General features: G+C 38.3%; 1 protein-coding gene across 1 annotated transcript; it reads left to right on the top strand.

Annotated features, from left to right (window-relative positions):
- Positions 1-25,351: 25,351 nt before the first annotated feature.
- Positions 25,352-43,492, top strand: GPR37 (G protein-coupled receptor 37). Its single transcript, XM_047094995.1, has 2 exons — positions 25,352-26,374; positions 42,674-43,492. Exons 1-2 carry the CDS (start codon positions 25,352-25,354, stop codon positions 43,490-43,492), a joined length of 1,842 nt encoding a protein of 613 aa, XP_046950951.1.
- Positions 43,493-69,614: the final 26,122 nt, after the last annotated feature.

Below are 69,614 nucleotides of genomic sequence, written 5' to 3'. Positions count from 1 at the left end.
TTATGTACATACATGTGAAACAGTTATCTTTTTCTCCCCCCCCTTAACTTTTTATTAAAAGACCACTGCCTTTTAATGCAAATATGATAAGCTTGTATATTATTTAATTATTTAATGGAAATATTATAAGCTTGTGGTTTACAATGTATGTGGGTTTGAAATATATGTCAACAATGACAGAAAATGGGGGTCAATGGGATCATGCTCTATTTAGGCTCTCATATTTTAAGTCAAGTGGAAAAACATTAACTCTAGAGTGATAAAGATGTGCATGGTAATTATACATAAACTACTTAACACAGAGTTGGGGCTAAAAGTCCAAAAGATTTAAAATAGAATGATAAATAATAGTTAACCCAAAGGAGGACAAGAAAGAGATCTGTGCATTTCACTGGATGTAAAATTTAACTTTAATAAGGCGTAAGAAAAATACAAAACAAAATGAACAAAAATAGATCTTGTGGATCAGAATTAGGGAGTGGGGTTCAGGAATTTGTATAACACCCACTCCCCCCGAATATGATGGTCACTTGGTTTGAAACTACTGATGTAGATTGACTTCACCAACCTTCCTGTGCTTATGAAAGGACAAGGCCTCTCTCGGGCCATTCTCTCCACACAGACACATCACTCCGTTGGAAGATGGAGCGTCAGGAACCTCAGACTTTCTCAGCTGGAAGAAGCTGGATGTGGTCTGATGGTCTGCAAGAACTATGTTATCAAAATGACAGCAGTTACCACAGCCTTGGAGAGCTTAACAGCTTGCTATTTTCTCTTTTATTCTTCCATACCGCTTGCTAACTTTTATCTTCCCTCAATTTGTCTGCCTTTTATAGGCATTTGATGGGGAGAGAATTATCATAATCTGACACTTCCATTTTTACAGGAAAAGGAGACTTGTAAGGGAATATCGGTGCTCTCTGTCAACTCACACATTTACGGCCCGAGCAGGTTTGGCATTGAGGTTTTAAGGAGACAAGTCTGTGGCACTTACTATACTTATATAAAACCAAAGCTGTGTGAAAGATGGAGAATCTGTCAGAAATGCTGGAGAGTCCGATGAGACGTGTGCAGTACATTATCAAGCAGGTCATGAGAGATTTGATATAAGCCTCTTTCTCATGCCCTAGATGTCACCTTCTATCATGCTGATGCAAAAATGTAAAAGAAATCTCTTCAGGAAATATGCTGATTTGAACTCAAGAGAATGATTTATAGTGGTAATATGCATGAGCTGAGCATGGAGATTACATGTGCAAACCTCAATGTGGATTTTTTTTTTAAGTGTAGAATTCTTGGAATATAAATGCTTATTTAATGTAATATAAAGTAAAGGCAATTTTAATCATTTTGGCTATACTGATTTTTTTTTTTTTCCAGTAGCCTTCAAGGATGGCAGATAAGGTTCCATATTTCCCGGTACATAATCTCATAGGAACCTTCTAGTTTCTTAATTTAATACCCTGATTTATGGTTATGTCTACTTAATGTCTCTATTTCTGACTCTCTGAGTTGTCTTTTTTTTTTTTTCACTCACTTAATATTTATTCAGTAGCTAATATATTCCAGACTGTGTCAGGCCACGGGGATACTATCCCAATCCTTATCTCTCTAATCTAATGAGAGGTGCCACAATTAGAGTTATGAGATATTGTGTTAAGCGCTATGATAAGGAAGTACAAGCACATAGGAAAGGGCATGTAATTCAGACTCGGGAGATCAGGGAACGCTTCCTGAGAGATGGGAGATCTCTGAGAGATCTCTAAGATGAGACTTAAAGAATGATTAGCATTTGGGAAGTAATGGAAGAAGAAGATAACGTACAGAAGAATGTTCCAAGAAGAGATTCTAGCATATGCAAAAGCCTATAGGTGGGAGAAGGCATGGCAAATTCAGTAAACCCAAAATAACTCAGTCTACCTGAAATATGGAGTGAGGCAGAAGCAACTACAAGTTGTTGCAGTGTTTTAAAAAGGGGAATGACATGGTCAGATTTGTGTTGTAGAAAGATCACTCTGGCTGCAGTGTAGAGAATGGGCTGGGAGGCGGGGTACGTTTGGAAGGACTAGGGTCAGGAAGACTTAGTGGATATTGTTAGTTAATCTGTGTGCAAGGTAATGGTGACTTGAAATGGGATGGTGACTGTGGGATAGAGAGAGGAGTGTAGATTTCTGAAATATTGAAGTGGTAGAATTGCAAGACTTGCTATATTAAAAAAAAAGGGTCATTGGAATCTAAACTGTTATAAAAAATGTGAATATCAAAAAGGAGTTCATAGAAGTGGTTTCAAGAGCACTGATGTCACTGTGAAGTAAAACTTCATGTTTAATGAAAGTCACAGATTGAGAAAGCTGGAAGAAACTTTGTGCACAGAGTGGGACTTTCCAGTCAAGATCCCAGAGGTGGAGGAATGTCATGTGATGATAAAGCCCAGGATGTGCGATGAGGGGGAGCTTGTGACTGAAGTTAAGTAGAGGTGAAGGTCATGGGGGACAGAGAGCCAAGGAGGCAGTAGGTGTAGCAGTGGAAGAGATCTTCACGTTTCTTTTGAGTTTTATTTTATTTTTAAAAATTTTTTAATGTTTATTTATTTTTGACACAGAGAGAGACAGAGCATGAGCAGGGGAGGGGCAGAGAGAGAGGGAGACACAGAATCCGAAGCGGGCTCCAGGCTCTGACCTGTCAGCACAGAGCCTGACGTGGGGCTCGAACCCACAGACTGCTAGATCATGACCTGAGCCAAAGTTGGATGCTCAACCGACTGAGCCACCCAGGCACCCCATATTTCTTTTGAATTTTAAAACGAAAATTGAGGTTGACATAAAAACCATGAGTCAGACACTAAAGGCTTCGGTGAATGCGAGGGAGTTACCCGGAAGTCAGTAGATGACAGAAGTAAGGAGTAGAGGTTAGTATAGACTGAATGACATTATAGTAAGCAAGCCTGTCTATATAACTCAGAAGAAACAGAAAAAAATTTCCTTCAGTGACATTCTTCTCTAGCTTGCCAAGTCTCCCAGATGGAAGCTGGTGAGTGCAGTGTTGCTTTTATAGCCTAGTTACGTCTTTGACATCACTACCTCATTTAGCCTCTGCTGATTCACCGTTATAGGATCCCCTTGAATCCTAGTCCTCCAAGAGTCCTACTTTAGTGGTTTCCCTTATTCTAACATGTACAGATCCTTGGAAGTGTGTGTGTGTGTGTGTGTGTGTGTGTGTGTGTGTGTGTGTGTGTTGTGGGGGGGGCTTGGGGGCAAGGATAATGGTCATTCTGCCTGTTCAGTTTTTGTGCTCCAATTTTAGCTCGTAGAAATGATGATTCTTTGGGAAGATAAGAAAATGAATCCATGACAAGAGGTCAGCTGAGTATACAGATGTAGTCAGGAGTATATAGACGATTGCATATGCACAATATAGTCAGGATGGGCATAGACAAGCACTAAAGATTGAAAACATGAGAAGTCAGAGAATCACGAAGAGCAGCACTGAGAGGAGAGATGTTTAGTCTCTACCCTGTTTTAGATAGACCACTGTGCTTGAGGTTCTGGGTTCTGAGGACTTCTCTGGAGCCAGAACGAAATCATAGGTTTGCGGGAGTTCATCTTTCTGTTAACAGGGGCATGGGAGAAACAAAAGTGAGATGGAGGGGCAAGTTGTATTTCTAGAAACAATTATGAAAGCCTTTCATGCCCAAAGTAAATGCTATAAAATAGGGGAGGCCTTTTACACGTCTCCAAACAATGAGATCATTGAAAGCAAAAATTGTGGCTTACTATCTTTACTTTGCCTTTAAGGGTCCCTGCAACTTTATTATAAGATTTGAAGTATGAATTTACAATTTTCTGCTGGGGATTCATTGAACAATTCATTTGCTGTATAATTATTTAGTTTCTTTAATATTTGCTTTCTCAATTTCTTAAAGTTCTCTTTCTTTAATTAAAATCAGGAGTGCTTTAAATGAAAATTTCCACTCAGACTTTCTTCAGACCACAAAAGTGATAATTTGGACTAGAAGCTCAGGTGAAAGCTTGCTAATGGTTATAAATTGTCAGAGGAGACATTACCCTCTTTGTTGTACTCTTCTAAAGAGAGGATTTAGTCCTTATTCATCTTTACTTTGAGAGTTTGGTATACTGGGGTACATGCTGTGTTTAGGCTGTAGCTTTCACCTCCTGTCTCCTTCCACCCAGTCCTGCGATGGGGTTGTTAGAAACCACTGATAATAAAGCTAATTTTGTCACTTACCTCCCGTGTTCTCACTTTCACTTCAGATTTTGACTCTAGTCCTCAATTTTGTGCCAGATTGGGTAGGCACTGAAAAAGATTTTTTGATGTTATATCTAGCATTTTTGTTGTCTCAGTAGGAGGACCATTCAAGGTATAGAACTCGAAAGCCTTTGAGTTCACTGTCAAGCAGGAGGAAGCCAAATACTGAAAGAGACAGGATGCGAGAACTTCCTCAGAGTGGATAGTAAAAGTTCCTGGGAGTAATGGCAGCTAGAGTCGTGCAGGACAAAGCGGGAATCTAGTCTGATGAGCACAGAGGTAGACTCAAGAGCTGAAACAGGGGTGGTAAAGGGAAGTGTGGCTTGTGTTAAGGAAACATGCTATGTGCCATCCAGGAAGAGCGCATTTATATCAAAATGGAAAAAAACATTGCTTCCCGTCAGCAGTTTAGCAGGGTGTCTGCTCTAGAACATATAAATCAAATGCATATTATATGGTCAAATAAAGTATCCCTCTTTTATTGAAAATCAGGGGGGGAAATGCCAAGCGTAATGAATATGAAAGCAAATGATAAATCTTGCCTCTGAATTCAATGTTTATTCCTTTTTATTCCTTGGAAAGAAAATAGAACTATAAAAGCAAAAGAAACTAGAGTGGACATTAAACTTGTCACAGGAGGTAAAGGTAAAATGATAGCATTACTTCATCTTGGGGGAGAAGGAAGAGGATGAAGTGGTGGTGGAGGTCAAGAAGGAGAAAATTGGGAATGTGGACAATAAGGCTTGAGAACAGAAGTGGAAGGAAACATCATGAGCAGGAAGAAAGCAAGAGGATAAATGCAGATAATGTAAAAGGGAAGGAAGACTAGGAGCAAAATGCAATGAATGTGCTTGAAAAACTGAGAGACTGAAAGAATTAAAAAGCAAAGAAACAGACCCAAGAAATAGATAAAGATGAGGAATAGAAAATTTAAAAAGGAAAAGAGTTCAAAGGAGAGAAGAGATGAAAATCCTGAGAAAGGAAAGGAAGTGCAATCAGTCAGTGTTTGTCCATGCCTCTTGGATTAGTTGTGGGAATGTTTAGGCATGGCTCCAAAAAACATGGTCTCCAGTCTTTGGAGGAACTTACAGATTGTCCATTTACAGGGAGCTTAAATGTTTCTTCCTTAGTAATACAGAACAAAACGAACAGGAAAAGAGGTGTAAACAGCCCATGGGCAGTGAAACAAACCATAAATAATACTTGCTCAGAATAACTTAGTTTTTATAGGATTTGACTTCCTTTATAAACTCTTTAAAATGGGTTTTTAAAAATTATTTAAATAACATGTAATTTGAGTAAATATCTAAAGGGAAAAAAAAGTACTTTTCCTGTTCTTCTGTAAACTCTGCCAACAAGTCTTGTAGGACCCACTGCATTTAGATTCCTATACAGACAGGCTCTGTGAGAGTTCAGTGGAATTAGTGACACACAATTACAAAGCAGACAAAAACATTAGATCTATTTATTTGTAGGCAGATAAAACATTTACAGTCTGATTCTTGCTTTGCTACAGTGTACTTAAAAGTACTTTGAGATATACACTAGATTTGCAAATATGGAAAGAAAAGAAAAGAGGAAAGAAAAGGAAGGAAGGAAAGAGAAAGAAAGAAAGAAAGTGAAAGAAGGAAAAAGAGAGAAAGAAAGAAAAAGAAAAAGAAAGAAAAGGGAAGGGAGAAAACACCTCACAATTGCTTGGAGGATTTCCCACATACATTTGTTAGTTTTGAAAGACTTAATTTTTTTTTAAGTTTTATTTATTTATTTTGAGAGACAGAGCAAGTAGGGGAGGGGCAGAGAGAAGGAGAGAGAGAGAATCCCAAGTAGACTCCGCATTGTCAGCATGAAGCCCGATGTGGGGCTTGATCCCATGAACTGTGAGATCATGATCTGAGCCAAAACCAAGAGTCAGATGCTTAACTGAATGAGCCACCCAAGCGCCCCTGAAAGACTTAAGTTTTATTAAAAATGTATGAAGACAGTCTCAAGAGTGTCTTAGATATAAGATGGCAACATTACCATGTATCTAAATCTCTCTATGTAGATTGCCATTGAATTGAACAGTGTATTATTTAACCAAAAAAAATAATAATAATAATAATAAAAAAGTAAAGAAACCCTTCACTAGAGCAGTTAAATATAGAATAGTGATGGCCACACTCCAGAAACCAATTTTTCTCCATGTAGAGCAAGGAGGAGAATGAAGGGCAAATGGAAACTGCCACCTCATAGCCAAGTGTCCCTGGGAATACGTGGAGAACATGTCAAAGAAAGTCTGGATGTTCACCAACTGGGGAGCCTGTGACAGAGTCACAAAGAGTGTGCTCCATCCTCCATACTTAATGTGTCCTGGTGTATTGTGCACACAAAAATGGTGGCCTACCATAGTTGATTTCTGGTTGCCAATCAAAACAAAATTTAAAAAGCTAGTATCTTCAAAGGAGAAGAGTGCCCCTCTTTATTGCCTTCAGTCTGTTGTATCTCTTAGCTAGCTGGTCAAGTAAATGTACAGCCTAAATTAATCCCTTTTCTCTTCCTCTGCACCCAGAAGATTCAGGCAGGGATCTGTACCAAGGTCCGATGGACCTCATTTCAACTACAGACCTTCCTTTAAAAGGTAGAGTAAATGGAAACAAAATAGGTCATTATTAGACTCACAAAAACACATTCCAGTTCACAAGAAAAGTGCAAACATTTTGTTTGTAAAAAGAATGCAGCAGGAAATTTTAGAAAAATTTTCCCATTTCTTTCAATAAGTATGTGTAATTGCTAAAACTAGAAGTCATATGCAGAATGTTTCCAATGTAGCAAGGAAGCAATAGCCGTTTGAATAGACGATTCAAAATCGTCTCAGACATCTCCATTTATCAACTCCCTCCCTCCTTAGACTTAAACATGTGGCAGCATTTGGGATCAAAGGATGTGGGTTCAAGTCTTGACTTTTTAAATTCTATCAGCTGAATGTTCTCCGAAATGTTGTTTGGTACCTTCACCTGTAAAAATAAGGAAAAAATATTCTACGATATTTTACACTTGGTGCAGTTAATACGAAAATTAAATGGAGTGAAACATATAAAAAATGCCTGTCCTGTGGAGGATTCTAAACACATCTTAGCTTCTCTTTCTTTGTCTCACCTTTTCCATTCTCCTTTCCTTGTTTCCATCACCCCTTTCCAATTAGTGGTTCATGCTTCTCCTCCACTTCATAATGAGATTTCTATAACAGACATTTTACATTTGTCAGCTTTTACTTTTTTACGCCCGTCCCACTCTCTTCCTTTGTGTCTTATTATCTCATGGAAGCCCTAACATTTGTTATCTCTACCCAGATCCATTTCTCTTCTTTCTCGTTATCCTCTTTTGACTTCTTGTTGTCTCTCATACCAAAAGCGAGTATTTCTCCTTCTTGCAGTCTTTCCTAGGCATCGTAGGTGCTATTGTGGATCCTCAATTCCAGTTCCACACTGAATTCATTGACCAGTACCGTACCCAGGAAATGGCAAAGGATTGTGGGAGAAAGCAGTTATTAGTCAATGGTTTAGTCCGAAATCTACAGTGTAGTGGTTAAGTACAGGAAGTCTGGAATCAGACCTTGATTGAAAACACAGTTCCACTACTTCCTGGCAGTGTGAGCTTGGTCAAGATAGTTGACTCCCTCGGCCTCAGTTTGCTTAGATTTCCTAGAATTCCTGAGGTTTAAAGAGGGTAATAAATGTAATGTAATTAGCACAATGGCCGGTACATAATAGCACATAAGAGTACATAATAAATGGCCGGTAACATTTGTGGAACACTCCGTAAGTGTTAATTCATACTAATTTGAGGATCTTCCAAATGAGTGATGAGAATTAAGTAAAGCACAGATGAGTGACATTATAGAAAATTACTTTAATTACTTTTGTGTTTATCTTCTAATCTCATACTTTTTCATAACAACTCCTTCCTAACAGAAGTTGAACTTTCATGGTTAATATTCAGAAACTGTAATACATTTTCAAATATTTATGAACAGAGAAAAAGAATTTGATCTCAGAATGGTTACTTAAATACACTCATTTTAATTCTGAAGCCATGTCTGAAAACTCTATTTACTGGAATGAATATTATAATAACACATTGTGATGGAGGTGCCAGGTAAGGTTCTGAGTACAAGAGCGTTTTCCTCTGGCATTTTGAGTATTTATATTTTATATTTCATCTGTTACTAACAAGTGAAAAACTACCTGGTATTAATTAAAACTCTCTTGACCTTCAGTATGTCTACAGGTAAGACAGATCTTTCTGTGGTTTGTGTCATTTTCATTACAGGGCTAAAGCATTAAACTTTGATATCTGGTATTCATACATCTGTCAAAATTCATTTTAACTCATGCATAAACATGTCATTTGCATGTTGATTAACTGCCACAATTTCCTCCGTAACAATCTCAGATTGGAAGTGCACATAAATCACAACGGAGCAGATTCCTATTAATTCCAAAACTTCATATGAAATAATTGTTGTTTTTCTGGAGAAAATCTGTAGTCAATGTGCAAATTATACATTTTGTTTATACATGTGATCTGTAGTTGATGTTGTAATTAGACATTTGTTTATACATGAAACTTGGATTTCCAAATGAAAGACTATAAATATAAAAAAGATTTAGCCAAGCCAAAGTGCAAACTTTGTGTGATCAAATTAACTAGTTTGGCTGCAGGAGGCAGTTGACGAAGCCACCCTGGCGATTGCCCGCAGCGGCATTACCTCCTAGAGGCAGGCGAGGGAGCTCTTCCCTACAGTATCCTGGTCTAGTGGTCCCGGAGAGAACCGGGCGTGAGAAGCCAGCCCAGTCAGAGGAAACACCCCACAAGTTTGAGCAGCATCATGGCAGTGGTGTGTTTGGAGACCTTGAGAAACATAATTAGGTCCATCACAAAAACGGGAGGCCATTTTTGGATTCTATTGAGGTTTTCAGAGATTCCAAATGGTTTAGGAGGAATAGGGAAGTTACAGTGTCTACTCAGAGCTAAAAATGGAGGGCTTTGAACTCAGGAGGTTCATTCAAGTTCATTCCCAGCCTACAATCTGAAGTGTGCTGGAGTCAAGCTATACTATGTGGGTGGGGGCTTTGTGATACAGACAGTGGATTTTGACTTTGGATTCTGGATCGCTTTTTTCACATATCCTTTAAGCGTTCTGAAATACAAAGAAGTTTGTGATCTTTGGAGGGCTGAAATTTTGAACTGCCTGTGCACTCTTTAAAGAATGGTTTTAGCTATATATTTTGGGAGCTCAACAAACTCCTCCTGCATTCTTTTTATTCTGCTTTAATTTGCACTGTGCTCGTCACGAGCCTCATTGCTTTACTTAAAGCATCACGATAGCATGGAAATGCTTATTTTTGTTAACAATGAGAGGGAGTATGGCATAGTCCCCATCCTTAAGACTGAGTATCTGCTGATAACATCTAGGCCTACTTTTAAAGGAGGGTTGATATTAAATTGTGATGGGGTGAATTAAAAAGCTCACATTAAATCTGTTCTCAGAAATAAATGGAAACATCATCTGTAAGCTTAAGTTATCATGTTGAAATGATGACATCCTTCAATAGGTTTCTAACATTCAGAAAATAGTCAAGGGGGTTATGTATGTTTTCAAGGAAAAGTTAGGAAAATGGCACCCAAATGGCATTTATGGGCAAATTGACATCTAGCTGTTCTTCAATGAAAATCTTTGGCCAGGGAGGCAGTTTGGGCCGTAGCAGAAGCAGCAGGAGAGTGAAGACACCTGCTCCTGGGTCTACCACTAATTAGCTGTATCAATGCGATGTGTATTTTCTGCTCTGAGTCTCAGGCTACAGAGATGTCAACTGTGCAGAATGGGGCATAGTCAGTTAAGGAGTTAAAATTATTCACCCTTATACGGTATTAGGAAAAAACGAAAGTATATATTATATATGTGTATATATCTATACATACAGCTATAAAGAAATAAGACCTATATGTTAGATACAGGTAGATACTAATACACACAAACATGGCCTGATAAGGCAATATGGAAATAAGAATATGAAATATGAAAATAAGAATATGGAAATAAGTAAAATGTACAAAAGCTGGAGACAAATAGTTTGTGGGTAATAATTCTCTTCTGTTGTTTTCATGGCACAGTTGCTTCCAAGTTTCTTGAGTTAAAAGGAAACAAAATGTAAAATATTTCTATCCTATAGAAATAAGTTTTGTTTCACTTCCAAGTTGAATGGACTACTTTGACTTAATTACTTAAGTCAAAAAGGTTTTCAGAAACTAATACATAAATTTTGCTAAGCAATCTCATTCTTCACTGTACCCTCAGCTCCTGGAACAAGTGCCCGGGGTTATCAGAGATGCTGAAGAAGTATTTGATGAATGTATAAGTAAATGGAAAAAATATAGGATATGACCCCACCTTAATAGTCTGTACACCATTAAAGGCTGTATATGTTGAGACATTTATATCCTTAAACTGTTATGTTAATGCTGCCTGTATTAGTTAAGGTTCTCTAGAGAAGCAGAGAAAGAGATTTATTGATGAATTGGTTCACACAATTATAAAGGTCGGGAAGTTCAAATTCTGCAGGGTGGGCTGCCAAACTGGAGACCCAGAGAAGAGCCAATGTTACAGTTGAAGTCTGGAAGCAGTCTGCTAGCGGAATTCCTTCTTCACTTGATCTGAGCCAAAAGGCCGAGAAGCGATGCGGAATTCCTTCTTGTGTGGGGAAGGTCAGTCTTTTGTTCTATTCAGGCCTTTAACTGATTGGATGAGGCCCACCCACAGTATGGAGGTGCTTTGCTGAAAGTCCACCAATTTAAATGTAAATCTCATCTAAAAACACCCTCACAGAAACAGTACTTAGAATATATCCCCCAAATCACCAAACTAATCTTTTCACCTTAGTTAAGTAATGAAATCAGTCAGCTCAAAAGGCATTTTGAAAGTTTACAATTTTACTATTTACATGTCTACTACACGTGTGGCCCTTTGCTTCATACTGGCCTTACGTAGGTGAATTAAATAGATTTCCCATATTCACAGAACTTACCGTTTGATGGTAAGATAAACATATTTGTAATATCACATTATGATTTTCATGTGCAACGTGAAAAAAAAATGCAACCTAAATTTTCTCTCCTTAGTGTCACAATTACACACTTACGACACCGACTTCTTGTTCTTTGTGCAATGCTCACCCTATCACTGTGGCCTCAGCTCTCCTGCCTTTTCTAACAGTTGCATCCACAAAGGCCACACTTGTGTTGATCGGGACCTCGGCACTATTGCTTGTTAATTTGGATGAGTTACCGTAATGCTCAGAGCCTCCCTGTCTTCATTTCTAAAGTAAAATAATTTCCACAATGTCACAATGGGATGGTAATGTGATGGACAGAAAGATAGAAGGTTTTAGTGGCAGTTGGTTAGGAACTTTACAGAGATAGCAAGAACAGAGAGTAGTTACATACAATAGGGGTTAACACGGGTTTTAGAGGTGCAGGTATGGCTTCTCGTATTCCCCCCGGATGCCAGTGGTATCCTGCAGCTTTGGATGACGCTGCCCGCGTGGAATAAGGACCCTACCAAGCAGGAGAAGCTTCCCTTGCCATTTTCAAGCGTTCTTTATACACTGCTGTTGGTATCAATCAGGCTGTTGTAGAGACTCTGGCTGCGTGCCTGCCTCCTCACTAGGTGCAAATAACTAGTGCAAAATAAAATTAGCACCTTCCTGAGCCTTTATATGGAGGTGGAATGAAGTGAGGTTCTATTACCCACGATCAGGCTTCAGCAGGCCTGGGCTTCAAGCTCTGTGAGGGCCTTTCCTGCAAACAACTAGCTCACAAAGATGCAACATGGAAATGTTTAAAGCACCTGGCATATAACAGGCACTCAACCGTTTAAAAACTGGAATTCCGTGACATATACGATGCGCATAATTCTGTAGGTGTATTACTGCATTATTAAATTGAGTTGAAAAGACAATATTCTGTGATCTGGGTTCTCTTTGTTGCTGACGTCAACCATAACAGCAAGTTATTAAATTACTACGAACGTATTATTCTGTATATTATCATTCAGCGTACTGTGCTCACACTGTATTCAGATTTTTCATATTCCTAACCTCTTGTGCATTTGCTATATTTTAAATTCTCTAAAAGAGGAACACTGTTCACCTTTGAATGTCACCAGATATTTTATTCATTATTTTGCTCGGGAACAGCAGTGTATATGCTTAAAGGTGATTATTCAAACATTTAATTGGTTTTAGGATGAGGTTTTTTCTCGATTCTCTTCATCTTAAGAATAGCAAATTGTACTACTTTTGAACACAAATTATACATTTAAAAGAGGCATTTGGTTGTGTTATGTTACAAGTGAACAACATGCAAAACTTGTGATTGTGTTTTATGTCTACTGACTTAATATTCTCTTTATATATGCTGCTATATTTGTGTTTTTCCACAATCTAGATATAAACCACTTTATATTCAACTCCAATTGCTCTTACCATAGGAGAAACTGTTAGCAAGGACAGTTGTCTGTTGGTAAAATTCACAAGTGATCAAATAGAGTACAAAAGTAAACGTGACTGCCACTCAAATAGCCTGACACCGCCCCCCCCCCACCCCAGCAGACACGAACGCTCGCACGCACACCACTGAGCACTCCATTGACTTTATAGATCTTTCAAGATGCAAGTAAGCCCTTTATCATGTCATGCCTTGATGCTTCATGGCTTGGCTCCTTTGTCTTGAGCCCTGTCTCCAGCCACAGCACTTTGGCATGCTCTGCTTTAGCCACAGTGACCTCCTTTTAGTCTCTCAACTGATCACGTGCCTTAGGACATCGATGTTTCTTCTGCCTGGAGTATCTTTCCCTTCTCTTGTTGAGTAGTTAGCTTCTAAGAGTCCTTCAGAACTTCTTTATAGAAGCCATCTTAGACCCTCTGAATTGCTTAAAAGACTCCAGTCATAGATCCTAAGCATCACATAGCTGTCCTTTGTCAAATTTGTCTCTACTAAAATTTCACATTTACTTGTGTGAACTCTTAATTGCTATGCCTGCCTCTCCGTCTCTGTTAAGCTATGGGCTCTGTGAGGGAGTATTTGTCAGTGTCTGCTCACCGTAACAATTCCCCAGTGCCCAGCACTGTGCCTTGGAGTAGCTGAAGCTTGATAAGACTCTTTGGAGAAAGAATGAAAAATGAGTATGAGTAGAGCATGAAAGCATATAATGTTGGCCAAGTTTCAAGCCCACATATTTGTGCGATTGAATATCAGAAGACATAATAGATGGTTTAATTTATGTGTTTGGAATTTAAAATCAAAAGATTTCAATGAAGGAAGTGTTATTTATTTCTGCCCTTGCTTTTGATTCCTTAGGGCACCTGCTAATTTGTCAAATGCCTTTGATGAAACTGTTTGCATTTGGTTTAATTTTTATTTGTTTTCTTGTCATCCTCAGGGAGCAGAATGTCTGTCTGACTCACCCTGACAGATCAGCTATGGCAGGTCTGCTGTTATAGAAAATTCTCCACCCCAAAGGCTCTCCTGCAGGGAAGCCTCATGAGCAAATGCTGTCATTAGCAACCGTGCATTGCTGAAGACACACAGTGAGAAAATATGTCAGGCATTGTTTCGATGCATAGGTTTAAGTAGAAAAGTATAAAGATTTTCAGGATATTGAATACAGATTAAAGCAATAACAACCTTTAACCTGAATCTTGAGAGTTTCCCTTTTCGTTTTTATTTTTTGATTTTTCTTCCCCATCTTTAGAAAATTCATGCCTTTGTCCTTGTATTTTTCAGGAGAAAGTACTTTCATCAGAGAATGTTTTAGCTATATGATTGGATTTCCCTTCACTTTTTACATAGTCTGTTTCATACTTCTTGGTAAGATCTCTTTTTTCTTTTTTTAAAATGTACCTACAACCATATTGCACTGTCTTGTGCGTAACAGATAACCAATGAGTGTTTGTTGAGTTAATATTCTGCCCTCACGAACCATTCTGGGAAATAGTAATTTTTTTCATTTAATTTGGTGAAGGTATAATGTTTATTTTTTAATTTTCAAAACTGTGCACTAGTGGGATAATACCCGGCTCTGCATGGGACAAAAAGTTGGATGAATGAATTCCTGATTTGACCAAGAATGAAGTCTCTTAAAAAATAGCAGTAATTTTGGGTGCCTGGGTGTCTCAGTCAGTTAAACGTCTGACTCTTTGTTTCAGCTTAGGTTATGATCTCACAGTTTGTGGTTTCAAGCCCCTCATTGGGCTCTATGTGGAGACTGCTTCAGATTCCCTTTCTCTCCCTCTCTCTTTGCCCCTCCCCTGCTCACATGCTCGCTCTCTCTCTCTCTCTCTCAAAATAAATAAATAAACTTAAAAAATAGTACTAATTAGAATAATAGTCAGGATTAAAAGCAGATTATTAATGGGTACTTTCAGATAATTGTCTTACAGCCGTTTTCTTTCTGGTTGTTCTAGTTCAGGAGGCATCTATGCTTTGCTGGTAATTAAAGAAGGATTTGAAAAGGGAGGATGGGTTTGAGATTCATTTGTAAGTCTAGTAGGAAAGGAGTCACAGAAATATTATTTATCCTACTATATCTAGAGAAATAGTTGTAATAGGAATTTTCTTATCTGATTCAAGTAGATCCTATAGTTGGTTACATCACTGAAGAACAGTCAGTGTAAGGAATCATCAGAAAGTGATTCATGCATGCCTTAAATATTTTAATCTTTATAAAACATAAATCTGTTGTTTATTTAAATCTATTTCTGAATATCCTTCATTTGTCTTTCTAACTATAGATTGCTTTTCTGTGTGCCTTTATCCTCATTGGAAATATGGCTGCCAACAACACCTGTCTGAAGATCTACCTAAATGGGAGCAACTCCCCATACCTTCTCCCTGTTTCTTTCATAGTTGGAAAAGTTCCAGACATGGGATTAATCGGCTAAATTTTGGTTAATTTGACAGAGCCAGTACTAGGACAATAAACTGGGTGGGCATACTTCCCAGAAGAGTGTGTGTGTGGTTGGTGGTAAGACCAAACAGGGGGTCCTTGCAAAAATTTCAATATCTTCATTGATATTCAAGCAACTAAAATAAATCAGTTAAATAACAGTTACCAGCTATGGATGTATGTCAAAGTACACTCTGATTTTACATGCATTACCTTTTTAATCATTACAGCAACTTTTCTAGTCAATGCAGTGAAGACCCATGACTTTTCCCATTCAGAACCCCTTCTCTATCGGGAAATGCCCCCACGATTTTTCCGTGAATTCACTTAGCCATTCTACATATAGCACACACATAGTTCCTGGCATAGAGGAGGTAAGCAATAAGTGTTATCGAATAAATAAAAGATTAATATGGATTTAAACATTGCTAGAATCAGAATAAGTAGATCTCTAAGTCAAATGTCATCTAAGTATTGCCCTAATTGAGCATCCTTCAAAAAGTAAAATTGACAGTAAACTTTTTTCCTTAGGAACACAAATTCTCATCCATTATTCCTAGAAACCCTGAACTGCTTGGTGTTCTCTATACTTCAGCCTTTTTTCTGTTCTCCCTATTTTTGCTGGACTCAATCCCTCTGCTTGCACCATGGACTCTTCCTCCTCCCACTTCAATAACTAACCCCTACCCTTCTGCCCTTGTACCATCCACCTCCTTCAGGAAGCCTCTCTGAACCACTGGCTGGTGGTCCTTTCTCTTCACTCTCAAAGAACTTGGGTTTTAGTCCAAGTGCTGTTCTGCACTGCATGATATAGGGGAAATTACCTCACCCATTTTGGTTTCAGTTATTTCTAAAACAAAGGAGGTTGTACTAGATGAATGGTGTTTAGTTTCTTTTTAGCAGCCAAATCCTCTTATTTTATAAGTAAAATTCTTTCATGGAGTTCAATATACACATTAATGGAAGTCATGTCAGAGGGTGCAAGTATTGTGTTTTCTCTAATGATCTAAAAAGCATCTTGAAATCATGGAAACTACTCCACTCTACACTGCCTAAAAGAGGCCACCCTTGTGGACACCTTGTAATCCCAGGAGCACCTCGCTTAGAAGGTAGAGCACTGCAAGGGACTTCAATCATATTACATTATGTCCTCTCTGTCATACAAGAGGAGATAATCAGCTTCTTTGTTTTCTGATAGTTGAAATGAAAGCCTTCCCTTCTCCAAAAGGTAGATGCTCAGGAAAGGATATTGAGTTCATGAAGGGATGAGCATAAAACCGGTCCTAAAAAAGCACTCTGTGGACCAGCTGGGGCCTTGGAAATGGCTGCATATGGTAGCCTGAAAATGCAAACACTAAAGAACTAATCTCAAGTACAAATTTAATTGCCTTAGCCAAATCTTAACATTTTGTTAATTTAACCACTCAAAAATTTTCTGTTATCAGATCAGTTTGTTGTAGTGATAATACTCAGTCACACCCTCTCAATATATCAAGTTAAAAATCACATAAAGGAGGTCTTCTAGGGGTTGTCTGGCTGCCTCAGTAGGTAGAGCATGTAACTCTAAATCTTTGGGGTGGGGTTGTGAGTTCAAGACCATGTTGGGTATAGAGATTACTTAAAAATCACATCTTTAAAGGAGATCTTCTAAAAAGGGGAACACAAACCAGAAAAAATTATACTCAAAAGGTTTATTGTTTCCCTTTTGTTGACCAATCTTTAGGGTAGAGTTTTATGACTCTCACTCGCAAAGCAAACCTTGTTTTAGAACCGTTTATATTTCAGCTGCTAATCAAGAAAATAATTGCGAAAAGTGCCAAGACTCAAGGCTTAGATGTGTTCATTGAATTGATGTCTTTGCTGGAGCTAAAATTTAAAAGGTTGCTGAGAGACAGCCAGCTCGGTGATGTATTCTCTTTTAAAATCCTTCTAACTATCTCAGCTCTTCACTTTTCATATAGAAATGCATGATCTTCCTTATTGGCTTGGTACAGAAAAATTGCATTCTGGCCAAATTTACTAGTATTTTTAAGTTTTAAACAAAGATAATGCTTCTCTAGCATTAAAAGCTTGGCTTGACTTGCTTTTATGCTTGAGTACTATTCAGTACCAATGTTACACAAAAACTGATTTAAAGAGTGATGTTTGGTCAGAGATGGGGCAACAGTAGAACAGGATGATTTGTTTTGGAGAGTCTTAGAAGGAATCTTATTGATACAATATACAACAACATGGATCCAAACATTAAAAGAAGGAAGTATAATGTGTCTTTTATAATATTACATTTTCTTTGGATAAGTGTTGAAAAGTTCTGCTTACTGTGATTATTTACAGGAATAGAACTAAAGTAATAAAATTGCTAGGGAAGACATATTATTTGAGAAGTTATGAGGGACCAAAGCCTGAGGTACTCTGGTTTCCTGGGATATCATTATTGGCTCAGTGCCAACTAAATATCATTGCTTCTCAACGAATTTTCATAAAATGGTGGGGCTGCATTTGATAAAGAATTACCTTGATGAAGAGACGTGAAAGGTTAGAATGTTTGGTTATATAATCTTCAGTTTTATCCTTTTCTGCATTCAAGTTTCTTTCCAATTAACAACAACAAAAAAGATTTAGTTATGCAATATAGTGTAGTGGTCTAAACATAATTTATGCAGCCCAACAGCTACATAATTTTTTTCTGGCATAAGTAAAGGACCATTTTAATTATTGTTTCATTTAAAATACTTTACATACTTTAATATTGACACTTTATTTTTAAGATAGACATAATCATATTAGTGTTTTATCCCAAACAGAACATTTTTTTCCATTAATTCTAATTAAGCTCTCATATGTGGCAAAGGGAGGGGGTAGAGTAGGTAGTCAAGGAAGCTACCAAACTAACATTTAGTAATTTAGGGATAGAGTTCGCAATTACAAACTGTAAAAAAAAAAAAAAAAAAAAAAAAAAAAAAAAGACATATTTGAATCTCAGAAGATAATAAACTATTGTTTGCATGTTATAATTTCTTTTAGAGAAGTGGTCCATTTGAACTCTCTGAAGCCGAAAGGAAAGAAATATTATTTGAGAAGTAAATTGGGTGCTGAGTAAAACTTCCTCTGTTCAGTCATGTATCTTAAAAGTTGAAATAGTCATTTCCCTGATTTTGTAATGTGTCCTAACTTCATACCAAACACTAAACAAAGTGTAATAGATTGTACAGAAATGCCAAGACATGTAATAATTTACATGTTCTGTTTTGTATATAAAAAAATCAATATTATATATTATAAACCCTGCGGGATGCTGACACAGAAAAATCCATGTTCAAATCAGTTCTTGTGCAGATAAATGACCCCTGATGTAAATCAGACAATGATTAGGCAACATATTTTCTGATCTATATATCTATAGTAGAAACTACAGAAATAGATGAGTTGTGACTATTCCTATTTTAAAAATTATGGTTACAGATGAGATAAGCTTTGGGAAAAGATTCAAAGACATTTGTTTCTTCTTTTTTGCAGTGAATGCTTTCTAAATTTAACCTATTACTTCAGACTTTCCTTTATCAACCACGATCTCCTTCACAGCTTGTGTATTCCTGTTGTCATTTAAATTTTGCTAATAGCAACAAATAGTTGAATACTAAAAGGAACAAAGACAGATATTGTACATTTTATGAAGTGTTTTCATATTTGCCTAATCATCATAATGACTTGGGTGGGCACAGCTGAGAACAGGTGTGAATATCATTGTTGTACAGATAAGAAAATTGTTGCCAAGAAGATAAATGATTTACATTGTCCCAGGCTCCAACAGCGCGGCTGGAGCTCTCCGTAGTTTTATTCGTGGCCACAATAAGCCTTTACTTAAGGAGCCAGAGCATGGTAGCCATCCTAATAGAAAGGCACTGTTGTTCAGGCAGGTTAAGGAGGTATCATCTCAGGCTAGCAAAGGCAGCCAGGACTTCCCTAAGCAACTCCCCAAGCTGGATACCTTAGTTCTGCAGCTTACCACTCTGAGAATGATGCCCACCTGAGGGCAAGCACGTGTCAGTTACAGTGGGTTTCTGGGAAGGGTGCAAAGAGATTTTTTCCTATTGAGTTTGGCTTCCTTTCTGGGTAGAGGTGAAAATTAGTGATACATTATTGTGATCTAGAGTAAAAAGGATATAAAAATATCTTACCCTTATTAACCCAAGCTTCAAACTAATGAGATAAGAGGGGAGGCAATACCTCTGGTTTTATTTTGGCAACTATTTTTTCTTGTTCTGGAATTAACCCAGATTACCCCCTCTTGAATTGTTGTTTGTTTTTTTTTTTAAACAAAATACGAAATGCGACAGAGTAGAAGCTCTCTCTCATCCCATTCCTGTCCCTCTAGCCCCAGAGGTAACTAATATTCTGAAGCTGATATGTATTTTTTCCTCCATATATTTTATACTTTTGTGATATATCATGTATGGTTTACCATAGTGTTTTCTGTTCTTTTTAAGAGTTACACAAATGACAGCATAGTATAGTTGACACTGAATCTTGCTTTTTTCCCCTGACATTCATATTTTTCAGGTTCAGCCTTGTTGATATGTGTAAGTCTGGTTTGTCCTTTTCATGAATATACTACAATTAATTTTTCCATTCCTATATAGATTGACATTTGCAATGTTTCCATTCTTTTTATTAAAAATAAGTATAAAGGTTTCCTTATGCCCACATTCAAGAGCTCCTCTAGGGTTTATTCTTAGGGGTAGTGTTTCATGTTCAGAAGGTATAAACATCGTCAACTTTTTTTTTTAATTAAAAAAATGTTTTTAATGTTTATTTTTGAAGGAGAGAGACAGAGCATGAGCAGAGGAGGGGCAGAGAAAGAGGAAGACACAGAATCTGAAGCGGGCTCTAGGCTCTGAGTTGTTAGCACAGAGCCCCACGTGGGGCTTGAACCTGCAAGCCATGAGACCATGACGTGAGCCAAAGTCGGATACCTAACCAACTGAGCCATCCAGGTGCCCCCTTTTTAATTTTTTTAAATTTTTATTTAGTTTTGAGAGACAAAGAGAGACAGAATCTGAAGCAGGCTCCAGGCTTTGAGCTGGATGTACAGAGCCCGACGCGGGGCTTGAACTCATGGACCCTGAGATCATGACTTGAACCGAAGTTAGATGCTCTATCGACTGAGCCGCCCAGGCGCCCCGTCATCAACTTTTTTAAGGTATTGACAAAATACTGTCTTCCAAGAGCAGGTTATGACAGCTCCCATTTCTTCCTACCGTGTCAAACAGTTGGATATTGACATTCTCTATAATAGTCTAATAGAGGTAAAATGGCATCCCATTGTTATTATAATTTGCAGTTCTCTAATTATTAGATTGACCGTAGTTCCACATTGTTTTTAAAAAATTTTTTGATGATTATTTATTATTATTGAGAGACAGCATAAGCAGGGGAGGGGCAGAGAGAGAGGGAGACACAGCATCTGAAGCAGGCTCCCGGCTGTCATCACAGAGCCTGACACAGGGCTCGAACTCACAAACTGCAGGACCATGACCTGAGCCGAAGTCCAACACTTAACCAACTGAGCCACCCAGGTACCCCCATAGTTCCACATTGTTAATGGTCATTTGAGTTTCTAACTTTGTGATATTCCTGATCTCATCCTTTGTCCATCTTTTAAAAATTAATCTTTTTTGCTTCTCTTTATAGGTGTTTTTTGTAGATGTTGGAGGCCAGTCCGTTTGCCCTGTTGCAGGACAAAAAGTAAGTTCCGAAGATCTCTGTGGAACGTGGATTATTTGAGAGAAAATGATAAAATGGTAGTAAATAACCTCAAGACTACAGCATGCATGAGTGTTCCCATATTTGCTCCTCTTCATCCTAGAGCAAAATTTTTATAAGTTGTCCCAAACAGGGATACTGCTAGGGGGACCACCTTGGAAAGCCCTCTCAGTTTTACCAAAGTGCATGCAAATTAATAGAAATTGTATCACTTTGTTATGATGATTTGTGCAATAATAATTCAGCTTTGAGTGAGTGTGCTGGGTGATTACTTTGTATTTCAGGTGGGCAGTTGTAAACCTGTACGGTAGCATGTTTTGTGTCTTTAAAAGACCCACTGGAGCTAGACTTTTCTCTCATTGATAGGCAGCACTAGATCTTACTATTCTTTTTGTACCACAGTTGGCTTCAAACCTGTAGCTTGATTTTAACTTTGCTGTTGGTTTCCTTGTTGGTTCAGAAATGTAAAACTTGAAGATAATCATATTTATCGTTATTATTTTTTACACTTTTTCTTCTTCAATCATATGAAATCTTTCCTACTCTTACGTCATAATATTTTCCTATATTTTCTTCTCAAAGTTTTAAATACTTGGTTTTCATATTAAAATCTTTAATCTGAAATATATTTTATATATAGCATTGAAAAAAGAAATATAACTCTATTTTTTCCCTCTATGGATTGTCAATTACTTTCAGTACCATTTATTGTCCAATCCAACCATTCCAACTATTTTTTTTTAAGTTTATTTATTTTTGACAGAGAGAGAGAGAGAGAGACAGAGCATGAGTGGGGGAGGGTCAGAGAGAGGGAGACACAGAATCTGAAGCAGGCTCCAAGCTCTGAGCTGTCAGCACTGAGCCTGATGCAGGCGGGGCTCGAACTCATGAACCATGAGATCATGATCTGAGCTGAAGTCAGACACTCAATCGACTGAGCCACCCAGGCCCCCGATTCCAACTATTTGTAACAGCAGTTCTCTTGCTATGTCAAATTCTAACATAAGTTTATGCATGCTTACCTCTTTTCTGTTCTGTTTCATTGATCTATTTGGTACACTCTGCACCAGTATCATGCTCTTTTTGTTACTGTAGCTATATAAGCCTTGATACCTTAATTCACTTTAAATCTTGTATGTAGGCTTATCTAATCTACACATAACACCAACTGTACTTCTTTACTACAACTATTTCTTTTTCTTGTCTTATTGCATTGATAAGTATTTTCAGTATAGTGCTGATTATAGAAGAGGTGGTCCTGTCTTGTTTCATTTTAAAGGGAATGTGTCTGTTATTTTGACATTAATGTTTGCTGTATTTTTAAATTAACATTTGTTATATTAAAGTGTTTTTTTTTCTAAAGGAGTTTGCTAACAGTTTTAATAATGAATGATGGTGGCATTTAACCAAATGCTTCTTCTGCATCTGTTGACATAAATATATCTTTGTCCTTATTTTCATAAATTGCTTAATTTCATAAATTATAAAAAAATATTCTGTTAGGCTATCCTGATATTTCTGGGATAAACCCTATTACATGCCGTATTTAAAAATAAAACAGGTAGTGTTTAAGGTTCGTCAAGGTTTTATTTGGGATTAGTGGATATATGTTAGTAAGTATTCAAAAATCACCTTTTATATTAAAAAGGCTTTCACTGCCCATCCTTTTAACATATTTCCCTAATCCATTACTCTACTTCCTTACTCTCCATTCTTTTCTCTCTAGCACTTATCATCATCTGATGTATTGTATATTTATTTGTTTATTATCTGTCTCCCCCAAGAGAATGTAAATTCAGAGGGAGCAGACCTTTATTTTGTTCACTGCTCTTCCCTAAATAATGTGAGCAGAATATTTGTTTATTGGATTCATGCACTTGAGAGAATTATTATATGTAAATGAATTAATGTATAAATGAGTGCTATTAACCCTTTTTTTCCTTTTTCTGGCATTTTCCAATTTGATATTAAGGTTATTCTGGCTTCACAAAATGAATTGGGTAGCTATCAAACATTTCATATAAAGCATAATTACTCCTTAGGATTCGATAATGTCTAGTGCTTTCTGATAAGTAGAACGTGATGAATGATTTCATTTCTTTCTAAAAAAATTCTTCTTGAGCTATTTTTGGTAGTTAATATTTTCCAATAAAATCGTTGTTGCTGTCTACATTTGTAGGTTAATTGGTATATTAGTTTATTATTGCTGCTGCAACAAATTACTACAAATTTAGTGGCCTAAAACAACACAAATTCATTATCTTATAGTTCTGGAAGTCAGAAGTGTAAAATGAGCAAGCGGGGACTTTTCCAGCTTCTAGAGATTGCTTGACTCATTGCACCACTCTGACCCTTCCAGTTCCCTCTTGTAAGGACCTTTGTGATTTCAGTGGACCCACCTGGATGATAATTCTTCCTATCTCAAGATCTTTAACTGTATCACATCTGCAAAGTCCCTTTTGCCAGATTTTCACAAGTATTGGGAATTAGGATGTGGACATCTTTTGGAGGGCCATTGTTCTATACCTGTCACAATTGGCATCATATTTTTCATTGTATTTTCTCTTCTTTCTAGATGTTGCCTTTTTTTTTTTTTCATTTCAAAATGTGGTTTTTTTTCCTTCGTCTGTCACTTTCTCTCTTAATCAGTTTGCCCATTTTATGTTATATTTGTCTGTCTTACCAACTATACCCTGAACAGCTTTAGCAGGCTTCCTGCTAAAGGTTGGAAAGGCATGGTCAGCCATGCCAAGTTAATTTTCGCCCACCTGTCATTTCCCACTAGTTCATCAAACGAAACTACTTTCTTTGTACTCTGGGCATTCTAAGTAACCCCTGTTAGCCTGCTTCCTAACTCGGTGTTAAAGGTAACAATGCATCCTGGACATTTTCACTGTGCGTCCCATTCCCGGAACTGCTCCTTCTCTGCGAAGGAAACCTCTGAGCTTCCTTTCTCTCGAGTCTCAGCCCCTGGGAATACCGAACGAGGTGAGCGGGCTGCTCACCTTACTACTCCTTCGGGGCCGAGGCCTGGGCATGCGCACGGCGGATGGGAAGAGAAAGCACGGGTCTCGCCCCTGCTCCTCCCCACCCGGCTCTGGGACCTGCCAAGCTGGTTCCGACCTCTGGGGAATTAACGTGTCCCGCCCATCCCTAGCTCCGAGCCCCGCCCTTGTTCCCTCTCCGCTTCCAGCTCCTACGAGTGAAAGCAGCTACAAAGGGCTTGAATGAAACGTGTGTGGGTTTAATGAGTCGTAAACCACCAGGGAATCCAGTCTCCCCACAAACCGGCATCTCTCCGAAGAGGCAGAGGAGGGGGAGGAGGCAAGGAGCGGAGCGCTGGGTGTCGCCCTCGCGCGCAGCGACAGGAGCCGCGGGGAGAGGCCGGGCCACCTCCCCCTTTCCGGCCATGCACCGCCTCGCCCGCGGCGGCTCCAGGCACCACACTCTCCGCCCGGGTAGCGCCCGCTGTCGCCGCCGCCAGCTTTTTCGGCCGCCGGCACGGCACAGTCCACCGAGGAGCGGCGCCCGCCCTCCTCACTCCCGCCATCGACTCCCTTCTCCGCCAGGACGCACCGCCCAGCAGCCGGCGCCGCCCCCTGGTCAACTTTGAGCTGGAGGAGAAGCAACTTTGACAGTGACCACGGGTTTCGCATCCCGCTTCTCCACGGCAGCCGCGGCCTGGCGAGTCGCTGGGGTTAGGTGGGGCAAGAGTTTCCCGGGCGCGTCTGTGCGGCGTCTGGCTGTTTGCAACCTGTTTCCAGCGAGCCGGGAGCGGGATTGTGGCTGCCAGTCACCTGAAGAAGGGGAACTTGTTTTTCTCCCCCTGTAGCGACCTCGGCTTACAACTGGACAAAGCGGTTGAAAGGATGTAAAGAGGCAGCACAACTGTTACCAACTGGATAAAGCTGTATCGAAAGGATGTAAATAGGCAGAGCAACTGTTACCAAGAAGGCAACCACCCAAAGGCAGGGAGGAACGTGGGGCTTGGTCCGGGCTTCTCCCGGTAGCAACATTCATCAACAGTCAGGTGTTGGTTACAACTTTTCAAGGTCAGCCGTCGGGAGCAGTGACTCCCTCTCTGAACCTTGCGGGGGGATACGCAGCGCTCGGGGTGGGTTCGGCCGAGAGATGCACGGGAAGCCAAAGGAGGAAGGATTGTAGAGGGGGAGGGTTTGTGACCCAAGACCTATCCCCCAACCTCCCCGTAATCTCCCGTCCCCCACTGCCGGGGCGGGGGTGAGTATGTGACATGTGTCTAACTCTCAGCAGCAACTTAGGCAGCAGGTGTCGGTCCTAACCGGGAGCCGCGGCCGCGGGGAGCGCCCTCACCGAGCCATGCGGGCCCCGGGCTCGCCTCTCGCCCGCACCTTGCGGCTACTGCTTCTGCTACTGCTCAAGGTTTCTGCCTCTCCTGGCCTCGGGTCCGCTTCTTCGCCAAGAAACGAAACTTGCCTGGGGGAAAACTGTTCACCTGCACTGAGCCACCGTCGCAGCAGGGACTCTTGGGGACTGGGAAATTCTGCAGAAGACCTGCTAGCCCGTGCGCTCAGGGAGGAGGAGCAGGGGGCAGCGGTGCGCGCACCGCCCTTTAGGGACAGAAGGGCAGCTCCGGGCGGTGACCCAGGTGCAGGCAGAGGGGCGGAGGCGTTGACCGCAGAACCCTCGGGACCTCCAGCCAGGCCGCCTGGAGCCTGGAGGTGGAAAGGTGTCCGAGGTCAGGAGCTCCCTGGAACTTTGGCGAGAGGGAACCCCCCGGCTCTCCAACTCCTCCTTCAGATCTCAGAGGAGGAAGAGAAGGGTCCTAGAGGCTCTGGCATTTCTGGGCACAGCCAGGAGCAGAGTGTGAGGACGGAACCTGGCGCCAGCGACCTTTATTACTGGCCAAGGAGAGGCGGGAAACTCCAGGGCTCCCACCACGACACCCCACCCAAGACGGTCAATGGGCTGTCTGGGCACGAAAGGAGGACAATTGCACCCCCTGGCAGGGCGCTGGCCCAGAATGGGTCCTCGGGCGAAGGGATCCACGAGCGCGGGGGTCCCCGCCGGGGAAACAGCACAAACCGACGCTTGAGAATAAAGAACCCCTTCTACCCACTGACCCAGGAGTCCTACGGCGCCTATGCGGTCATGTGTTTGTCTGTGGTGATCTTCGGGACTGGCATCATTGGCAACCTGGCGGTGATGTGCATCGTGTGTCACAACTACTACATGCGGAGCATCTCCAATTCCCTCTTGGCCAACCTGGCCTTCTGGGACTTTCTCATCATCTTCTTCTGCCTTCCGCTTGTCATCTTTCACGAGCTGACGAAAAAGTGGCTGCTGGAGGACTTCTCTTGTAAGATTGTGCCCTATATCGAGGTAATGCCTTCCAGGGGGTCTCAAGCTACTGGCTTTACCCATTTCTGGGATTTATAGCATCAGAACTGCTGTTCCACGCACCTACCTGGCTGCTGAACCCCTTCACTTTTTTTCTGGGTACCTTCCTCCATTTCTCTTGCCAATCATTGAGAGAGAAGGAGGGAGGAAGGAGGGAGGGGGGAGAGAGAGAGAGAGGCAGCTTTGTTCACCCACCTTCAAATTCATTTTCTCCTGGATTATGGTATAATTAATTATGATCTCATAACGTATAGAATTGTTTAGATTTTAAATTTCTCTCTCTGAATATGGCATTTATATATATTTTTTATTTGGCACCTATCAGAGATTCTAGGGTTAATAAGTGACCAGTCAAGGTTGTCTTACCAGAACTCAGCAACCACAAAAAACCATGTTTTGTTTATCCAGCAGGGCTCCAATATGATTTCTCCCCGAGAAGATTATTGCATTTTTTCTTAAATATATAAGTTGGAATACTATTTTATTTAATAAAGGAAATCTGCTTTTGTCAGTTGGCTTCATGATATGTTAATAACCTTCCAAAATTAGTTTACGTGTCTTTGGCTCTCTGCCATGCTATCCCATCTAAATTCTTATGTCATTTTTGATTTCTTTCCTTTTCCTTCTCCATTTCTTAACAGTTTTATTTCTTTCGTGTGAATGCACTTAAGCAAGAATAACACGTTGGCCATCATGGCATAGAATTTATATATAGATATATAGATTCTCAGAAGTATACAACATATACTTGTCATTTGTTAGGGTATTGATTGGCTATTTTAAGGGATGGACTAACTCTAGAAAATTTCTTAAGAAGAAGAGGGAATATAACAGGTTCCGAACTTTGGAAACAAAAATATTTCTGAGGAAAATCTTACTGTTTCTTCTTACAGCTAGTGTCCTGAACCATTATTATGGTGGTTGGAATTTGCTCTTTAAATGGCCTCTCTTTAAACACCAGCTCTTGGAAGGAGCCCAAGTGCTTTGTTGCCAGTTGTGTTTTTAGCCAGCTGGCCCTTGATTTCCTCCATTCAGACTGCCCATTTCATTTATGGAAGCAGAAGAAGGGAAACTGTAAATATTCCAGAGCCCCTGATCCTGTCTGGCACCAGGGCCAGTGACACTATGTTCAACATTGTTCCAGGGCCTAAAGCTAGGGGATAAGTAAACAGAAAACAGTACCTACTTAAAAGAAGTAAGGGAAGAGACAGTAAATGAGACCCTCTGTTATCCTGGCAGGGATCAGATGCAGAATCATTCCATGCTGGCTAAATCAGCTGTTGCTGCTTCACCAAGACCTAGGGTTTCTCTTGTTGCCAGGCTCCAAGTAGCTCTGAAATGTCTAATTTATTTGGTAGTTCATTTTTGAATTGCAGAGGAGGTAATTGAATTCATGTAAGAGAAATGTGCCTATCAATTGCAGCTTCAAGGTCAAGATTTAAGATTTCTCTGATTGTTTGCTTGAATAATGCAGAAGAAATTGACATACAAGAATGAGACAAAAGTAAACTATACAGTGACCAGGAGAGTTACCCGCTCCCCCCCCCCCCCCCGCCATACAAGAGAAGTGTATTGGCTTGTCTAAAATGTACTGGGCATGATAAAACCTTTATACATTATAGGGAAAAACCATATAAAGAAGACAGAAAAAAAAATGGGGAAAGAAAAAACATATTACCCAAGTTCTTGAAAAAAAAAACTTTAAAAGAAAGGAATCCCATCCAAATTCAGAAAAGGATATAAAAACTCAGATTTAATGCAACCTATGAGTTTTGAGTGATGATGGTATTATGTATGTCTTTTAATTTTTTTTCTAACTCTGAGGATTCTTAAAAAATGTGTATTTTCATTTGTATTTCATTTTTTAATTCTCTGCTTCTTAAGTTTATTTACCTCTTTTATTATTAAAACAATTACTGCTTTTTTTGTTTTGTTTTGTTTTGTTTTGTTTGCTCTGTAGTTTTTCCTATTCTTTATAGCCCTATTTTTTTAGTTATTAGTACTAGGTTTTATTTTCCCTAGAGAAGCAAAGGTTGGAAAAAAATTTACTCATTTTTTTCTTTAAAAATTAGACTCTAATATACATTTTTTATTGTTAAAGTAATGAATGACTATCTTCAGATGTAGTGTTTCTACATTCCTACCTAATCCTATTCTTCTGAAATAATTTTATAATGTGTTAGTATGTTTTGTGAAAATAATTATTGGATAGTAGTATCAGCCCCATAGTTCCTGATTTTGAGAACAAGAAATACAGTCCAAAACTCAAAATAAAACAGTTCTGCCTCCAAGAAGTAAGAGATTTAGTGCCTGTTCCGTGTCACATCCCTGAGAAATCCGACCCAAATGTGGATATTTGCTTCACAGGAAGTTTATTGGGGTGTGTGCTTAGGTTCAGTGCCTCGTAGGGAATGAAGGAAGCAGAATTGGGCAGGGGGGAAAGTTGAACCGTGATACAGATCCCACTGAGACCTCAGCTGATACCACAGGGAGTTGCAGGGCCCCGAGGGCCTTGTACAATATCCTGAATTGAGGCAAGATGGCCCAGACTTTATGTCCCCTGAAGGGACCAGTCACTGGATGCAAGTTGCTTCCAGGAAGGGGGCATAACCTTGAGCTGGGTGGATCTCTCTGAAGGGCAGTTCCTAGACAGGGATGCAGCTAAGAGCCGTCAATCACCACTAGTCCCAGAAGTTGGAATCAGCACTTTATACCTGAAGGAATTCTGTGGGGAGGCAGTCTGGAACCACAGCCCTCACTACAGTGGCTTTTGAATTATCATGTTAAATTAGAACCAGCGGGCAGTCTGATCCAACCCTCTGATTTTAAAGATGAAACATGAGACCCAGAGAGGAGAAATGATCATCTCAAGCATATATACGTATTCCGTGGTAGCCAGACATTTTGTCTCAAGCTTGTTTATTAGACAAACATCTAGGAGGCAAGAATGTCCAGGGAGTGTTTCTTTTGATGTCTGCTCCTTGGTGTCTTTTAAAGAAGATTTTTATATCCAGTAGGTAGGGAAAAAATAAGCCCAGTTAACATCATTTGCTATATGCTGAAGTTTATGGCTTTTTATATTCTTAGGTTTCATCTTGTTTGTCTTACATTAACAGTAAGTTCCAGGGGTGCCTGGCTGGCTCATTTGGTAGAGCATGAAACTCTTGATCTTGGTGTTGTGAGTTCGAGCCCCACATTGTGTATAGGAATTACTTAAAATAAAACCTTTAAAAAAACCCAGAACATTAAGTTCCAGAGTTGGTAGCTGTTTTAAAAAAAAAATTTTTTTTAATTTCAATAATCTGATACAATTGCAGTTTTTAATATGTCAAGCATGATTACTTTAGTTATCAAATCAAGTTACATAGGTTACATTTCATGTTCTCAAAATCACGAAGTGTTTTAGATTGGTAAAAGACACTATACATAATTACATTTCTTTAAACTTTCTCAAAAACCTTTCCCCCACCAAATTGTTTTCTTCTTGACCACAAGACTTCTAAAATTATTTGAATTTTATTTCCTTTTATTTAGATTTTGCCTTCTCTTCACTTTTTACTTTCTTATATTTACTTTATTTGTTGACATCCCCCCATGCACGTTATTATTGATTTATAGTGTATGATTTACCTTTTAGATAGTAATCTGTTTTGCCTTATCTAGTGTTTTTATTTTTAATATTTCTTAGTATAAAATTTTATCCACAATTAATTTTTATTTTTTATTGATGTATAATTGACATATGATATTAGTTTCAGGTGTACAACATAATGATTTAATAGCTGTGTAATCGTGAAATGATCACCACAATAACTCTAGTTAGTATCCATCACCTTACATAGTTATGACATTCTTTTATCTTATGAAAATCTTAAGATCTACTTTTTTACTTTCTTAGCAACTTTCAAGTATGTAATGCAATGTTATTACCTATAGTCACCATGTTGTACATTACATCCCCATGACTTATTTTATAACTGGAAGCTTGTATCTTTTGACACCCTTCAACCATCCCCAGAAATTCCAGCCTCTAGCAGACACCGGTCTCTTCTCTGTTTCTATGAGCTTGGTTTTTTGTGTTTTGAGATTTTTCATTCTTTAGATTCCATATATAGCTGAGATCATATGGTCTTTGTCTTTCCTGGTCTGGTTTATTTCATTTAGCATAATGCCCTTGAGGTCCTCCATGTTGTTGCAAATGGCAAGATTTCATGCTTTTTTGTGGCAGAATAATATTCCATTGTAAATATATACACATACATACGCACACCACATTTTCTTTACCATTCATTCATCAGTGGACACTTAGGTTGTTTCCATATCTTGGCTAATGTAAATCATGCTACAATGAACATAGGGGTGCGTATATCTTTTCAAGTTAGTGTTTTCACGTTCTTCAGATAAATACCCAAAAGTGGAATTGCTAAATCATATGGTAATTCTATTTTCAAATTTTTGAGAAATCTCCATACTGTTTTCCATAGTAGCTAGACCACAGTTAATTTGTATTCACAAATTTTCTCTCCTCTCTTCTCTTTGCCTTCTTTTCCTCTTCTACCATAGTTCTTTCCCCACCCCCACCCCCCCTACAACTTCAGTATTAGCATAATCTTAAGGAGACAGTGGAATTTTGGGGAAAGTTGGGCTTGTGTAGAAAAATAGGAGTTGTTTCTTCAGCAGAAATTACACATCTTTGCAATTTACATTCAACTCTTGTTTTTATTTCACTTTGTTGGCATAAGGCTTGACGAGAGTAGCCAGCTTCCTGGGTCTGTTGCAAGAGAGTTGTTTTATCATATTTAATGTTGCTATGAGTGGGAATATACCGGGAACTGTTGTACTTGATAACTTCTCTCTTTCTATTCCAGGATTCTGGTATCTTTGGGGCCTAGTGATAAATCCTGTAAGGACCAAGGGCAAATGGAATGGTAGGAGAAGGGGATAGGAGAGAAGAGAATCTGAGTGGATGGTGGTCATCCTAACAGACACATCATTTTAAACTCGTTTATCAGATAGTAGACAAAATAGACAAAATAAACAAAACTATGCTCAAAATGATAGTTGTATGTGGAAAGGGGGGGGGCAAGGGAGAGGGAGGGAAAAAAGGAGGGAGAGAGAGAAAGATGGAAATGAAGGTCTGGGTATGGACTGCAATAAGAGAATGGTATAGGAGTTTCCTACCATACTATTCCTTTAAGGATGTAAAAAATTATTAAAGCCAAATAATTCAGGCACTGAATATGGCAACTGGAACAGATCATTGCTCATTACTTGATGGAAGCCAACCGGTCAGTGTATCGTCTGATTCCAGTCCGCTGCCAAATATTTATTTCTGTTGGGACATTAATTGGAAGTTTTGAATGATACAGGCCCCCCCTTAGTTTAAAGAACTCATACCTTCATGATGTGTGATAGGGAAGAAGGCTTCAAATAGTTGTAAGATAATCCCAGATTGAACTTTATTTTTATTTTACTGGGACACAAGATTCCTACATGAGGGTAGAGGATGGATAGAGGGAATGCATCTCCCCAGGACCCCTGGACCAGGGATGATTTGTGAAAGATCTACAATCTTTTGTGGTGAAAAGAGCCAAATTCTCCAATGGCTTTAAAAATACTGTTTTTAAACTGAGTGGAATAGATGGCTCCTTAATTGCCTGAGACTGTAGTTAGCACTGGCAGGTAAGAAAGGAAGGATCCTGGAAGCTGAAGACGACTTACTGTACAGGTATGCGATTCCACACAGATCGCCCTAGAGCCCCCACATTCAAGTAACAGCGCACTTAACGTGGCGGATGGCAAATTTGCTTGAGTTGTGGATTAGCCATTAGGTATTCTGATGGACTTGTAAGTGGAAACAAACAGTTTTTTGAGCAATTTGAAAGTTACTAATATTCTCTGGAAAAATAAACTCACTGTGTGAGAATGGTGCTTAACAAATATTTTATGACTTCCCATTAATCCTTTTATAATCGTTTTCTACATTTCTACGGAATAAAAATAGTTGATGATTCTCACAGACAAGTTTTAAAAAGTTATAGAATGAGCTCTTATTTACAATGCCATTTATGAATAGTGTATGGCAAGGTTTACTGAATTTAGATTCTACATAAATAAAAGTTTTATGATAATCAAATGTGAAATTCAAATAATTTCCTTAACTATATTTTATACTGAGAAGCCATCCTTTTCTAAAGTTTGTCAGTGAAGACACACAGAAATATGGATTTTCTCTACTCCCCTTCTTGAGATATTCATTGGCATTCAGCTTGGAAGGATTATATATAAAACAGCAGCACCCAATAACTGATTAAAGAACAATTTGAGTAATTCATTATCTTCTATAATCCTTTTCCATGTATGTCATCATTCATTCATTTATTTACTATTCGTTTATTCATCAAAAATTTATCGGACTTTTCTACTATGTCAGGTACCATGTTAGGTGGGGATGGGAGTAGAAAGCATGGGAGAAAAGGGGGGAGAGTTTCCAGACATGAATAACATAGATTCCTTACTGCTTTTAAAGTTATAGAATAAGTGAGGCACCTGGGTGACTCAGTTGGTTAAGCATCCAGCTCTTCACCTCCCTTCAGGTCCTGATCTCATGGCTCTTAAGATCAAGCCCCAAGTCAGGCTCTGTGCTGACAGCCTGGAGCCTGCTTGGGATTCTCTCTCTCTCTCTCTCTCTCTCTCTCTCTCTTTCTCTCCCCCACTCACATGCGCCTGCATGCACGTGCACATACACACACTCTCTCTCAAAATAAATAAAAATAAACTTAAAAAAATTAAGTTATAGAGAAGTAATGTTCTGCAGTGTAATGAGTGCTATAACAGGTTTAATTTTTTTCATGTTTATTTGCTTATTTTAGAGAGAGAGAGAGTGTGTGTGTGTGCACACACATGTACATTTGCACACAAGCAGAAAAAGGGCAGAGAGAGAGAGAAAGGGGGAGAGAGAGAGAGAGAGAGAGAGAGAGAGAGAGAGAGAGAGAGAATTCTAAGCAGGCTCTGCACTGTCAGTGCAGAGTCTGATATGGGGCTCTAACTCATGAACCTTAAGATCATAACCTGAGGAAAAATCAAGAGTCTGACGTTCAACTAAGTCACCCAGGTGCTCTATAACAGAGGTTTAAACTGGGTATTATGGAAGTCAGGAATGGGTCCTGGAATGAGTCCACTCACAGTTGTACTCAACCAAAAATGGAGAAATACAAGTGAAAACTGTGCTCTAATTATTTTTCAATCGTATTCTTATTAATCTGCATAAATCTATACAGCCTAGGTCCATGATGAAAAGATACAAATATGAAAGTCTCTTAATTCTTGCTTTCTTATTTTCTCAATATTTCATGGGATAGGAAGCCCATTAGAATGATTGGCAAGATAATTGGGCAGATAGGACAGCCCTAGAAATTTCACTTAGAACACAGAATTATTCTAAAAATTAAATTATTATTTGGAATACATTGCCTGAGATAACCATCTCTGCCTTGGAATTATGAGTCTATTAGCCATAAGGAATTAAGCCAAATTTTAAAATTTTACTTAAATGAATGATTTATTTAACAGTCTAATGAATAGTACACTGATTTGAGTCCTTTTCTTCTGAAAAATCTCAAAAATGTACCTCTTATTTAATTTGACCTTAGAGAACCTAGGAAGAAGGGCTGACAATGGAGATACTTTAGACCCTATTATAGATACTTCAGACCCTATTATAGAAAGAGTATCAGAAAGAACGGACTTTCTCAAGAATTGGATTAATCTTTCAAGCAAGAAAGATTCTGAGTGAGGACTTATCCTGAGTTCCCATGGATTGCCAAGATACCTAGTTATACTAACAAAGCATCCTTCAACAGCGAAAAGGAAGCAAATATACCTGCAAAAGCAAAATAGGTCTGAGTTTATGGTTCCCAGGCTGAATAGGTGAAGGCGTATCTACCATGCTTTTCCCCTTCCACACCATGGACCTTGATAGAATGTTTCCACCTTTAAAAGCTCTTTCCATGTGCTGCAACTAGATTTAACAGTGTCACATTGGAAGCACAGGGATCTGTGTCTGGGGTGTGGACTGTGTGGGGAGAGGGATCGGCAAGCTACTATGCAGTGAGATTTGTGTCTGGCATTGCACTTCTGATTTCATCCTCTTGGGATCCTCCTGTCCTTTAACTTCCCAAGAATTGACCTGCCAAAGTCTACTAATTAACCCAACCTTCTTGTCAAGACTAACTCTCAAGTATCCTAATCAGAATGGCATTCTTTTTGCCAGAGGAGATGATCTCATCTAAACTTTCAAGGTAGAGTGGAAAATGGGGTTGCTGCAACTTCAGATATGGGGCCTCTCTATTTGAAAAGTAGGTATACATACTTTCCATAAAACTTCCATAAAACACAGGATGGAATCACAGTGCCAGGCTTATTCCCGAGATAGAATACTTTCAGTTTGTGAATTTATGATGGTTTTCACTGTTATTTGTCAGCACACTTGAATGGTTCATAGCATTAACAAGGCCAAGGTCACTGATTTGATCCAGGACTGGAATGAGTCATTTTCATTAGTCTATGACTGTGCTCAAGGCTGCCATTTTTTACTTCCTGCTCGTCACTCCTCACCCTAAGTGCCTTTTCTCCTACCTTCACTGTCTTCTCCTTGGTTCAACTTTCTCATGTATAGGAAAAGATCTGTTAACTCATTCACAGCAAGATGAAAGATTTAGAGGTACATATCTTTTATAGGAGGATTGAGTGAAGAAAGAGTACTTCCTTAACAGACTACCAAGAGTGGAGTTTTGGCTAAGAGAAGAGAAATTTTGTCTTCAAAATTTCGGGTTTCTTAGTGTCATTCAAATCATAATTACCCAGCCACAAATGGATGAGGAATATGTTTTTAGTTTAGGTTTTCTGTCATGCAAACTAATATTATTAAGGACAAAGGAAAATTGGTGAAAATTGATTACTGTTCTTTGGAAACTCATCAGAGCTTGGGATGGCCAAGCTTGGGCTTGGGATAAATATTACACTTTTAAATGGATTTTAATTATTGAGAATCAACATGGAATATATAAATTATATATATTAACATCTGTTGATTTCAATAGATTGTTTCCCTCCTAGGACAAATGATGTTAATCTTGCTTCGCTGTTATTTTTTATACTAATGAGCATTGACACATTTATAACCAAATTATAATATTTTATGCAAGTTGTAGTAAAATGTGTGTGTGTGTATATGTATGTATGCGTGTGTGTGTGTGTGTGTATACATATATATATGTACTGTTATACTGTGTATATATAGTACACAGAAATGTACTGTGCTGCAGAAGCCAGAAGTCACAATTGGTAGGAAACCTTATGTCAAGGTGGGACAATAAGGTAAAGAAAGATTTATAACATCAATACAAGTTTTGGGGTGATATGTTAGCTTTTAAATAGTCTCAATTGAAACAAGAGAGAGAGAGAGGGAGGGAGCCAAACCATAAGAGACTCTTAAAAACTGAGAATACACTGAGCGTTGATGGGGAGTGGGAGGGAGGGGAAAGTGGGTGATGAGCATTGAGGAGGGCACCTGTTGGGATGAGCACTGGGTGTTGTATGGAAACCAATTTGACAATAAATTTCATATTAAAAAAAATAGTCTCAATTGTTTTTAAAATAAGTAAGAGCGTGTTACTAAACTTAAGCAAAAGGGAGGGAGGTAGAGAATGAGACAATAGTAATAGTCAATATCTTCAAAATATTTTGCTTTTCTATAACATTGGGAATCAAGTATAAATGAAATATATTGGGTATAATTGAAATAAATGGATATTTATAATATGTGGGTGTATCAGATTAAATCCTAGTGATTTTGATAAAGGTAAGAAGCCTTCTCTTTGACTGTGGAAGAGTGGCTGTAAATAGCTTTATTTTGTTTTAGAGATGCACGCATGCCTGGAAGGGGTGTGGCAAATCTCTCCTCCTTGCTCTATTTTGACTTGGAAACACTAATGGAAGTGTGTTACTACCACAGTGTCATGACTTGCATGCTTTCTGAAATGAAGACCTCTTTAAAAAGGCCATCTTATTCACAGCAGAGTCTCTGATAACATGTTAGACCCACTGGTGTTCAAAGAAGCGTCTCTTTCCTGGAAAAGTTGCCCTCAAGTGCTGTAAGCATAAGGATTATGGAAAATGCAAGAGGAGGCCAAAGACATACAAGCTGAAGACATTTAGAGTTTCAAAGGAAACTCTACCCTGTGCTCCTCCTGCTTTTTTCCTGACTGATTGTTAGGCCTGTAACCACAGACTTATAATAGATTATCATTCATGGTCCAAATGAATGGGTTTTCTTAACAGTAATGCCCTTGTTTTGTGAGTTACTTGTATACAAAGGAGTACACAGAAATAGATCTACTTAAACATCTTTTTTGAGGTAAAATATAAGTTAGGATAGAGTACAGTTGTCATGACTTTAGTTAGAAATTTCCCTATTTTCTAAAAATCAGCCTATTCACTGTACTGAAGCATATAGACTTAATTTCATATGAAAGACATTTTGCTTTGGAAGTACATTGGTCTCCCCCCCCCCCATTGTTATCACTGATTTATATCAGAAAGTTTAGCAAGAGATACTATTTATTTGGTAAGAGTTGTACTTTCATAGCTTACTCTCATTCAAAATGATTTCTTATTTGTCTGTCTGCAGTACGCTTCTGAGAAATGGAGCAACAGATAGGACAACAGCCAAGGATCTTCCTACAAAGATCCTTACCATTTTTCATAAAGCATCCGTGCATACTTTCTTCCTATCATTTTGAGGGAACGGGAAAAGTGACTATGATGGCCTAGGCTTTCTCATGGGCTGATATTTTTGTATTGAATTTGAACTTGAACAGTGGGAAGAACATTTTGACCCCAGAGCTGCTGCTTTCCCACGGTGAGTACTCATGTATCAACTTTGTGCCTGCCCGGTGCCTCGAAGCAATGCCGCAGGTGGCTGCAGCTTGGAGAAGCCTCACCACTCTGGATGTGGACTGAGCGGGCACTGAAGGAGTTTTATGGTTGTTCCTCTGGGATATGGAGAAGGGCAGAGCATTGCTGTTTGAAAGAAAGATTTCTGAATTGTTCCTTTTGATTCTCTTGTTTGTGGACTTTGATGCCAACACCCTCAAATGCTTAATATCTTTTTCCCAAATAGTTAAAAATTTATGCTTCCAGCTTCCCTCTGATCTTCGTTCTCAAAATTAATAGTCTTGTCTATTAGAAGTGTTTACAGTTCTGCTTTTGTTGATGTTAATTATTTCTCCCATTGCAGTTTAATTAATAGGAGATTGCATCTTACTCAGTCCATCTCTCAGGATGTTGCTTCAAAAAACCACCCCTTACCAGATTTACTCCCAAGAGCATATTTCTTAGTGACATTGAATTTTAGCAATCTGATATGGTCATTAAATGCAGAAGATCCAGCATTTATGATACAGTTTTATAATTGCATATAATTGCACTATTCATCTCGGTAGAATTTCTAATGAGCTGTAAGTAAACAAATATGTTTGAAAATTGTGATAGAGATCTTTTCATGTTACACCAACATTTTGCATTTTTAATTGCATGGATAGATTTCATATCTGAGATAGCAGAAATTAGCCCACCACCCATGATCCAGATGTTTTTTATCAATTAATTTCTGAAGTTGATTCTTTACAGATGTTTAAAGCCTTCTACAAATAATTTGGGAATGTACTGAGCAGGGGCTTTGTACCTTTCTTGCTCTTTCGCTTCATAAAATCAAGTGCATAAGTAGATTTGCAGAAAAGTATCTGAAGTGATAGCACTGCAGGCAGTGGCAGTAAGAGGGAGGAGACATCTAGGACCGGCCTTGGGGCTGCGGTTGCTGTTGGCAACTACATGGTAAGTGCCATCTGCATTTGGGGCAGCATTTTACTCCAAGGCCCCAGCTCTTGTGACTTTCCTGCTTCAGCTGGATACTAACGGAGGAGAACACTATCAGAGAGAAGTACGATTTGACAACAAGAAACTAGGTGCAGGAGCCTCCTGAAACTTGTGTATGAAACTTGGGAAGCTTCCCTCAAACCGCGATTTGGATTACAGATCAAATATGTTCTTTTAAACATATTTGGTGCTCAGTCCTAAAGCTTTTGAGAATATGGCTGAAGAACTAAGCATCTGCAAATAAAATACAATGTAGAAGGGTGCCTGTGTGGCTCGGTCGGTTAAGCACCAGACTCTTGGTTTCTGCTCAGGTCATGATCTCACGATCGGTGGGATCAAGTCCCGCGATGGGCTCAGGCTTATAGCATGGAGCCTGCTTGGGATTCTCTCTCTCCCTCGCTCTCTCTGCCCCTCCCCTGCTTTCACATGCAAATAAACTAAAAAAAAAAATAGCATAGAATTCCTGAGTGAAAGTAGGAGCACATGTAAATTTTGCTTAAAACTTGCTCTGGCTTTTGTTATCATGTGCAATGAAATATACAGAACCTAGAAAGCATTTTTTGGTTTTCTAGCAAGTGAACTTCTTCTAATTAAAAGTGGATATGTATCACAGTTCATAAATATCTAAGGAGAGGCACTCTAACACACCCTTCTTAGTACATGTCCACCTACGTTCATCGGTTATCACCTTTCATGAAATGCTTTGCAACAGACTGAGAGTTAGGTATGCAAATGCTAGCTCTTGTGATCATTGGTCCAGATCTTAAATCTCTGTGTTTAAAATTAAGGAGATTAATCAGGGGAGAAGATGCTATCTCTTGAGTGTTATGTGTTCTTTGTAAAGAATGATAGAAAACTACCAAGCAAATAGATGTTCCAAGTCTCTGAGAGATTGCCTGTCGTCAGATTCCCTAGTGTTTTTGTCTTACCAAGCTTTCCTTTTAATAGAAATGCTATTCATAATTGTAAAAGAATGCACAGCATTAACCTTTGTAGCTTTCTTTATGGACTGACTCAGGATACATGGGTGACATGCACAAAGATTTGCATTAGTGAAGATGACACAGAAAGCCTTGCTGAGGATGTGTGTGCATTTGATAGTTGGAGAACCTTTTGTTGTTCATGTTCTTCTAGAGAAATGAATCAAACTGCTTGAAAAATTAGTATGTAAATGTAATGTTTCAGAAATCCATGAAATAGAATAGTGGAATTTCTAAGTAATACTGTTTGATACAGACCTTGAGAAGAGAGCAAGTCCTCGGGTTTCCATTCAAAATGTGGCAGTTACTGACAGATCTGATCTTAAGACAGTCGCACAGCAGGGGCCTCAATTTTAGAATTATTTTGAATCTCTGGCAGAGATGCAAAATAAATTACCATCAAGATGAACAGTTCATTAATTTGAAGGTTAATTTTAAAAACGTGTATGTAGAGATGACTTTTTACAGTCATATCGGATTGATATTCCTTGTACTGGTATGTATGGAAAACTTTCTGAAGATTTTGTACAACAGGAATTGTGCTTATAAGCTCAGTCATGTAGTCTTGATCTGCCCTGATGTGGATTGTGAATCATACTTTTTCTTCAGTTTTGCTTTTCATACACTTAAGCCCTCATTACATCTTGTATTCAGACTGTCTCCACTAAGAGTTGTGAGAATAGTCAGGGCATGGATGCCACGTCCTTACTTTCTGTAGCGGGACTGGTAGACGTTGACTAATGTGTTGCGTGTAAAAAGGAGAGAACATTGGACATTGGAACTCTCGTAGAATCTGCAAGGCAAGTTGCCATCATTACTGGGGAGAGTGACAGCTTGAATGTGGCAGATAAACAACCAATGTGTTGAGTGTCCAAATTGTTATGACAAATGGTTTTCCTTTTTTCAACATGATCCCTTTGAGTTCCAAAAAATTAGACATTAACATTTACAAAATGTTAATGTCTAATTATATATATATAAAATGTTAATGTCTATTATATATATGTCCAGTATATATATGTGATATATATATGTCTAATATATATGTATATATGTATGTGTGTGTGTGTGTGTGTGTGTATATTTCCCCCTTGCCCCTTTGCCAAGGCATGACCAATAGCTGCCAGAGGAGAGTGCATGCACATACCGAGTATCCAAGGTACACCCCAAAACATCTTTCCCACCTAGGGAGTTTTTGTCTCCTGTTTCATCTTAAACCTCATGGACAGTTTACCATCTACCTTCATTGTCTTTACTTAAGTATATAAATAATGGCTACATGTATTAAACATTAAATTACTTCAATTTCCTCTGAATAGTTGAGTAAACCTGGTGCTCCCAGATGACGACCGTGTTTATCTTGTGACTATGAGAACCACCTTCCCCCTCTTGGCTGACTATGACCTCTCTGAGGGAAAGAACAGTTTCTTGTTTCTTTCTATATCCCCAATATCTAGCAGAGTGTTTGCACATAATCGATATCAATAAATGTATGCATGCGTTGAGTACATGTCTGTGTACCCTATTAGAGTGTATGATGTTTGTAAATATTTTACAGACTACAGAATGATAGTATGTTTACATTAGGAACATGCATTTATATTCCTGGCAAAGTATCTGTGTGAAAAAAATATGTACATAGTTTTGGTTGTTAACCTTTAATTGTTGATTTAGTTAGATGCCTGGGCCATGCGCATATGTGAGTTTGGATACAGGGCTCTATGTGGGCAGTGTCAAAGGGTTCTTTGATCTGAAATTTTCCTATGACTGGTATATTTAGACATTATATCTGGCTCCTTTTTGCATATTTTCATGGTTACTTTTTATATCTCCTATTTCTTTGACATTCTTTTAGTATCATATAATTTTAAATTTGATAATGTACTTATTTCATGGTAAATGTATACGGCTGATATATGCCTGATTCTGTACCTTGCTTCTTTTGGCACATAAGTTCACAAGTGGTGGGTTGTCTCTTGCATATCGTGATTTTTAATTGTGAATTCATGTTCCCTTGAGTTTTATCTGTGGATTTCTCTGAGGCCCGTTTTAAAGTGCATTTTTCCAGAGAGGTTTGTGCTTTCTTCCACCAGGTGCCTGGGACAATTTAAAATTGTAATTTGGGTTTTTCTGAGCCACATAGATGGTGTTAATTCTGGCCTTAGGCCAGTGTAATTTGGGCTCCTGGTTAGAATTTGCCCTTTTTTTAATCTCCAGTTCACCTAGATCCAAATCATGTAATGTAGACAAGTTTCTCTACTATTTCCCTTTATGTTTTTTCTCTATATACCCATGAAGATGTCACTATTTGGGGAATTTGAAATTCATAAGGGGATCTTTGACCTAATCCCCACAAACACTGACTCTAGCCTTGTTTCTTACCTCTCTACCTGGGTACCTGGCCCCATCCCTCTGGCTAAAACCAACCTGAAACTCTCACTAGGAAATGCAGATGTCCCTAGGGCAAGCATGCAATGTGCAGGGGGAGGAGTCACTGACCTGTTAGGCATTTGTTTTTTCACCAATTTCAAATTCTGGAGACTTTGCCTTTCTTGTTTTCCAGAAGTATATCATTTGAAAATAATATTAAAATACTTTATTTTACATTAGGAGAAATTGGAGATCTCCACTCATCTCATTTGTTGGAAATAAACTCTTGTAAGTTTTAAGTTTATTTATTTGAGGGGGAGAGAGAGACAGAGAGACAATGGAGGAGGGGCAGAGAGAGAGAGAGAGAGAGAGAGAGAGAGAGAGACAGAATCCCAAGCAGGCTTTGTGCTGTCAGTGCAGAGCGAACTCACAAACCGTGAGATCATGACCTGAGCTGAAACAAGAGTCAGACATGTAACTGACTGAGCCACCCAGGCGCCCCGATAAGCTCTTAAATGTTTGCTGTGTGTGAGGTGTGCTATCGGCCCCCACACTGGAAAACATGATTACCCTTTTAGTAATGAAAATGGGATACACTCAACTATCCTTCCTTATCTAGATCTTCTGGTGGCAGGCATTTTTGTGGTGACTGAAATTCTTGGGGTGTCTGTGTTCTTTTCAATAACAAAGTGGTATTGGACTAGTGGGTCCTTATGGATCCTTCCAGCTGTAAATTTTTCTGACTCCATGACCCTGAACCACTACATTCTTTCCTTTTTTTTTCCCTGCCTGTTTTCATCTTTACAATGATTTGGCAAATGTCACCAACCCAGTTAACCAGTTAACCGTGCCTCATTCCAGGAAATTGTTCTATTTGTGTTTTTTCGTTTGTTTGTTTTGTTTTTTCCCCGTTTTGCCAATCTGTATTTATTGCCTAGTATTCCGATCTTTCAGAGATCACCCGGAATAAACGCATTCTGTGCTCCTCCCGCAGGTGGCTTCCCTCGGAGTCACTACCTTCACCTTATGTGCTCTGTGTATAGACCGCTTCCGAGCAGCCACCAACGTGCAGATGTACTATGAAATGATCGAGAACTGTTCTTCCACAACTGCCAAGCTTGCTGTTATATGGGTGGGTGCCCTACTGTTAGCACTTCCCGAAGTCGTTCTCCGCCAGCTGAGCAAGGAGGATTTGGGGTTTAGTGGCCGAGCTCCCGCGGAACGCTGCGTCATCAAGGTCTCCCCTGACTTACCGGACACCATCTACGTTCTAGCCCTTACCTATGACAGCGCAAGACTCTGGTGGTACTTCGGCTGTTACTTTTGTTTGCCCACACTTTTCACCATCACCTGCTCTTTAGTGACTGCGAGGAAAATCCGCAAAGCAGAGAAAGCCTGTACCCGAGGGAATAAGCGACAGATTCAGCTGGAAAGCCAGATGAACTGTACAGTGGTGGCTCTGACCATTTTGTATGGGTTTTGCATTATTCCTGAAAACATCTGCAACATTGTTACTGCCTACATGGCTACGGGGGTTTCCCAGCAGACCATGGACCTGCTTTATATCATCAGCCAGTTCCTTTTGTTCTTTAAGTCCTGTGTCACCCCTGTCCTCCTTTTCTGTCTTTGCAAACCCTTCAGTCGGGCCTTCATGGAGTGTTGCTGCTGTTGCTGTGATGAGTGCATTCAGAAGTCTTCGACAGTGACCAGCGACGACAATGACAACGAATACACCACAGAACTCGAACTCTCGCCTTTCAGTACCATCCGCCGCGAAATGTCCACTTTCGCTTCTGTTGGAACGCATTGCTGAAGAACAGCCTTTTCTTTGGTTAGATCTATGTGTTTGATTTTCATATCCTGTCAACGTTTTTACTTCATATTTTTCCCTACCGGGGAAACATGCAACGAAAGAGAGAAATATTAACGACTGTAGAACTGATTTTGCAAATTAATATTTGTGCTTTGAAAAAAAAATGTTTATATTTAGTTATTTAAGACGTATGAGAAGGCCAATAGTTTTAGATCATTATATCTGGTATGGTGCTAATATTTTATTTGAAACAAGTTACTGCACCTTAACTTAATTAATTACTAACTTTCTTTTAAAAATATAATCAGTGTATATTGATGATAGCCATGCGATTTTGTAGGTTATTTTATGTTTGAGTTGTGATTGACAGTATATTGTATATGGTATCGTGAGATGATTTGTAGTTAAGGAGCATTCACAAAGTAGCACCAAATAAATTATACTTTATTGTTTAATGTCATTGTCAATCTACTTTTAACCGAGATTCAATAAATCTTTTAATTGCCTTAAATACACAATTACTGGTTCTACGCACAATTTAAAGTCAGCCTTATTGCTTTAAAGTTCTATTTTCCTTTAAGGCAGGTAATCACTATGTTCTAAAGCAGTTTTCCTAATAGTACTATTTTATATGCATGATTCATATACAACTATATTGTATGTTCAAACAAAATTGTATTTTTAATATTCAGATACAGATGTAAAATTACTTCCAAGTATTTATAAAATGTGAATAGACAGCAGAGCAGGAAGAAAGTATCTTTTTTATCATTATTATTCACCTCTGAACTAGCATATAGAGCTATAGATTTTCCCGTTATGAATTATGAGCAGAATCTAGGACTAAAACATGATGCACCTGTCATCTGATTTCCTCTGAACACTGACCTTTGAAGCACTCTGAATTCTAACTTTTCTCCACTTAAAAAATGAACTTGGTTACATCTGTGTGATTTAATTTCTCGAAGTAGAATGAAAGTACAGTAGTAGGATAATAAAATATTTATATATCTTGATTTGAACACTTGAATATTCAAATTTATTTTGAATTGATATTCCATAAGCTTCCAACAAAAAACTAATCCTCTCCATTTGAATATTAGATTCCCCTCAGGAGTTTAAGCTCCGGCAGTTGTGTAGGATGACTGCCTGCCATGCAGGACACGTGTCTAAAAAAGGTGGCAGAGACAGCAGCCTAGCGATAGATGTAACGTCTCTGTCTTCAGACAAAGCATAGAAGGGAAACCAATTGGCTGGCCAGAAACCACCCTCTGTTTTCAGCTTGTCAATTTCTGTACATTGAGCATAACCGAGTGGTGACTTCTTTCTTCCAGATTATAGCATGATGTTATTTAAATTGTTAAGCTTTAGTGTTAGAAAAATTAAAGATACTTAATCTAGACTGTTCATCTTCCAGATGACACTCAGATTAACTAAATGACAATGTCCAGAATATCTCCTTTTCCCTAGTCCAGTACTCTGTGAAGGGATTTCCACCCACCCCACTGCCCCACTATCTGTATTGTATGGAATTTGAGGGATTTGAGAATGAGAGAAAAAAAAAAAAAAGATACCATTGTCTTCTTATAGATCCCTGTAATAAGTCTTTGGAAAACTTCTTGAGGACACCTAAACTAGGTTTGGCTACTGAGATCAACAATTGTGATTTCACAGTGTCTCTCCTGAGGCTTAGTCAACTTTACAAATCAAGAAATACTGACTGAGGTGGCTCAGTCAGTTAAGCATCCGACTCTTGGTTTCAGCTCAGATCTGGCAGTTCGCGGGATCGAGCCGTGCGGTGGGCTCTGTGCTGACAGTAAGGATCCTGCTTGGGATTCTCTCTCTCTCCCTCTGCCCCTCCCCTGCTCATGTTCTCACTCTCTTTCTCACTCCCTCTTTCTCTCAAAATGAATAAATTTTTAAAAAGAGAGAAAAACTGATTGAGAACATGATGTAGAAAATGTTCTATGTTATCACCTTTATTTACTATAGTAAATAAAAGTAACCAGAGCTTAGTGTCAGATTTTCAAAATCAGGCAGGGGTGGCATGAGAAAGCAGGAATAAGACAAATGCGTGTACAATGATGGTTAAAGCTGGGACCTGCTAGGGAGGTGTAAAGGTCCATGATGGATCAGAAAAGAGAGAGAGAGCCCACCAGACTGGGAGAGATCGTGAAAGGCTGTGTAAGATAACTGGATGGATAGTCTGTCAGAAGTTTGATAAAAGTACTATGAGGAGTGAACACTCCAGGAGGAGGGAGCTGGTTAAAGAAAGGAAGAGAGAGAAAACTCGTGAGGTACGACTGAAGAATAAATGTTTGGTTTGGTCCTGTCTGGTTCCCATGCTATGTGTGCATAGAAGCCTCATGGAATATGCTGATGAAAATATGCACTGAAACCATATTATAAAAGGGTCATGCTTTGAAAGATGTTCAGACGGAGTCCTTCAGGAAACGTGGCTTGTTTTTTGAGCACTGGAAAAACATTGTCGCAACTCTGTGGTAGGAAGATCAATTTGAAGACAATTTAAATGGGCTATTGGGAAGAGTCTGAAAGTGAAAAAACAATTAGGAAAATATTATACAGGTTGGACTCCAATGGAGGCAGTTGGGACTCAAATTTCTTTTTTCCTGGTATCCTTGACTTTCAGTTGAAACATATGCCTTCTTATTGAATGCTATCTCTGTCAAAGTAGAAACTTTGATAACCACAATGAAGTCATCCCAAGGGTGAAGTAGCTTGGAAGTTTTCTCATGGCCTTGATCACAGCTTTCTCATAAGAATTCCTACAGCATGCTTTAAAAAAAAAATTAACCTTTTTTGCTCTACTTCTTTCTAATCCAGATCCCGTCCCGTGTATTCCCCCTCCTCAAAGTTTCCTTAAGAAGAGAAATTCATGCATAAGATTAAGTCTACTAAAATTCTGATTGATCAGAAAACTCTACAAATGGTGTCTGAGCTACTGAACCAAATCAACTCTGTGGTTTCGGGATAGTCAATGAAAGTCTCTTCAAAATATCTATGTCTGTATCCATATATCTAGATGTATGTCCATATAGATATAGATTATTCATTATATCTATTATATATCTATAACTGGACAGTATAATCAACTCAGCATTTCCTTGATAATTCACAATTCTGAAGACTTCAAATCTATGACTTCAAAAATCAACTCATTTACATTCAACTCAATGATCCTTTATTAAACCTCTTTATGCCTGGTGCTAGGCTAGGCAGTTGGAACACAAAATTTAACTTCTTTTCTTTTTTTTTTTTTTTTCATTTATTTTGAGATAGAGAGCTAGAGAGCACGAGCACGCATGAGTGGGGCAGGGGCAGAGAGAGAGAGAGAGAGAGAGAGAGACAGGGAATCCCAAGCAGGCTCTGCACTACCAGCGTGGAGCTTGATGTGGGGCTTGAATTCACGAACCATGAGATTATGACCTGAGCCAAAGTCAGATGCTTGACCAACTGAGCCACCCAGGCGCCCCTAACATTCTTAACCTTAAGATCCTTGCAAATGAAATTTCGTGTGACAAGTGCAGCATGCATGAAGCACAGAGTGGATGGTGGGAAGCTGAAAGTGAACCAACTCCCTTTGAGAGCTCAGTGGTTGGGAGGAAAGAGATAGGAATGAAGGCTTCACAGAGGAGGAAGAACAAACGAGCACTTGGTTCCATATTTTAGATCTAAGTGATTTACATCTGAATCCAGATGAATTTGTGTTTATTCTATGGACATGTTGATACTGTTTTTACAAATATATGCTTAATAATTCTTTTTTTTTCATCACTTACTTTTTTCTCATAAAAGTGGAATTAGAATAAAGGTCCACTTCCTTAATAATTATGATAAGATTGATTTTTAGTGTGTTATAAAAAGTATGCAAGTGAAATTGAGTGCAGAGCATGGATGGGTGAAATAATGACTCTTCAATTATATCTCAATTCATTTATTCAACCAATGAATACCATTTATTCAACTTACTACTATATGTTAAGCACTGTTGTGTGTGCATGTGCCATAGCTGTTAAAAAATTCTGAAGAAGCCCTCCCCTCTCTTGTTGAGAGAGACAGAAATTATACTAAATAAATGTTAAAGTATTATATACACATGGTATGTTTGATAATGAAAAGTAACATGGACAAAAGGAGTACCAGTGTAAGGAGGGATTAGGAAGAAGACGTTAGTGTAAAGGTGATATTAGAGTAAACAAGTTATATAGCCATCTGGGGGAAGAGCAGAGGGAATAGGTGAGGTGCAAAGGCTCTGAGGTGGACACATGCTTGATAGGTTTCAGGAATAGAAAGTGGCCAATGTGGCTCGAATGGATTGAGGGAGGGGAAGAGAAGTACCATATGAGATCAGAGAGCTGAAAGGATGCCAGATGATAAGCTATTGCAATGACTTTGCTGTTTATTCTGGGTAAGACTCCATTGGATGGTTTAGAGAGAGGACTGACTTGACTTTTTAAATAACATTTAGTTATTTAGTTTTAAAATTAAGATACATTTTTTATTAAGATATAAATTCACCCCTTTTAGCATATAGTCCTGAGCACATATCATCATGTAACCACCACCAAAAAGTATAGAACAGTTCTATCATTCTAGAAAGTTCTATAGTTCTATAGAACAGTTCTATCTTTCTAGAAAGTCTCCAAAGACATATGGAGGCATGTGTCTTTGTAGCCAACTCCTTATTTCACCCTCAGCCCACCTACTGGGCTGATCTGTTTTCTGTCCTTATAATTTACCTTTTTCAGACTGTCTTTGCGTAATATATTGGATATTCATCCATGTTGCTGTATCAGTAGTTTATTTCTTTTTATTGTGAAGTAATATTTTATTGTATGGATATATCACAGTGTATGCCTTTCCCAGTTAAGGGACATTTGCACTGTCTCCAGTTTCCAGTTTGTTATGAATAAAGTCACTATAAACATTGATGTATAGTTTTATATGTGGACATAAGTTTTCATATCTCTGGTAAACAGCTAGGAGAGGAAATTTAGGTAAGTCTACTTTTTAACTATGAGAAACGACCACCTGTTTGCCAAAGCTGCTGTACCATTTTGCCCTCTCACCAGCGGTGTATGAGAGCCCACATCACTTTCTCCATATTGCCAACAGTAATTGGTATTGCCTGTTTTTAATTTTTAAAAATTTTAGCCATTCTGATAGGTATGTAGTGGTAGCTGTGGTTTTTTCACTTCTCTAATCAATTTTATTTTTTAAAAAAAGATGAACAGAAAAATCAAAAGGATAATGAATATGTGTACATTATTCACTTGGAATCACAAATTATTAACAGTTTTCACACCTGCTCTCTTTTTTTTCTTACCGTTTGAAAATAAGTTACAGATATTAGTGATGCTTCACTTGTAAACACTTCATCATGTATCTCCTAAGAACAGGAACATTCTCCAGCTGAACTCAGCATCATTATCAGAGCCAAGAAATTAAGCATTGAAACAGCCATATTTCCTAATATCCAGTACATTTTCAAATTTCCCAAATTATGCCCAATAATGTCCTTTATAGGAATTTCCCTTATAAAACTTCTTTCCCTATCCCTCCACTCTTCTTTCTTGGTTCTTTTTAGATTTGGAACGTTACTATTATCTTAGGTGGGGTTCCTGAAAGCAAAACCAGAGAAGGATTTAAGTGCCAGTGACTTATTTGTTCCTTCTTTCCTATTTTTGAGGAATATTGGTCGATAGTTTGTATGTTTTTCCTCGTGATGTCCTTCTCTGGGTTTATTTTTTTTAATTAAAAATTTTTTTCATGTTTATTTTTGAGACAGAGCATGAGCAGGGGAGGGGAAGAGAGACAGGGAGACACAGAATCCGAAGCAAACTCCAGGCTCCAAGCTGTCAGCACAGAGCCTGATGTGGGGCTTGAAGCCACGAACGGTGAGATCATGACCTGAGCTGAAGTCGGACGTTTAACCAACTGAGCCACCCAGGCACCCCCCTTTTCTGGTTTTATTCTCTGAGTAATACTGGCTCCAGAGAATGAGGTGAGAAATGCTCCACTCTTAATTTTCTGAAAGAACTTCTGAGGAATTCCTATTATTTCTTCTTAAGTATTCAACAGAACTCCTGAGCAAACCATCTTGGATGGGGCTTTTAATTGTGGAAAGATTTTAAATTACTACTTCATTTTCACGATGTGTATGGCAATGATTACATTTGAATTCTTCACCTCTCTGAGTCTTACAGAATTTTCATGCAGGAATTTCTGTTTCAGACTCTGAATATTTCACATTCAGAAAGTTCCCTGATTCTGTGAAAAGTCTTGGATCCATTATTTATCACATGAGACACTATCTCTTTTTCAAGCTAATTCTCAGCCACTGGATCTGAATCTAAGTCTATGGTGGGCTAAGCACCCAAGTGGTTCTGTTGGGGACCTCTCTTGGAGAAACATTGCCATAGATGTTGCAAATAACTGTGATGATTCTTCCTTTGTTCATTCTAGCCTTTTACAATTCCTCAGAATTTCCAAGAACATGTAACTAATTTATAATTATACGAATATTCTCTCATGGTTGATATTTTCAGGGACCTACAATATTGAGTAGATGAATTAACATATATAGAGAGAACAGAGTCTTTTGTAGAATAAACGCTCACTAAATATTAGCCACTATTATTATATCTTATTAATATTATTCTTATGTATTAGCAACACTATGGACTCAAAAAGGACATGCTTCAAATTTCCTCAACTTCATAGTTACTTAGCAATACTTACATTATTTGTGTCAACCAGAATGTTCCATTTTAGGACTACCTAGGTTAAGAACTGGTCTGATCCTACAGAAGATGACTTTACCATCAGATATTCAAAACACAAACTTATACTCCTGCAGACTGGTCCATATTCCTAAAGCTTGTATCAGTGAACAAGCAGTTATTTAAACTTATGTCTTTGGCATTCCAAATGTCCTGCCCTCCCTTTATCCTGTACTTGAATAGTATGTCTTAATTAGCAGCAGGTGTAGCAACTTTTCCCCTATAATCACTCCTGGTCCTGAGTTGGAAAATGTTTGCCAGGGAGCTCGGTTCCTCTGAGAAACATTTAAGATACTTCTATTCAAGGAATGTTCTTCTCCAAACCTTGCCTCTCAGTTTAAAAACAGATGGCCTTGGGTGCCTGGGTGGCTCAGTGGGTTAAGCATCTGACTTCAGCTCAGGTCAAGCTCTCACGGTCCGTGAGTTTGAGTCCCACCTCAGGCTCTGTGCCCATAGCTCAGAGCCTGGAGCCTGCTTCAGATTCTGTGTCTCCCTCTCTCTCTGCCCCTCTCCCGCTTGCACTCTGTCTCTCTCTCTCTCAAAAACAAAACAAAATAAAATAATAAAAAATATATAAATAAAAACAGATGGCCTTTTGGAGTGCCCAGGTGGTTCAGTCGGTTATGCATCTGATTCTTAATTTCAGCTCCAGTCATGATCTCATGGTTTGTGAATTCAGAGCCCCACACTAGGCTCTGTACTGACAGTGTGGAGCCTGCTTGGGATTCTCTCTCCCTTCTCTCTCTCTGCCCCTCCTCCTCTCACGTGCACACATGCACTCTCTCTCCCTCTCAAAATAAAAATAAATTCATTAAAAAAAGAGATGAGCTTTTTCGAGTCTTCCAAGAATTCTTCAAAATAATAAGCTAAAGCCTCTTCCTGATGATTTGAAATCATCTTGTATTTTCAAATACAGTTACTTTCTGTTGGTTTGGGTTTCTATGTTCTCTTTCTAGAAAGCATGTTCCCAGCATATCTACTTATGGCTAACCGTTTTCATAAAGAGGAAGAAAAAACATGTTAATGTTTCTGCAATGTCCCACTCATGTTTTATGAGTATTCCCTCTCTCTTTCTGAAAGGAGAAGAATATTTGCTATATTTTCCTTGGCCTGGTCTTGTAGTAAATGCAATTGAAGAGTACGTACTGAACCCCAGTTTTGCTTTGCTACTTATACTGTCTATTTTTTCATTTGAAATCACCCAAAACAGGGCTTACGTAATAGACTGGAATTACATTACTGTAGAGCTCAAAATGATCTCAAACTCATCCAGTATTACCCAGCTCTTTCTTTATATATATATAGAATGAATTCTCGAGAAGTTAACTGACTTACACAAAGTCATGTAATTTGACCCTTATTAAATATAGATTTAGCATAGGAATTCTAAGAAGTAGGAGATCTTCCAGGAATTATAGATAATAATTCTTTCCTACCTAACTGATACACTTAACAACAATCTATGAAATACTATCTTAATTTGGATAACATAGTAGGTGTTCAATAAATATCGGATCAATGAAAGAATAAATAAATCTTTAAACTGAAATAACATGCAGAAAACAGGCAAAATCAGCTGGAAACCAGGGCTGTGAGATAAGCAGCAATAAAAGAAAAAGGAAGAAAGTACAGGTTTTTGCTTTTTTTTAAGAGTGCTCAAACTGTACAATTTGCAGTCCGGCATTAATCAAGTGAGATCACCAACATAGTTATGGCCACATTCATGGTATGTATTTTAGGCAAATGGTAACATCTGAGTGCTACAACGAAATCTTCAAACTTCTTCATCCCAAAGTTACTGAGTCCCAGTATCTAAAAAGCCACTTAAATTTTTTTTTAACATTTACTCATTTTTGAGAGAGGAGAGAGACAGCGCATGAGTGGGGGAGGGGCAGAGAGCGAGGGAGACAAAGCACCAGGAGCAGGCTCCAGGGTCCGAGCTGTCAGCCCAGAGCCCGATGCGGGGTGTGAACTCACCAACGGTGAGATCATGACCTGAGCTGCAGTACAACGCTTAACCCACTGAGCCACCCAAGTGCCCCATAAAAAGCCCATATTAATATTCTGCCCACTTCGTGCCCTCCCTCATTCACTGCATGAAACACTTTGCTGCCAGACATTATGCTAAATCCTAGAGACCGAACAATATATGAATTAGATACAATTCGGACCCTTTTGGAGTTACACCACGGCAGCACCTACAGGTTTTAAACATTATTTCCTCAATTAAGTATTTACTGAAAGTATGAGTAATGCCGAGACTGAAAGTTCAGAAAGAAAAGTGCTCCGAGAGTATTAATAGGGAAACAGACCCAGTGGTAGTGTCGGAGAACGGTTCCTTGAAGAAGCGCTAGGAAAGGATTGAAGAAGGATGGGCCAAGGTAGAGGGAGAACAGCAGTTTCGGTTCCTCCCCGCCGACTGCACTCCGGAAGCAGAGGATCCGCCTGACGAATCAGCAGAAGGTCAACAGTAGCCTGACCCTACGTCAGGCGTGCTCACGTCGTTCACCGCGCTTCTCATCACGTAGGCATTTTACCTTCTCACATTATCGGGGAAGGAGGGTGAGTACAGGACAGTAAGGTATTTTGCAAGTATGCACTTGTGAGACCGCCTTCACATAACTTTTATTACAGTATATTGTTATATAACTCTTCTGTGTTATTATTGCTATTAATCTCTACGGTGCCTAATTTACAAATTAAACTTTATTATAGGTGTGTATATATATTCCAAGGTTCCCAGTGGATGCTTGAAATCACAGCATATATATATATATATATATATATATATGGATTTCACAGCAAATATATATATATATATCACAGCATATATATACTATGAGTATATATATATGCTATGATATTGATATGTTTATAAAATATATAAAATGTGCATATATGCTGTGATAATATATACGAAATATCATATATATAAAATACATATAAATATATTTTATATAAAAATATATATATATGCTATGATTTCAAGCTTCTGCGGGAGCCTTGGAACGTATCTCCCATGGATAAGGGGGGACTGCTGTACAGTATTAAGATTCTTTGTGGAGACAGAACAGAGCAAGTTCAAGAACTGAGAAAGGCCAAAGAAGGCTGGCATGCAACAAGCCAAGGCAAGTGAGAGTACCGTGAGACCAGGATCTGTATGAAGCAAATTGCTGTTCATCTACAGTGGGTTCCTGTTATATGTAGTTAGAATAACTTCACTTGATCAATGTTAGACTGCCCTTCTGTGGTTCATAGGAGACCACCTATCATTGTTATTAGAAAACTGACTTCCTACATATTTGAATGTAACAGCCTCACAATTCTCAGTCTTGATCTTTCATTCCGTTTTGCTGAATTATGTTTCCCCACTTGCACCCCAAACATGGCAATCTCAGATAGGGTAATAATTCATTGATTGAAGAGATTATATTGGTATAAGCAGAAGATAATTATTATTTACTATCATAGTTATGATATCTTTGATTCGTAGAACTTTGGTGCTAAATCACTTTTCCATTGCATCCCATAAATTTGTAGAGGATTAGAAGTCTTGGCTCAAGGGCTCAAAACTTGAAGACCAATTTAAAAAAAACAGTTTTCCTTAATCAGTCTCAAAGTGAGTGTTCTCTTGAACTAATAATACTTTATAATCAATCAGATAGCTATTAAATGACATTTTGACTTTCTACTAGTCCAATTATTATCAATTCTGGAAACTGAATTCAGTGTTTTTTCTTGAATGTTTAAGAGATATAAATAACTCATATTCAATACATTCTGTGAAATCCATAGAAACTTTTCACACTGAATGCCTTGCTATATGGACAGGGATGTGATTGGTTTGTTTCCTAGTCTGTATATATATGCTGAATTTAAGTATAAACATACACATTTAAAATTTTTCTATTTAATCATCATTTATTTTCCTGAGTTTTAAGAAAAATGGTCTTTAGTAATTTTATTCTTACTTGAATTTGTGTTCATAATGTATTTAGAAATTTAAGTCCACTAAGATTTCTTTTCCCTAATTAAATAAAGTATTTTGAACTTGATACAATTTGAAAGTTTACCTTGGACAGAATTTGGAAGTTTACAAGAACAGTGCCTCTGAGAGAGAGAACATTTGAAATATCTAGAAGAATGTATGATTTCAAAGTTTATAAAAATGATATAATCATATTTTTCTTCTGTCTTCTTCCTCCACTAATGACTTTTGTTTCTGAATATCTTATTGTTCTAATTCTGTTTACCAATTAAGTGGCCTCTAATTACCAGTGCTTCCAAGATGACCTAAGTGCAGTGACCTAAGTCATGAAGCATTTTGGCAATGGGAAGTTATGTTGGGATGTGCTTTAGTCATTCTAAAAGCACATCCATGTTTTTGTTTAAAAACAAGTTTTAAACATATAGACATATTTAAAGTCTCCCTACAGCTTGTTTCTATCACATTGACATTTCAAGTTTAAAGTCTAAACATTTTAAGAACAGTTTGTAAAGATGAATATGTTCTTTTGTGAATTAGTGTGAGGACAGGAGGGACAGACAGCATGAATCACAGTTGAGTCCTGAAAGTCATGAGGGTCATGTTTTCTTTTATTTTGGAAATATGCTTTTGTACCATATAGTTAGGTTAATGTGGACAGAGTTTTTAGTTCTATTAAGTTTTAATCTTGCCTTCCCTGCTCCTGGAATGAAGACTGTTTTTTATTTGTTTGTTTGTTTTTTGTATCTCTACATTTGATTAGCTTCAGTGACTTGGTGTTAGGGCAGCCTTCTATCCCGATTTACTCTGATTTGAATTCCAAATTGATTGAACAAACCCCACATTAATAGGTTGGCATTATTCTATGGACATAATACAGTGATTGTTGGAGAAGTGTGGCTTCAAAGTCCACCCAGGGTGTCAGATAGTAAATGGGCCTTTTGTTGGCTTTGGGGGTTGGATTATTTTTCTTTGTCTTGCTGATGTTGAGATTGTTGGACAGAAATGTAACTTTTTCTTTTCTTCATTTTGGCAAGAGATTAAAAAATCTCAATAATGTTGCTTTAAAAGGCTTCTCTGACTTCCGTACAACTTTGTCTCCGAATTAACTTTTATCTCCTGAAAATGTTGGAGCTGGGGAGAAGCCAGGCATTTACATGACATTTACAACAATTAGAAAGTTCACTGGTTGGGACTGATCTTTGGTCACTGAGTTTAAAAAGATTGGATGCTGTAATGCCAACTGATTGTATGATTGTTTAAGCCTCACTCATAAAGGATTGTAGCTGAAGAGTCTTTGTCTCGGGCAGCCCTGTGAGACCCAGCTGCATCTGTCTCTGGAATGAATGCCTTTGTGTAAATGGTCAGCCCTGCTCTGATATTTGATCAGCCCCTATTTGTATCTCAACCTATTTCTACATCAGCAAAGTGTGCATATAATGCTGGTCTTTGTAATCTGGTTGAGAATATGCTTGGGTGATCAGAGGTTCCCCCTATACTGTCACCTTTAGATGATTACGTCTAGTGGAAAGAAGTGTTTATGTGAATAATTATAAGTGTTAAGTGAATGGCTGATCCATACCAAGCGAGTGAGGACTGGGACTTTGTTTCCAAGTCTGCAATTCCCTGTAACCAAGGTGAGGTATCTGACTTGGCTGTTTTGATTGATCAAATTAACTAGAAAGTTTAGAAGATTTTCATTTCCTACAGACCCAAGGACTATGTCATCAGGCTTCAGCCATTGAAAAAGGAGAAGAAATATTTTTTATTGTTAGAGCCTTTTGAAAAGTAAAGAAATTCATAGAAAGCCAGCTATGCCTACACCCATCCACCTCCCCACCCCTACTGCTGTATACAGTAACATGGGAGTAAAAAGCCAAGCTGGTAATACTATTTCCTGATTTAGCATTGGGAAATTCACTCAGACCTCCAAAGTCTTTCTGTTTTAAATCATAACCTCATAAAGTCACAGTCAATCCTTACATCATAAAAAACTGGGAGAAATGTTTCCAATGGAAATACAATTGGCTTTTGGGGCAAAACAGTTTTTGTCGTTCTTTCTTGTGTGTGATTCTCCCGATGTTGCAGTAAGTTGACTGTATCTGACCCTTCAGGACCTAGATACCACCCTCTTCTAATAGACGTGACAAGAGAAAACTCCTTCCTTTGTATCACCACCTCCCACATTTACAAATGCCTCTGAGAAACTGTAGAGTGGTGCCCAACTGAGAACCATGGTAAGGTAGTATGCTTACTGAACTATTTTGAAAAATACAGAGGCACAGCCACATGCATAGTTTACCATGTTTTATAAAAATTAGAATATGAAAAGTAACATTCAGCCCTAAAACTATAGAGTACGTGTAGACAACTCCTAGCTTTTAAAATATTCCAAAAGGATTTACATTTTTAAAAAGTAGTTATTTATAACTTTATACACAGTTTTCTATAGAAACAATTAGGCTGCATCACCAAGATTTATTCAAAAAGTTGTAGAGTTTTTTTACTAGAAAGGCCAGAGACTCATAGAGGTGTGGCATCAAGCAAGAGTTGAATTTGACAAAGTCCAGATTCTGGTTTTTAGCCTTGAACTTCTTCAGTATTACCCAGGACAATGTGACTGGGTTGAGAAGCTTGCTGGCTCAGATATGACAAGAATATCAACTAATTTGATTATTGGGGGCCATAGAAGCATATTCTCAAACCCTCTATGGTATTATGTCCTAAGATCAAAGATCCTGAGGATTTGCATTAGTAACCGTAGTGAAAGAAAATGACAGGTCCTGAAGCCCAGCTCTTCTAGTCCATGAAGATATCTGGGCAAATGTCCTTTCATAACTGAAATGCCCATGTCCCTCAGATTCTGATTCTCTATCCTTAGGACAGTGGTAGATAAGCTGCAAGAATTTACTTCTATATACCTCTGTGTTAACTTCACAGATTAAATTGAATGCTGTTTCTAGCCAAGTTCACTGTTCCCACATGTCTAGGAAATGATCTATTGCTTCCTATTTGGGGTTGACATTAATTTTACTTCAGAGGGAAATAGTCTTCCTCACATCTCAGAGTTCTTCCTGATGACTCAGGAAGAAATGAGTCATCTCATATACTGCAGATACTCATATAGATAAAATAGCATTAACGACAGCAAATATTTATAGAGCATTTACTATATGCCAGAAATGGAAATAAGCATAAAAAGTTAGAAAATAGGTCTTTGTTAATACACATTTAAAGAACTATTGAAATACCTCAGTGAACTAAGAATTATGTAATAAATTTAAATAGGTTGCTATAATATTTTTCATGAGTTTATGATCTTATATTGTTCTAAGTAGGAAAAACATTGTACTCCTGTAAACACTTAGTCATAGTTGTGTCTCACCCTTATTTTTCTTCCACTGAATCATTCTTTCCTCCATTAGGCATCAGGCAAGCAGTCTCCAAGCATGAAACATCATTCACCTCATTTCAGACAGACCCTGTGACAAATTACAGCCTCCTCAGACATTAAAAATACATTGATCAAGAGAAGTTGTAAGACATGGAAGAAAAATTAATCCATACCTCTCTTAGAAAGAAAAGAAGGAACCACTTTGCTGAATGACCTTTGAGCTGAACAGACCATCGAGTTTTAAAAGTACCTGCCAGTTTCACATCCCTTCTGAGGTAAGTGTACTAAAAAACATATTCTAGACTTCCCATCCACATTTATTCTTTATTGTGAAACAGCCGCGAATGGTGTGGATTGCTTCTGCCAGCTCCAAAGGGAGGCTCATTGATTCTTACCCCATCTTTCTCTCCAGAATAATTTGTTTGGTTACTTACTGCCTCAGCCGACCAGCTCATAGCAGTTCCCTTGCCACTCTGATATGTTCAGCAGTGGGTCTAAATTTGCCCAACCCATGTGTCCTTATTCAGTGTATTAGTATTTTATGGCTGTTGTAGCAGATTACCATAAATTTAACGACTTCTACAATATGAATTTATTCTCTTACAGTTCTGTAGGCCTGAAATCTGATATGTGTCTCACTGGGTTCATATCAAGGTGGTGGATTTTTTTGTTGTTTTCACCTGAAGAATCCTAACATATGCATACTCCAAATGGTTCTTTTTGGTATATTATATCATGATTTTTGAAACGTGTAGGGAATAAAACAGTTCAGCTATCTAGCAACAAACTAACAATTGTCACAAAGGCAAACCTAAACAGTAAGGTATATCACAACAGAAGTATATTGCCAATGAATTGACCTAGCAGAAACTTTTCCAGTAAGGACATCCCAGAATTGAGTAAGGCAACCTGGGCCAAATCAAATCTTCCCTTTGGGCTACAGACTTGCTGGGTAATCAAATAAAAGTTAGGTCACTTGAGCTTAGATTATTCCACAAGCTTGCTGTCCATCTTACTCTTAAAAGTTTTGCTAACACCAGGACCAGAAAAATTCTAGACCAATTAGGCTATTCTGTCCTATTGCAGAACAGAACATGTTTGTCATGTTATACAAGCTCAGAGGTTGAAGGAGATTTTTTTCACGTATAGCATGAGGAAACCAGAAAACCTCAGAGAGGACACACCACTGAATTCAAAGGAGAAAGGAATAGACACCCAATAAAAGATACTTACTTAGATGTTTTCTAAGAATGGTAATTACATTTCTTTTCATGCCGCCATTTTTCATCAATCCAATTTAATTAAAGCAATCAAATAAGTTAAGTATGTAGATATATGAAGAACATAATGCCATAGACTGAGCCACATTAGTATACTTCCTTTTGATATTTCCAGTGACTAAGGAACTAGATTTTGTTATAATTTGCAAAGTGGGTGCCATAAAATAGGTCATCGTTGTTTGGAAAAAGAAAAATAAAGAATTATACTTTCAAGCTAAGTTCTTTCTCCCTTTGTTTTATTTTCCCTAAGGAAAAACTTTTAAACTGTAAAAAGTGATAATTAACAAGGCAATGTAAGGAAATAATGAGAGGAAAACATTACTTAGGAGTAAAAGGGATTATTATTAACATCAGAGATTACTGGCTTTCAACTGGTTTTAATCACACTTGAGAATAGAACTGTAATCATATATTGAAAAGAGCAGAAGTACAGGTATTTTTAAATCTTCAATAATAAAAGTATATAATTACCTCCAACATATTTCAGAAAACATATGTAAAATATTGCAAAACAAAACAAAACAACCCTCGTTAATTTCCGCAGTTTTTATTTCCCCATAAAAATTGTTTCTTTATCTAATAAGATCCCTCCCAATAATTTTGTGTGGACCATGATTTTAAGCTTAATTTTAAACTATTTTTGCTACTTATAGTATAGTACAATATTGTTTTTTTTCTCTCCAAACTAGCTGAGGAGGATTTAAAAACAGTTATCCACAATTCTACAGGCAGGATTCCTATCATATAATTCAAACAACATTTTCAAATATTCAGGTCACATAATGCTTATACATGAAACTGGGTGTTAACACTTAGTATTTTAAAATTCATGTTTTTGAACATGGCAGAAAAGTAGGGGGACCCTTTGTTCCCCTGTCCCTCAAACACAGTAGTATTAAGGCCTGAAGACTTGGAATTCCAGGAATCTGGACGACAGAGTGACAGAAACATCTCCAGGGGCCCACGGGGACAACTTGGAGGGCCATAGGTGTGTAATCACAAACTAGGAGAGATAAAACAGGCAGTTTAGGCACAGAGGGGAGGGATCCCCTTCTGTGGAGAGATAAAAGGAAGAGAAAGAGAGGCTGTGGAAGTGTAGGATTGTATTTGGACAAGAGAAAAACCATGAACTAGGGAACAGAAAAAGCAGAGAAAGAACCAATTTCTAACTTGATCCAGGGTTGCAGGGCTTTCTCTGGACTGGGCCTGCCATCCTGTATGCCACCGGGGGAGGAGGGGGAGCCAGCCCTGGGGTCCTGAGCAAGCTCGGAGGCCCAGTTGGAGAGAGCAGTCTTCTCCCTTGAGTGCTGTGGGAAGAAGGCATATAGCTGCTCCAAGGACAAAAGACCCTACAGGTGCCCCCCAGCCAGAGGCCCTTTGTCAGTGGGCTGGGTGGAGTGGCACTACCCTGGAACTGGGGCATAGGGAGTGGGATCCTTTAAGACATCAGGGTTTGAATCACAGCTGAGTGCCTGGGAGGCATGGGAGACCGTGGAGTGAGACAAACCAGAGCGGTCATGCCCCTGAGGCACTGTGAGGACAGCCTGAACAGAGTGATTTGGGTCACCCAGTCCAGGGAGGAGAGACTGGGGTGTCGCCATTTTTCTCCCCATCACCAACAAGGTGGGGCTTCAGGGAACGGAAAAGGGGCCCACAGTGGAGGCAGGACCCACCCACACCAAACCATGCCCCTCCGTGCCTGGTAACTGTATCTACCAGAACAAGATTGACACTGACCAAACCAGATGGCCCCTCCTCCAGACCAGCACAGCCACCAGTTCCAAGGCACCATCTGATATGAGTCCAGTGGTTTTGCATTATCTGATTTGATTCTTGTTCAATTCTTATTTTATATATATACATATACATATGCATATATGTATACATATGTATATGTATATATGTATGTTTTTTTTTTTCTTCTTATTCTTTTTCCTTTTCTTCCTCCTATTTCTTACCTTCTCTAGCCTGGTTGTTAGTTTGTTTAAGCAGACGTTTTTAATCCCCTTCTGTATATCCTTCTTTATTTTCCTCTCTCTCTCTCTGGATTAAGCTGTATAATTTCTCTGATTTTCTGCCTGGTAAAATTTTTTTTCTTCTTTTCTTTTTCCTTGCCCCTGTCATTTCTCTCTTTGTAGGAGATAAGGCTTCTTCCACCACCACCCCCTTTATTTAAAATTTTTTCTGGGGTTACTTCAACAAAAAAATCAAAGCACACCGGGTAGAAGTCCAAACCACCACTATGAGTAGGGCGATAAAGCAACCAGAGTCACAATGACAGGGAGCATGCCACACACTCCAAAAACATCTTCTGAAGGGCCAGGACAGTGTATGACCCCTTTTTAATATAGTAATACTTGAAGGTGTGGGACACGTAACAAGCTATTAAAACACATAAAAGAAAACTAGACAAAATGATGAAATGGAAGAATTCTCCTCAAGAGAAATTCCAGAAAGAAATGACAGCTAGAGAATTGCTCAAAACAGATATGAACAATATATCTGATCAAGAATTTAGAGTAATAGTCATAAGGTTAATAGCTGGGGTTGAAAAAAGCATAGAAGACAGCAGAGAATCTGTTGTTGCAGAGATCAAGGAACTAAGAAATAGTCATGACAAATTAAGAAATGCTATGGGGTGTCTGGGTGGCTCAGTCAATTGTGTCTGACTTTGGTTCAGGTCATGATCTCGCAGTCTATAAGTTTGAACCCTGTGTCAGGCTCTGTGCTGATAGCTCAGGGCCTAAAGCTTGCTTCAGATTCTGTGTCTCCCTCTGTCTCTGCCCCTTCCTGCTCAGGCCTCTCTCTCTCTATCTCTCAAAAGTAAATAAACATTAAATTTTTTTTAAAAAAATTTAAAAAAAGAAATGCTGTAAATGAGGTGCAAAATAAATCAGATGCAGTGACAGCATAGATGGAGGAAGCAGAGGGGAGAATAAGTGAAATAGAAGATAAAATTATGGAAAATGATGAAGCTGAGAAAAAGATAAGAAAATATAGACCATGAGGGGAGAATTAGAGAACTAAGTGATTCAATGAAATGTAATAATATCCATATCATAGGAGTTCCAGAAGAAGAAGAGAGAGAGAGAAAGGGGCAGAAGGTTTACTTGAACAAATTACAGCTGAGAATTTCCCTAATCTAGGGAGGGAAGCAGACATCCTAATCCAGAAGGCACAGACAACGCCCTTCAGTTTTAACAGGAATAGGTCTTCTCCACAGCATATCATAGTAAAACTGGAAAAATACAAAGATAAAGAGAGATTTCTGGAAGCAGCCAGGGACAAATGGGCCTTAACTTACAGGGGTAGACACATAAGGGTAGTAGCAGATCTGTCCACTGAAAGTTGGCAGGCCAGAGGGAGTGGCAGGAAATATTCAATGTGCTGAATAGGAAAAATATGCAGCCAAGAATCCTTTATCCAGCAAGGCTGTCATTCAGAATTAGAGGGAGAGATAAAGCCTTTCCCAGACAAACAAAAACTGAAGGAATTAATGACCACTAAACCAGCCCTGCAAGAGATCCTACGGGGGACTCTGTGAGTGGAATGCTACAAAGACTGCAAAGGACCAGAAACATCACCACAAGCATGAAACCTACAGATAACACAATGACACTAAATCCATCTTTCAATAATAACTCTGAATGTCAATAGACTAAATGCCCCAATCAAAAGACATAGGGTATCAGAATGGTTAAAAAAAACAAAAACAAACAAAACAAAACAAAAAACACACCAAGATCCATCTATATGCTGTCTTCAAGAGAACTGAGGACATCTTCAGATTGAAAGTGAGGGATAGAGAACCATCTATCATGTTCCTAGAAGTTGAAAGAAAGCTGGAGTAGCCATACTTCTATCAGACAAACTAGATTCTAAACTAAAGGTTGTAACAAGAGATGAAGAAGGGCATTATATCATAATTATGGGCTCTAGCCATCAAGAAGATCTAACAATTTTAAATATTTATGCCCTAACTTGATAGCACCCAAATATATAAATCAATTAATCACAAACATAAGCAATCTTATTGATAAGAATATGGTAATTACAGGGGACTTGTTAATAATCCACTTACAACAATGGACAGATCATCTAGATAGAAAATCAATGAAGAAACAATGGCCTTGAATGTTACACTGGACCAGATGGACTTGACAGATATATTAAGAACTTTTTATCCAAAAGCAGCAGAATACACATTCTTCTTGAGTGCACATGGAACATTCTCCAAGATAGATCACATAGTGGATCACAAAACAGCCCTTAATAAATATAAAAGAATTGAGATCATACCATGTATATTTTCTGATCACAATGCTATAAAATGTGAAATCAACCATAAGAAAAAATTTGGAAAGCCTCCAAATGCATGGAGGTTAAATAACATCTTACTAAAGAATGAATGGGTCAACCAGGCAATTAAAGAAGAAATTTAAAAAATATATGGAAGCAAATGAAAATTAACACAGCAGTCCAAACCCTTTGGGATGCAGCAAAGGCAGTCCTCAGAGGAAAATACATTGCAATCCAGGCCTCTCTCAAAAAACAAGAAAAATCCCAAATACAAAGCCTAACCACACACTTAAAGGAACTAGAAGTAGAACAGCAAAGAAACCCCACAGTCATCAGAAGAAGATAAATGATAAAAATTAGAGCGGAAATAAACAATATAGAATTCAAAAAAGCCATAGAACAGATCAGTGAATCTAAAAGCTTATTTTTTGAATGAGTAAACAAACTTGATAGACCCCTAGCTAGGCTTCTTAAAAAGAAAAGAGAGAGAACCTAAATAGATAAAATCATGAATGAAAGAGGAGAGATCACAACCAACACCACAGAAATACAAACAATTATTAGAGAATACTATGAAAAATTATATGCCAATAAACTGGACAACCTGGAAGAAATGGACAAAATGTACCCCAATGTTTGTAGCAGCACTATCAACAATAGCCAAGTTATGGAAAAAGCCCAAATGCCCATCAAATGATGACTGGGTAAGGAAGATGTGACTTATATATACAATGGAATACTGCTTGACAATGAGAAAGAATGAAATATTGCCACTTGCAACAATGTGGGTGGGACTGGAATGTATTATGCTAAGTGAAAAGTCAGTCAGAGAAAGACAGAAATCATGTTTTCACTCATATGTGGAATTTGAGAAACTTAACAGAAGAGCATGGGGAATGGAAGGGGAAAAATAGTTTCAAACAGAGAGGGAGGCCAACCATAAGAGACTCTTAAATACAGAGAACAAACTAAGGGTTGAGAGGGGGTGTGAGGGAGAGGGCGAAATGGGCATTGAGGAGGGCATTTGTTGGGATGAACACTGGGTGTTGTACGTAAGCGATGGATTGTGGGAATCTACTCCCTAACCCAAGAGTACATTGTATACACTGTGTGTTAGCTAACTTGACAATAAATTATATTTAAATAAAATAAAATAAAATTAAAATAAAATAAAATAAAATTCATGTTTTTCCCTCTTAGAAATAAGTTAAAGATATGATGGCTTAAAAATGAATATTATGAAAATAATTATTGCAAAGGTAAACATTTAAGCCTTAAATCTGCTCTGGAAAGGTACAATTTTTATATTCTCTTAGAAGAATATGTGTGCTTTTAATTACATGTTTGAGAAAATAAACCCATTTAAATCCCATTTGTCAGTTAAATTTGTCCCATGCGTGGTCTGTTTGTCATCCCTGTTCCAAAGGTCATCAGCCTATAACCTCACTGCCAGTAAATAAGTTCACTTTAATCACAGTTGTACATTCCACGGGTTGCAGCAATTTCCACATTATTTTCCCACTCATGCTGCCATTCATTGCTGTCCATTTTAGCATGAATTTAGTTATAGAGGGAGGTGTGAAGGAGAAGGTGGAATTGGGAGGGTTTTTCTCAGGGAATGACTCACTGCCATATTGATTCCTTAGACCTTAGACTATCTATCAAGGTAAACTATCTTCAGAAATGCAGGCTGAACAGGGTTCTTGGAAGGAGGAGGAAAACAGAATTGTCTCCCCACCCCCCACATCTCCTCAAATGCTTATTCTACAAAATATTCGGCAAGAGACACATTGTAAAATCCAGGGTTTTCTTTTGTGACACTTGCTTCCTTCCTTTTTTGTTGTGCTTCTCAAGGTAAAGCTGTTCACGGGGAACTTCTGCTTTCTGAGTAAGATCTCTGCTGGGTTCTTATTCAGTGGTTAACACCAAAGGCTCCCTTTGTACTTTGGTTAGATTTTTGCAAGCTGCAATTTTTGGCCTCTGGGCAATTTTCCTCTAGCAGCTGGGCATTCTCACATGACACTGTGATGCCTAGAAGGCTCAAAAAAAAAAAAATCCGGTGTTTTTCAGAAGAACTTTATCTTATGTTGTAATGCTCCACAACATCTACATTAGTACTAGGCACAGAATAAATGCTTCTTGATTGATTAGTAACAGGAGTGACGTTATGTAGGTCAGAAATATAGGACCATGTCACTAAGATGCTTCAAACATTTCTCAAAATATCTACCAGTAAATATCCAACATCAGTATCAGAGCACTTCAAACTTATATCATTAGTGACTGTTTTTGACTTTCTCTTAAAAATAAAATGTAATTATTACCAGAAGTGAGTGTTATTCTATTAACTACCATTATTACAAACTATAAAATCATTGTAAAATAATCTGTAAAACTAGGGTTGCCTGGGTGACTCAGTTGGGCGTCCGGCTCTTGATTTGAGCTCAGGTTATGATCTCACAGTTCTTGAGTTTGAGCTGCGTGTCAGGCTCTGCACAGACAGCACGGAGCCTGCTTGTGATTCTCTGCTTCTCTCTCTGCCCTTCGTGTGCACATGCTGTCCCTCTCAAAATAAATAAAGAAACATTTAAAAAATAATCCGTAAAATTAAAAATGGATACTAAAGTAACCTATTCTGGACAATGGCTGCTTAAAGTGTGAGAAGGACCTTGGGACTGTAGGATGTGGGCAAAGTTCACTAGGACACAAGAAGAGGCTCTTTGATGGGAAATTCAGCCAATGGACATATGTTTTAAAATTCGGCCAAGAGACCTTTTGGGATGAGCACTGGGTGTTGTATGGAAACCAATTTGTCAATAAATTTCATATATATAAAAAAATAAATAAATAAAAAAAATAAATTATAAAAAAAAATAAAATAAAATTCGGCCAAGAGTTTTGGTCTCAGCCTAGTTTCCAATGGATCTTGAAGATTCAGAAAATTCATTAGTGTTCAGGCTACAACTCCAGTTATTTCCAGGACAGTCTGAGACCTGTGAAATAGGTGAGGATGAAAGAGTAATAAAATATTCAACATCCTCTAGTTTGTAGAGTATGATTGAAACTTGGAGGTGCATAGCCTCTCTCACTGAAGTCACCTTCCGTAAACTCCAGATATAAAGGAGAAGGGTGATGTGTCTTTCTGACTGTAAATGTTTTTCTTGAGTGTTTTTAACCTAATAGAGTATCTGTCTAAAAAGCATTTTGAGAAATTTGAGTAGGAGATGCATTGCAACCACAAGGCACTTGCCACATTCCAGTGGGAGTCAGGTGCCTTTCATGGTTTAATTGTAATTATAAACATTACCAGCAAATCTGTCACATCTCATTATTAATTATGGATTATTCTTTGTTTCTTCAGTTCTAAAACTACTCATTAGGGATTCCTTAATTACCCTAGAGACTCAGTGACCATTTTCTGCTGTCCTGCTTCAATCTTCTCCCTATATGAACGCCCAACCCTTCACCTTGGCTTTATTCAGTCTTAAGATCTATCAAACGGATATTTGATCAAAATTCCCAGGTTTTATAATACTGTACAAATACACCCTTGGCTAAAAAGTTAAATAACTTTATGAATGTGTACTTTTTGAAAACCAAACATCTTCTGAGCATTTCAGTGTTCAGTGTTGTATAACTGGGCTTTACCGGAGCTGAATGTATGTGTAAGCTACAGATCCAATTTCAATTAATAATGGAGCTCTGCTATATATCTGGAGGCTTGTTCATGTAGATGGAGGTCACAACTGAAGTCACTGTTGCAACATCTTGACAGAGCTTGCCAGTATCATTAAATTAACTTTACAAATGCATGCCAACCTGAAATAAGACAGGTATCAAACAGGTGTATCAAAACTATATCAGAGGAGCATGTTTTGCATAAAACATGTCTAGCCTGATGACATGACTATTGGCAAAGGCTCTACCAACAAGGAAGTAAACTTTAGGGTCCCAGGACCACGAGTATACACACCATTAAATTAATTGTTCTACAATACAGTTTATATTTCTTTGATGACAAATATGTACTTATCAATTATTAGTTTGTGTGTATAAATCAATTAAGTAAAATGCGTTGCAACTATTATTAAATAATACCTCCTAATCATTAATTTTTTAGAGGAAGTAGAAAAATTACAAATGCATTTATACTGTACCTATACATTTATAGAAACGTGTTACTTAATCACAACCATAGAATGATGTAGATGCAGATGATGAATCATGAAATTGCAGATTTTGTAGATGAAAAGTAGTCAAATATTGGCAGTTTCATATAGCTCAATATAATAGTTGAAAAGCCAAAACTTAATGATTAATTTGCACAAGTTCATATAGTTTGTGATAGATGAGCTAGCTTTGATCCAAAGTCTATGTACACATCTCTTGGCCAGTCTGCTTTCAGTGTTCAGTCCTGTTCAGGCTCAGTGACATCTCCAGCTATGTGGCACTTACACTGCAGTCAAAGTAACCTGAACATAGAAGCACTTCTACTTTTTGTTGGGACACAGGGGCACATTACAATCTATTTCATGCTTGAACCATTCCAGTCTGCATCAATCTATTTTCCTCCCTTTGAAGGTCTTGTCCTTGGTTATATCCTGAGTGAGCAATGAAGCGGTCAGGTGGAGAACTTATCCCAGTTTCTTTAGAAACCAACTGATGAGTATATTCAGGGGTTTATACAGGAACAAATCAACCAAGTACATTAAAAGACAAAGTTCATTCATGTGTCTTTTATAAGCCAATAAAATTGATTTTAATTAGTGTTCTAGATGTGCTCATTGAGACACTGCACTATTGTGTGATACGTATATATCTCCCCCCTCTCCCCCCCACCCATACGCATGCTGTTTGAGGCAGAAAACAAAAATCGCCTTGGGTCTTATCATAATTCATCTATTTACATAACTTTGTGCTTGAATTCACTTGCCATAGCTGGCTTCCTGTTTGCCCAGTAATTCAAAATATGTTGCATTAAAAGGGAAAAAAAAGAGAAATGAGGCAAACCAAGAAACAGACTCTTAACTCTAGAGGACAAACTGATGGTTACCAGAGGGAAAGTGGGTAGGGGGAAGGGTGAAATTGTGATGGGGCTTAAGGAGTGCACTTGCTGTGATGAGCATCAGGTGATGTATGGAAGTGTTGAATCACTATATTCTACACCCGAAACTAATATTACACTGTATGTTAACTAACTGGAATTCAAATAGAAACCTAAAAAACATGTGTTGTGTTAAAATAAATTAATTTGAGATTGAAATTAAAAAGAGTAAAACTGTTTTGTTTTCCTTCAAGGAGATTCATGTATATACACATTTCTTTTTTCTTTCTCTTTCTTTCCTCTTCTTTCCAACAGTCTCCTGTATATGTGGCTATTTTAGAGATGTTTTATTTTGAACTAATAAACACAGACCTAATTCGATATGGGCTAGTATTTTCCTGAGGGAGAGATGTTAGATCATGTCAGTCATGATTTCATTTTCTGAAAACAGTTTTACAGATCCATTCTGTTCTGTGCTGGCCACTATCATCTCTTTCTCTCCTTTATCTCACTAAGATTTTTATCTCTTGGTATTTGTGTGAGGCAAAAAATAAATGTTTCCATAAAAGACGTCCATTTAAAATATAATATTGGGCAAAAATGGGTTTATGAATATCCTACAAAGACACAATATTTATTTTCTTTTTTTACATCTATCCCTGCAGAACGAGTATTGTATGAAATTATTTTTCAAAAAAAGATATTAAGCCCAAAGAATAAATAGAGTATGTATTTTGTTTCATGATTGTGAAGAGTATCAGATAAGTTGTCAGAGGGCTTGGTGATTTAATTAATGTAGTCCCCAAATAAGCTATAATGATAGCTGATAATATGGAATTATATGGATGTGACTTATACCAGAAGTAACATCTAAAGCAAGATATGGCAAACTATTATCCGTGGGCCAAATGCAGCCTGTTGTTAATTTTTGTGAATAGGCACACCCATTTGGTGTCTGTGGAAGCTTTCCTGCCACAATGACAGAATTGAGAAGTTTCAACAGAGACCATATAGTCCACAAAACTGAAAACATTTACTACCTTGCTCATCTGTCTTTCTGATAGATTAGAAAGAAGTCCTATGAAATGAATAAAAGGCGGAAAATAAAATAAAGTCCTATTTTACATCTAAATTAAAGGACATTGAGGGGCGCCTGGGTGGCTCAGTCGGTTAAGCGTCCGACTTCAGCTCGGGTCATGATCTCACGGTCATGAGTTCGAGCCCCACGTCGGGCTCTGTGCTGACTGCTCAGAGCCTGGAGCCTGTTTCGGATTCTGCGTCTCCCTCTTTCTCTCTGACCCTCCCCCGTTCATGCTC

The sequence above is a fragment of the Lynx rufus genome, unplaced genomic scaffold, assembly GCF_022079265.1.
Source record: "Lynx rufus isolate CCGP_SWC_20201006 ecotype Redwood Valley unplaced genomic scaffold, mLynRuf1.p SCAF_4, whole genome shotgun sequence".
In the NCBI taxonomy this organism is placed as follows: domain Eukaryota; kingdom Metazoa; phylum Chordata; class Mammalia; order Carnivora; family Felidae; genus Lynx; species Lynx rufus.
Note: the sequence above shows the minus strand (reverse complement) of the source record. Positions and strands in the feature narration are given on the sequence as shown.

Coding starts and splice junctions, on each gene's coding strand:
- GPR37 (XM_047094995.1), top strand. CDS start 25,352: ATGCGGGCCCCGGGCTCGCCTCTCGCCCGCACCTTGCGGCTACTGCTT. Junction 26,375..42,673: donor AGATTGTGCCCTATATCGAG/GTAATGCCTTCC, acceptor CTCCTCCCGCAG/GTGGCTTCCCTCGGAGTCAC.